The sequence below is a fragment of the Heterocephalus glaber genome, unplaced genomic scaffold (assembly GCF_053883595.1).
Source record: "Heterocephalus glaber isolate CG9 unplaced genomic scaffold, H.glaber_assembly_v1.0 deba00001538, whole genome shotgun sequence".
Lineage (NCBI taxonomy): Eukaryota > Metazoa > Chordata > Mammalia > Rodentia > Bathyergidae > Heterocephalus > Heterocephalus glaber.
Window position 1 is genome coordinate 26,930,248 of NW_028258333.1, and position 55,505 is coordinate 26,985,752.

Sequence of the window (55,505 nt, forward strand, 5' to 3'; positions counted from 1 at the left end):
CTATAATATCAGAATACACATTCTTCTCAGCCGCACATGAGACTTTCTCCAAAATAGACCATATACCAGTTTAAGTAATGCAAATGAATTGAAATGATCCCATGCATTTTATCAGACCATAGTGCAATTAAATTGGAAATCAATGACAAAAGAAACCACAAGAACTTTGTAAAGACATGGAAATTAAACAATACTCTTCTGAACAACCAATGGGTCACAGATGAAATCAAAGAAGAAATCACAGGCAGGTCTGCGGATGCCATAGCAACGTCACGAGTCATGCGGAACGAGATTAATTAGCCCGCTGCAGACAGGCAGGTCTGCGGACACGGTAGTAACGTCGGTCGGTCGCGAGTAGCGCAGAACGCACCGAATTAGCCCGCCCTGCAGCAATCCACTGGACACGTCCCCCGCCCCCACTCCTCTGTACAGACCCCTGGTTCCACACCACAAAGACTCAGAAGACACCGGACCACCAGACCACTGTACTGGGTAAGTTGGAGTCGTCTTCACCTCCCATCAGGACCGGGACTATCTTCAGGGGAAGGGCTGGTGGAACCTGCAATACAACTCTGCAGAGTTCAACCCTACAGGAAGACAGGGAGCTCAACTTGGGACTTGCAGCCAGAAATCTCCCTGAATCTCATGGGTCTATGGCTAGCTTGCTGAGACTCATTGACTTATATCTGCACACAGCTACCCACGTTGTCTATTGTGACAGCAGAGACATACCCTGAAAGAGGCCCTTCATCTTCATGGTTATTTTTTATTCCCAAAATCAGTTTTATTATTTTGGTTTTTTTCTCTTTTCTTTTCTTTTACTCCTCTTATCTTTAATTTTTTTCCCTACTCTTTGCAAATATTTTTCTCTCCTTTTTGTCTTTTCTTTTCTTCTTTCTTTTCTCTTTCCTTTCTCTCCCTGTTACACTCACTCTCTTGCTCTCCCACATTGTTCATCTTCCCTTTTTGTCCCTGTTTTGGTCCTCGTTCGGAGTTCTTCTTTATTTTCCTAGTATTCTCTTTTTCCTTCTCACCTGTGTCCTCTGACCACACTGCTAACCTTCCCCTATCCTTCTTCCCATCTATCCCTCCCTCCCCAACCCCTTCTAACTCCCCATCCCAAAGGGTAAAGTTGTTATATTGAAGAGTTTATTCACTATGTTGGGCTGGTCCTCAATCTTGATTTAATTCACACAGCTAAAGGTGATAGATTAATAACTACCACAAAATGTCATTTTCGAAGATGTACTTGATGCAGTGGTGTTGCTGATTGTATCACTTGGGCCAAGGTGTTGTTATTGATCTAGTCAATGAACCTTCCTAGTATAAGGAAAATGAGATAGCTTTAGAGTCATTAGAGACTCAAAACTTAAAGACCAGCTATATCTGGAAGACACCTCTGAGAAGCAATCATTCCATAAGGGTTCTAATTACAAGCAACAAAGATAGCTACAATAAACAATTTCAAACTATCAACCCAGGAGTTAAACCAAGGACAGTACCAAAAACAAAAATGAGAAGACATTTAAGCAAGGCACAAACCCATACTTCCCCCCACCAAGGGTAAATCCTGGGGGAAATGAGATGGAAAAGTACCATAACCAACCACCTGGATACCCTGAACTAATAGCACAGGAAGTAACAAAACAGATGAATGAGGCTCTAGAAAAATTCAAAGCAGAAATAGTCTCCCAGATATCTACAGAGATGGTGAGCAGAGTGAAAGACATGATTAGAGGATCTAGAACAGAAACAGATAAAAAACTAGATGAACTCAGAAACATGCTGGAAGCCATGAATACCCAGCATAAGAAAGAAATGGAAACCATGAAACACATTCAAACAGATATTCAGGAGATCAAAAACTCCATTGAAAGTATCCACAGCAGATTAAGGGAATCTGAAAACAGAATATCAGACATAGAAGACAGAATCACAGTTAGAGACCATGAAAATAGAGATTTCTTAAACATAGCAAGGGACCACAAGAAATCAATCCAACAACTGCTAGACAATGCAAAGAAGAATAACATATGACTGATAGGAGTCCATGAAAAAACAGGAGAAAGCACAATTGACATAAAAAAACTGTTCACAGAAGTAATAGTGGAAAACTTCCCAGACAGAGGTAGAGAATTGGACATATAGATAAGTGAGGCATATAGAACTCCAACTAGACATGATCAAAAAAAATCTACATCTAGACATATAATAGTCAAGATCCCAGAAACCCAACAGAAAAAGAAGAAATCAGACAATTTCTACAATTAAACAATAATGACAATACAATATACCAGAACTTACAGGAGGCAATGAAAGTGGTCCTATGAGGGAAATTTATAGTGATGAATCCCCATATCCAGAAAACACAGCAGCCTCAAATAAACAATCTATTGTTGAACCTCAAGCTTCTAGAAAAAGACAAGCAAGTCAAGCCCAAAGCTTGAGGAAAGAAACTATAAAAATCAGAGCAGAAATTAATGCAATGGAGACTAAGAAAACAATACAAAGAATCAATGAATCAAAGGGTTGATTCTTTGAAAGATTAAATAAAATTGACAAACCCTTAGCCAACCTTATCAAAAAAAAAAGACTCAAATCCATGCAATTAGAAATGAAAAGGGTGAAATCACAACAGATCCTGCAATACTTACTTTGAGAACCTGTATTCTAATGAGATGGAAAATATAGAAGAAATGGACAGATTCCTAGATATATATGAATTACCAAAGCTGAATCAAGAATATATAGAAATTCTAAGCTCCTTTTTTTTTTTTTTTTGGTACCAGGGATCGAACTTGGGACCTCGCGCTTGTGAGGCAGGCGCTGGAACCACTAAGCTAAATCTCTGGCCAAGAATATATAGAAATTCTAAATAAACCATTCCCTTCTTTCCTTTCCCCTGTGCCTCCCACAACCCCTACCCCTTTGGACCTTTTATTCCTATTTTACATTATCGATTATTCATTCTAATAATTGGTACATTTTAGGTATACAATATAATGACATTCATCATTGGAAATTTGGACCTTTACATAGTCTCATATCAGCCAATGAAGCTGAATATGTAATTTAAAACTACCAACAAAGAAAAGTCCTGGTCCTGAAGGATTCACAGATGAATTCTCCAAGAAATTTAGAGAAGAACTAATGTCACTACCCCTAAAACTCTTAATGAAATTGAAAGGGAAGCAGTACTCCCAAATTCATTCCTGGAAGCAAGCATTACCCTGATTCCAAAACCAGAGAAGGATCCAACCAAAAAGGAGAATTACAAGTCAATCTCCCTAATGAACACAGATGCAAAAATCCTCAATAAGATACTGGCAAACAGAATGCAGCAAATCATTAAGAAGGTTATACATCATGACCAAGTTGGATTCATCCCAGAGATGCAAGGATGGTTCAACATATGCAAATCAATAAATGTAACACACTATGTTAACAGAACCAAGGACAAAAACTATATGATACTCTCAATAGATGCAGAAAAAGTATTTGACACCCATTGATGTTAAAAAAAGCCCTACAAAAAATTGGTGTACATGGTCTTTATCTCAATCTGATAAAAGCCATCTATGACAAATGAACAGCCAACATCATAGTAAATGGACAAAAACTGAAAGCTTTCACTCTAAAATCAGAAACAAAACAAGGATGCCCACTGTCACCACTCTTGTTCAATATAGTTCTGGAAACATTAGAGTGATTAAACAAGAGAAAAAAATTAAAGGAATCAGGACAGGAAGGAAAGAAGTTAAATTACCATTATTTGTGGGTGACATCATACTCTACATAGAAGACCCTAAAAACTCCACAAAAAGACTTTTGGATTTGATAAGCAAGTTCAGTGGTGTAGCTGGATACAAAAGCAACACTCAAAAGTCAATAGCCTTCCTGTATACAAATAACAGACTCATGGAGAGAGAAATGACAGAAAAAATTCCTTTCACAATAGCATCCAAAAAAATGAAATACCTAGGTATCAATATAACAAAAGAAGTTGGCCTGGGGGGTTAGCTCAGTGGTTCCGGCACCTGCCTCAGAAGCGCAAGGTCCCAAGTTCGATCCCTGGCACAAAAAATATATATATATATTATATATATAACAGAAGCAAAAGACCTCTGCATTGAAAACTACAGTATTCTGAAAAAGGAGATTGAAGGGGATAGCAGAAAATGGAAAGATATCCCTTGTTCTTGGATAGGAAGAACCAATATAGTGAAAATGGCCATACTTTCAAAATTGTTGACATATTCAATGCAATCCCGATCAAAATCTGAACGGCATATCTCACAGAATTAGAAAAAACAGTCCCAAAATTAATTTGGAACCAGAAGAGACCTAGAATAGCAAAGGCAATTCTGGACAATAAAGGCAAAGCTAGGGTATCACAATCCCTGACTTTAAATTATACTACAAAGCTATGGTGATTTAAAAAAAAAACACAGCATGGTACTGGCCAAAGAACAGACCTGAGGATCAGTGGAACAGACAAGAGGATGCAGAAATAACTCCAGACATACTCAACCACCTTATCATTAACAAAGGATCCAAACCCCTTCACTGAAAGAAAAATAGCCTCTTTAATAAATGGTGTTGAAAAAACTGGCTTTCCACATGCCAAGGATTGAAACTAGACCCGTATCTTCTACCTTGCACTAACCTAAAATCAAAATGGGCCAAAGATCTAAATATTAAAACAGAAACACTAAATCTTCTGGAGGAGAGAATAGGTAGAACACTTGACGACTTAGGAGTAGGCAAAGACTTCATGAACAAAACCCAGACCACACAAGAAATATTACAAAAATCAACAACTGGGACCTCATCTTATTAGAAAGCTTTTGCACAGCAAGAGAAATCACCAACAGAGTGAAGGGACAACCCACAGAGTGGGAAAAAATTTTTACCAGCTATTCAGATAAAGGACTATTATCTAGAATATATAAAGAACCCCAAAAAATCAAACCCCTCAAATTTAAAGACCCAGTGCAAAAATGGGCATCTGAAATAAAAAGACACTTCTCAGATGAAGAATTAGAAATGGCAAATAAACACATGAAAAAATGTTCAACATCTCTGGTCATTTGATAAATGCAAATGAAAACAACACTGAGATTTCATCTCACTCTAGAAAGAATGGCTGCTATCAAGGAATCAAACAATAACAAATGCTGGAGGGGCTGTGATGAAAGAGGAAGCCTCCTCCACTGCTGGTGGGAGTGTAGACTGGTACAATGACTATGGAAATCAGTATGGAGATACCTCAAAGAACTAAAACTAAAACTAAAGTTTCCTTTTCACCCAGCTATAACTGTTGGTATCTTCCCAGAAGAATTAAAAACATCATAATACCACAGTGATATGTTGGCACCCACGTTTATAGCAGCACAGTTTGAAATAGCTAAATCTTGGAAACAGCCCAAATCCCCATCAACTGATGAGTGGATAGAGAAGATATGATTTTTTTACACAATGGAGTGCTACTCTGCCATAAAGAAGGATGAGTTTCAGACGTTTATAGCTAAGTGGATGAATCTTGAGACCTTACTCTTAAGTGAAATAAACTGGACACATATATTTAAATAACACATTGTTTCTCTGGTGTGAGAAACTGAATGTGGAAATAAGGACTGAGATGTATAATGGATGTTGGGAAATGGGCAGAAAGTGTTCAAATGGGAAGGGGAATAAGGGAGGAGGGAGGGAGGGAGAAAAGAAGGAAGTGACAAGAAAAAAGTGAAAATGGAAAAAAATTGAAACAAAGCTTTCATATAGAGGGAGGGGAGGGAGCTTGAGGGGGAAAGGGGTAAAATAAAATAAATTTATTAAAAAGAAATATTACAAGCATTCAATTCATCCCACACACTTGTTGAGTAACCCCTACATGTCAGACACAGTTGTAGGTGCTCTGTGAAAAGGATGGAGGCAGTCCCTACCCTATTAGATATCCAATTGAATATTCATGTAAATGTAACTTTTAAACTTGAAAACATCCCACAAGATAACACGTTTCCTTACATTAAATGGATGCAATTTTGCAAAAGATAATTTCTTTTGTCATTAAAATATTTTGACCAGATCTAGTATAAGATGACCATAAGAGGAAAATAGCTATAAAATCAAAATAATCAATTAGAAGAGAGAAACAGTTTGTAAAGAGAACAGAATTTCTGTAAAACTTATCACACTGAATGAGGTTAACTGAGATATTAGAGCAGTTGCTTTCAAATAAGGAAATGCTAATACGCTGTTGCATTAAGATCATGAGAACAGGCACTGAATAAATATAACAATATCGATCTGATTTTCAATCATTATTTCTTTCACAATACTGTAATCTTCCTGAATGCAAGATGTATATATTATATATACATTTTGATCTTTCACAGCACCTACAGTGGGACTTCAGTATACCTTTGTTTAACAAATTAACTGGCAAGCTCAACTCTGAGAGATAATACTCCTCTTCCCCCTCCATGGGAAGTAGAGTAAGATGACAGTGGTTTGCCCAGAATAGTTCCAGCAACTGTGGAAAAATTAATAGTGTTCAGTTTCACTCTCAGAAGTGTCATGTTTGATCTCAGTCCTAAGTTTCAATCACAATCATCCTTTTTTCAATTGTTTTTAAGGTGAAGAATCCTCAAACATTCTGGCTTAGATTCTTAACTGTATTTTACTGTATGGGTAAGTAGAATAATTACAGTATTGTTTTATCCTCATAAGATCTATGAAGAACTACAATCTCTTGTGGGGAAAGTATGTCTTTAAAGAAACTGAGCTAACTGTGCATGGTGACATATTCGTGTAATCCCAGCTCTCTGGGAAGCTGAGGCAGGAGAATCACAAGTTTCAACTCAGCCTGGGCAATTTATTGAGACCCTCTCTTAAAATAAAAAATTTTTTAAAAGGCTGGAAATGTAGCTCAGTAAGAAGGTCCTGGGTGGGATTTAGCTCAGTGGCACCGTGCCTGCCTCACAAGTGCAAGGTCCTGAGTTTGATCCCTGGTACCAGAAAAAAAAAGTCCTGGCTGGTTCAATCTCCAATGCTGGGGGAGGGGGAAAGACAAAGCTACCAAGAAACCCGAACAAAATCAAGAAATCTAAAACTTTCCCCCACAAATAAAGGTATGAGCTCAAGGGAACTTTTTGCCTCAATCCTGATGATCCTAAATATCTGTTAGGCAGATAAACCCTGTTGCCTGCCGTATCCAGGGATTTAAGAGGATAAATGGATCGCAACTGTTAATGACTTTGAGTTCCATAGAAATGGCTGCCACAGAAATGCCTGACATTGTTAAAGAAATGTTGCAAAGGCCAGAAGGTAGAACAACTTCCAGTAGTCATTGTTTCAGGGAAATCATCCTAGTTCTAGGCTTCTGTCTCCATCAAAAACACTTAACCATAGTGCAGGGGCATCTTGTGAGTTTTGGCCTCTTGCACTCTCCCAACAACCCTGTGAAAATGAGAAAGAGTGGCACACACCATTAATGTAAGGGCAATGCTACTATAAGAGGGCAAAGTTTTTAACATGGAGAATAATCTTAAAGAAGTATAAAATAAAAGTGAACTACATCATTTGTATTTGTCTAAATAAAGTTCAGACCACAACATTGAGCTATGAACTTGTGATTTCTAAATACCAGCTTTTCTTTTTTTTTTTTTTTTTTTCTTTTTGGTAACAGGGATTGAACTCAGGTCTTTGGGTTTGCGCAGCAGGCAGTGAAACCACTGAGCTAAATCCCCGGCCAAACTTGTGATTTCTAATCCTCCTGTTCTGGGTTTGGTAGTGGGATCGGCAGTTATGTGGCAGACCTAACAGCTACTGAGCTACTGGAGCTTTCTCTTGTGCCAAAAGATGTGCTTTTTAGCCTCTAGGCTCTTCTGATCCTGACAAATGACTTTATATACTTAGGAATTGTAAGAAGACAGAAGGGAAGGAATATAAAGGAAAGAATAAGGAGTCTGAGTTATTGCCCTAAGGAGAAGGCCCCAGTAAGGAAAGCGCTGCCTTCTTCTCAAGGTGAAGATAATTGTGCCCACTTCCATAAGTCCTGAGTTTAACAAAAAGAGATCTGGAGACATCAGTTTGAAAGCTACAGAACATCTGATGCTATGTATTCACTGAAGGTGTTTCTCTAGGAAAGATTTATGTTACCTTGAACTTAGATAAGACAAATATCTTTCCTCTTCCTTCACATTTCTTTGTTACCCAACTTTCTTACTCAAAAGTGACAAATCATTTAACCTTTCCATAGTTCAGTTTCCTTAGTGGCAAAATTGGTGGGGCACGTGGGAGGGAGAGAGGGTCACATTTAGGCAACAGTAACCCCACAGTATGAAAACATCCCATTTGTCATGAAGTAAAGGTATAGCTGCTATCTCCCTGTGCTCACTTATTCTGGCAGAGTATGAAGACAGAAGTGAAAGGAAGCTAAGGTCCAAACATCAAAGATAAGCTATTTCTGTTGCTACAACAAAAGATGGTTATGGTGTAATCAGGGCCATACAAGGTTCCATAAAACACTTCATTTACCCATAATACTCATTTCAGTTCCTTCCTAGCTTCTCCTCCTCTGTCTTCAACTTGGGGGTGGGAGAACCAGAGATACTTGCCCACTTATCGGCCCCAAATCACCTGCTCTCAAATGCCCTTCCTATAAAAAGCACAGAAACTAAATTTGGGAGCCTAAGATGTAGCACACTCCTAAACGACAATGAATTATATGAATTTAGCACAGTCATTTAACCTCCCAAATCCATGCAATCAAAGATTTGGTCTCTATGAGCTTTAAGATCCATTCCTATTCAAACATCTACAATTCCTACCACTTACTCTTTCTTTTACATCCCTTCCCTCTGTCTTCTTACAGTTGTGCTTGTGATCCTAGGTAAAGCATTCTGGTAGAGGCAGAAAGTTTAAAGAGCTAAAAAGCACAGCCTTTGGCACCAGACAAACAAGAAATCAAGTCGCAGTCTTGTTATATGCCAGCAGAGTAACTTCAAATCTTTCCTTATCTATAAAATGAGATTAAAAATGGTATCTACCTCATAGGATTGATGTGATGACTACATGTCATACTGCATGCAAAAGGCTTCACACCTATTCACTGACTTATTATTCAAGGACCTACTGTGTAGTGGACCTTGGGAATGTAGCAGTGACCAAAGGAAATAAGGTCTTTGTCTGTATAGAGGTTACCATCTAGTGGGAAGTAAGCTCTTGAGCCAATCATAGCTAAAGTACAAGAGTGATGTAGGTTATGAAGGAATAATCGAGGGACAGGATGCTGAACAATGTAATGGAGAAATTACTTTTCATGGGAGCATAACAAGAAAGTCTTCTTTGAGGAAATTTTAAAATGGGGTCAAGGAAAGATTGAGAACAAGACCCCAAGCAAGGTTGGGAAAGGATTATGTGTAATCCTAGAGCTGAAAAGAGTGGCATAGGCCAGAGAGACCCTGGGACAGGAGGACCTAGAAGAGTAAATAGAGGCTCCATCATGTGGGCAGAAAAGTCACACCAAGCAATTAATTCATATGAGGGTCAGCAAAACAGCATTACCACAACTGATGGGCAGGAGGGAGGAATGGCTTTAAGTGAAAAGACATTCAATTTTGGATATGTTAAACTTGTGGGTACAGCAATACTGACAACAGCTAATGTTGGTATGACTTTTCTGCCTGCATGATAATTCCAATTTAAGAAAGAAAATTAGTATTTACCTTGCACATGCACTATGTATTCTGCAAGTGGCAGTCTCTATGGGTGGTGGTACTGGAGCTCCAGTAGGTACTTTGGGACATAGAAACCAATGACAAGGCCTTGAAAATTTTTCTTGTATCTGGCATGCAAGATGTGGGGGAAATAAAATTCTTTGCTCTCACAGGATAGTAAAAGCAGGGAGGTGTGCTCAGGGGGTATTATGGTTTAGATCTAAAATGTCCTCCAAAAGTCTCATGTATTTGGAGGGTTATTGGATCATGGTGGCACTAAACTAATCAGTGGATTGATGAGTTCAGTAGCTGAAGATGCTGTTAGGAGGTGGCCTGGTTGGAGGCGGGTCAGTGGGTGCACCATCCGGAAGGGTGTATTCCTGTCTTTGGCTCCTCCCTTCTCTCTCTGCTTCGAGATTTCCATAGGAATTAAGCTAAATATGTGGATGGATTTTTGTGACTTAAAATTACATTTTTAATTCATCAATTTTTGACCTAACCGTTTTACTACCTTCTTACTTTCTTTACTCAGTACAGTAAATGGGTTGAAATTATTTGTCAATTACTCAAAACCATTATAATCCAAGAAGACAGTTGTTAATCATATTAATCCCTGACAGAATTTTTTTTGGTTTTTATAGAATTTTTTTATTTATTCTTTTATTGGTACATTTTAGGTATACAATACATTTACATTTATCATTGGGTGCTTGTACCTGTACATGATGTATCTTAGTTCTTATTTTTTCTCCCATTACCTGTGCACCCTTCACCCCCTCCACCTTCCCTATTTACACAGGGTTTGATTCCATTTTTTTTTTCTTTCCTCATAATTTTTCCTTTCCCTTCTTGCCTTTCCCCTTCCCCTCCTGCCGCCCCTACACCTTTGGACCTTTTCCTATTTCAAATTATCAATTATTCATTTTAATCATTTTAATCCTTATTTACACTTTCAGTTTCTCACACTAGAGAAACTATTCGGTATTTACACATGCGTGTCCTATTTATTTCACTTAACAGTATGGCCTCAATATGCATCCATTTAGCTATAAATGTCTAGTTTCTCATTCTTTATGGCTGAGTAGTACTCCATTTTATAAAAAATCCACATCTTCTTTATCCAGTTTCCAGGTGATGGGCACTTGGGCTGTTTCCAAGCTTTAGCTATTACAAACTGTGCCACTATAAACATAGGTGCACATATATCGCTGTGGTATGATTCTTTTAATTCTTTGGGGAAGATACCCAGTAGGGGAATAGCTGGATCAAATGGAATCTGGGTCCTAGTTCTTTGAGGTATCTTCATACTGATTTCCACAGTGGTCGCACCAGTCTGCACTCCCACCACCAATGGAGAAGTATTCCTTTCTCTCCACACCCCCACCAGCATTTGTTACTGGTTGATTTCTTGATAGCAGCCATTCTTTCTGGGGTGAGGTGAAATCTCAGTGTTGTTTTCATCTGCATCTCTCAAATGACCAGTGATGTTGAACATTTTTTCATATATTTATTTGCTGCTTTTACTTCTTTGTCTGAGAAATGTTTGTTCATTTCAGATGCCCATTTTTGAATTGGGTCTTTGAATTTGAGGGGTCTGATTTTTTTCAGTTCTTTATATATTCTCGATAGTAGACCTTTGTCTGAGGTACAGCTGCTAAAAAAATTTTCCCACATTGTAGGTTGTCTCTTAGCTCTGTTGGTGGTTTCTCTTGCAGTGCAGAAGGTTTTTAATATGATGAGATCCCAGTTGTTGATTCTTTGTGCTAGTTCCCATGCTACTGAGGATTTGTTTATAAAGTCTATTCCTATGCCAATGTCATCAAGAGTTCTACCTAACTTATCTTCCAGCAAGTTTAGTGTTTCTAAAATCCTGCATTCAAGTTTGTTTGTTTGTTTGTTTGTTTGTTTGTTTGTTTGTTTTTTGGTACAGGGGATTGAACTCAGGTCCTTGTGCTTTTGAGGCAGGCAGTGGAACCACTGAGCTAAATCACCAGCACCCCCTGACAGAATTTTTAAAGTATTTAAACTTTATGCTCATATATATTTAATTATCTCAGACATAAATACTTGACATCCATAACTAAGGAGAGAAAATCTTGGATAATAGACAAAGTAATGACTATGTACCATCTGCCTGAATTTTGATGTATATGCTCCTGTGTGGCACAGGAAGAAACCTTGCTGTGTGTGTATTCCGTGCACTCTGACTAAAAGCCAGAGGGTGACTCCTCCTCTGACCACCAATAATATGATTAAATACAATGACATATTTTTGTCATTGCTAAGAAGTGTATTTATTTCATGGGTCATTAGACCTAAGAAGCTTGAAATAAAGTAAATGTGCAAGAGGAAACTTCTGATTGGATAACAGTGGTTTTTTCATTAACTATGCAAATGATTCTTGTTTTTCTTAGAAAAGCTGCAATAGGCCATGATCTACAACTATTACAGCTAATATTCCCTCCCTACTCCAACCATAAAACCTAAAAGTCTAAGGACACTTTTATTATACTGAATGTCTGCCTACAATTAACAAAGTTGTGCACTTATAATGTTTCTTTACATTTTCCTTGTGGCTTCAAATGCATAGGAAGGTCTTCGAATGTCTTTCATGCCTCCAGATGATAAAGGCTCATAGTTACAATTGTACCTTATACTCAAGCTCCGTGGAGTCTTTCCAAAATACCCATCACATCCCAAATCAAAACATGTTTAGATTTAAACCAAAGTAAGCGCCCATCTCTAGCATGTTATCAGTATCAACAACTATAGGATTTGCTCTATTTGATAATTTTCTGATTGTTAAACTTGTGGTAAGTATACTAACATGCACTTTCTCCCTACTTATGCTAGTGCTCTTCCTCAACAAAAAAGTAAAAAAAAAAAAAAAAGCAAAGCTTATCTCTGCATCTAAATCCGTCTGTGGCACCTTTCTATCTGCAAGAACATTCTTGTGTATTTTGCGTTTTAATAAAGGTTTCTCTCCAACCCCCATTCCTCCATTGGAAACCTGAAATGAAAATGAATCAGCAACAATGCTGCACTTAAGGAAATTTATGATCTGGTTTATAATTTATGTATTCAGTCCCAAAGGAGCTTAAGTACTTAACTCCCTATTTATGATGAAAGAATGAGTAACGGCATTTCTCATCTGTATCTGATTCATCTTGCTCATTGTATCCTAATCTAATATCAAGATTAAGTTTTCACTCAACATTCTTGTCACCAGTATTTTAATCTCTAAATGTAGAATTGTAATAAAATAGTTATCCAAGTGCTGTGCCTGCCTGACAAGCAAGGTCCTGAGTTCGATCCCTGGTACCAAAAATAAGACCCAAAAAATATCTATAGTTATCCAAAATGCATTACTTCTAATTCTAAGACAAACCATACCATTATATCTTTGACATTCTTAGGAAACAGTACTGTTCTACCTGATGTTAAGCAGTGTTAGCCAAAAGAATTATTTCTCAGAGACCTATGCAGAAGGAGAAAGAAGGGCAAAAAGGACATCACAGTAAGAATGCATTTTTTTTATTTCATGGATCAACAATAAATTATTTTCAAAATTTCTAAGGATCAGTTTATTCATGTCTTTGCTGTCATCATATCAAATCCCAACTTCTCTGTTTGGCTTTTCAAATTTAACAGTATCTTACCCATCTAGCTGTACTTTCCACCAAGTATCTGCACCACTGAGTCGCACCCAACCTCTGCTCATTTCCACCTCTGCAACTGTGTGATCTGAGCTGCTAAGAAATATGTGCATATGGGAGAGAACCTTAGGGAATGGGAGGTTTGGATTTTATTCCCTGCTTGCTAATAAACTGGATGACTTTATTTTACTCTTATTTACCTCTGAGGCTCAGCTTCCTCAGTTATCAATTGAGGTTACTTTGAAACTGATTATATCACTTCTTAGAGCATTCTCTATGCCTACATTATTAACCTAAATGTTATTTTAGTTCTGTAGTACTTATCATTTGATTTAATATGCATTCTATTTATTTTTTACCTCCTCTATTATAATGTAAGCTTTATGTGGGCAAAGATTTCTATTTCATTCACTGTTGTATTTTTAAAATTATTATTCTTTAAGTTTATTGGTACATTTTAGGTATACAATATGATGAGAAGTTCAGTATATTGTAGCCACTAAATAAATAGGTGTTGAATGCATCATTGCATCAAAGAATCATATATACATATATTTTATGTATTATTTAATATGATCTGCTATTTTCTCCACTAAACTCTGTTGGCTATTCCAACCCACATCATTCCCTTCTGCACACTTGGAGCACAATTATAATTAGTCCCATATAGTTTGGCATTTGAGAGTCCTCTAAACTATTTAAATCTAATGTCAAACTATATGGAACTACAATTAAGAGTATACACTTCTAAAAACCGAGGTACCTTGGTGTGCACCTCTCAGCTCAGCACTCAGGAGGCCAAGGCAGTAAGACCACCTGAGCCCAGGAATTTGAGACCAGCCTGAGAAACATAGTGAGACTCCATCTCAGCAAAACAAAACAAAATAAGCCACTGAATCCATGGAAAGTTTCAGCCAGGTGTTAGGCCACTAACCAAAGATTCAGTCATCTGTACTTATTAGCACATCTTATCTGTTATTTGTGTGTCTGTTCTTTGGCCAAGGCTGATACCAGTTCAAGGTTATTCAAACAGCATGAAAGAGGACCCCTCAACTTTCTCTTTACCCGTCACGTCACTGTTCATGAGAGCCTACAACAGTATCCCTGGGTAATACATATAGTAGTGGGACTGGGAGAGGGGAGATTAGAATAAAAATAACTGAGAGGGTCTTTTTAATAGAAGAAAAAAGAAATGTAAGATTTTTCTTCACACAGAATGCTACAGATTAAAAAACATATCATTGACATTACCTTTTTTCTTACCCTCTCTTGTCTGTGGAAACTGATGATTAGAAAAGTGAAATGACTTGCTTAAATGCATATAAATTATTAGTGAAAGTACAATAAAATTCTGTTCATCAAACTCTGGTCTGCTAAATTGAATTCTTTCATTAAAGTTTTACAGGAAACTCATTTGATTTGTCATCCTGATCAAACAGTTTTCTAAAACCTATCAGCAAATATGTAAAAGATACTGGGATATTTTACTTCTAAGTATAGCCTAAATAAAATGCTACAATCTGTCTTTGCTATTTTGAGACATATTATTTAGCATTGTTTATGACTGTAGCATATTACAGATATGAAAACTATAGTAGCTAGAACTAAATTGTGATAGGTTTTTTTGTGAATAAGTTTTGAGGATAGATTTTAAGATATTCGAGTTTTATAATTCATCTTTTGATTTGCTTCCTTCCAAAAAACAAATTTAAAAAATATTAAATTACAACCTCAAATGAATTTATTTACAGTTCTCATTTCAAAATTGCAGAATGTTTTTTTAAATATATAACTTAATGACTTCATTGCAGAAACTCTGGTTTTGTTTTTATGAAAAGGTGTGAGTTAATCAAATGCATCTTTACTGACTGTGCTTCCATTCCCATTGCAGAATCATAAGACAATGGGTTGGGAAGAGACTTAAAGAACTCCTTGGGCTGACCTCTCACTTACCTATGAGGGAATTGAGGGCCAAAGAGTTAAGTGATAAGCCTGAAGCCACACAGTCAGTTAGTGACAGAACTTTTAATAAAATCTCAGTGCTGAACTTCAGGACTATCACTAAAGTTTTCCATTCCTAGATGTTAGAGGAGGCAACCTCCTCCAGGCTACAATTGCTATCAGTCAAGGCCAGTGAGTGTATCTTCCTTGTGACTCCACAGACCTATTTGTGAGAATGTAATTTAACTTCTGGAAGTTGTACTGTTGATTCTGGAAAGGATGCACTGCGAGTGGTTCCACTGACCTACTGAATCCTAGTTCAATTCTTCCCATTGAACAACTTCCAGCATAGAAGCCACAGCTGTGGAATTCTGAGAAAAACTCATTCTCTGCTAATCAAATTCCTGAAGTGATTTCACTCTAGGGAACAGCAGTCCATCCTATCTGGCCTTCACTTTAACTTATTTTTGAACATTTTTTGAGCATTTATCATACTCATTATAAAGCTCTAAGGGAGCCACAGTTTCTGAAGGATGCCATTGTTTTTCAACTGATAAACGCTCTCAAATTTAACTTGGAGAGCATAAGTCTTAATTTTCCAGGTTAAAAACTTATTTTGTTTGTGAAATTCCATGTATCAATGGCATAGTTTTGTTTTGCTTGCTTGTTTAATTGAATAATATCACAAAATGCAAAAATGTTTCTATATTTCAGTGAACCAATAAGTACATCTGAAAAAGCAGATACCAATAGCATTAATGGCATTCCAGGAATTACTCTAAGAGCTTTACACTGGGTAACTAATTTAATTTTGACATAACCCCTAAGGTGTATCATCCCATTTTACAGATGAGAAACTGAGGCACAGACACATTAGCTTACTTGCTTAATATCATTACATATAAAAAAGTGGCAAGGCTGGGATGATGAATCTTGACGTTTGTATTTTTACAACTATGCTTCATTTAATACAAATAATTTGTAAAAAAAAAAAAAAAAAACAACTAAAACAATCTTTTGGACCTCAATTTATGAACATCCCAGGTTAAAGTATTAGGGGGTCTGAGGAAATTACCTGGACAACTGAACCAATAAGTAAAGATTGAGTCATGCAATCATCTGACAATTTTTGAAAATTCAATTCATACTTTCACAAAGTTTTACAAAATATAGTCAAATGTGAGAGAAAATTTCCATACCACATAACCTTGCTACTAAAATAATTCACTAGTGTCTACTATGTGCTAGGCTCTGGAACAATTAGACATAGCTGTTTTCAAGATGCTCTTCCCTGTTGGTAGAGACAAGATTTAGAGATAGGAAAAAAAATGTGATAACACAGAAAATGAGTGGTATATGTCACACTGGTAAACTGACAATAAATATATTTTTTAAATCTAGAAATAACTTAAACATTCACTATTTCAAACACCAAAGAATTTTGAAAGCTTCTGGAACTAATGAAAGTTAGAAAATTATGCATATTTTTATATTTTTATTATAATTGTGGTACTATTACTTTTCAAATCTTGGTATAAGCAAGTAAATATTTTTAAATACTTTGATTATATTTTTAAAGGAGTGTGAATTGGGTATCAGGTAAATATTTCTTTTGTTACTGAATGACAACTTTCATTAAAAATTCAGGTTAGGGGCCAGGGATTTAGCTCAGTGGTTCTGGCGCCTGCTTTGCAAGCGCAAGGTCCTGAGTTCGATCCCTAGTACCAAAAAAAAAAAAAAAAAAAAAAAATTCAGGTTGTTTAATCTTTATACTTTCTTTCTGTTTGTTTCTCTTTCAAAAATAATAATAAAGAAGTACCATAAATCTTTTTGATTATACATTGTGAAAAGATTTCAAAGCAAAGCACACAAACATCAGGAATGCAAGCGTTCTTTTTTTTTTTTTTTTTTGGTACCGGGGATGGAACTCCGGTCCTTGCGCTTGCGCAGCAGGTGGCGAAACCACTGAGCTAAATCCCCAGCCAGGAATGCAAGCATTCTTAACAAATTAATTTCTCTCTACTATAAATGAGCAATTTCTTTATTCACCAGATATTAAATACGTAGCACAAATTTGCTTACATTTCAACATGTCATTTGAATGTTCTTTTTAATTTTCTTTATTCTGCACCATATGTTAGTAGTTATCTTTTACTCTTCGATAAACTATCATCAGTTTTTTTACCAAAACATTTATTGATACATTTTAGATATATATAATGATAACATTCATCATAGGGAATTTGTACCAGTACATGATATATCTTGCTTCTTTTTTTCCCATCCCCCCATATACAAAAGCTTTATTTCAATTTTTCTTTTGCTTTTCTTCTTTTTTCTTGTTCCTTGTTTCCTTCCTCTTTCCCCCTCCTTTGTTCCCCTTCTCATTCGAACATTTTCTTTCTGTCTATTGCACAATTTAGTCCTTATTTCCACTTTTGGTTTCTCATACCAGAGAAACAACTTGGTATTTAAACATGTATGTTTCCCTTAGGGAGAAAGCATTGTATCTTCTCGGTTCGTATAAGGAGTTTTTGCTGGAAGTATGGACTACATGTCTTTAATCTGTTGAGAAGGTTCTGTTGTTCTATTTCTAGTCTCCTGATAGCATTTACCATGAACAGCTATAGAATTTAGTCCAATACTTTTTCTCCAACTAGCGACAGGATCATATGGCTTTTTCCTTTCCTCTGTTAAAATGATGACTTTTGGGGGTGGATCTTCCAACGCTGAACCAACACTGCTATCCCTATAATAAAACCACTTTCTACATACTGCCAGATCTGACTTCTAATAGTTTGTTTTTTCAAACAAATTTCTATCTATGTTCATACTTCTTTCTTCCAGTATCTTTATCCAGTTTTAGGATTAGCACAATGTTGATTTCCTAAAATGAGGGGAGAAGTGTTCCTTTTGTTCTTCTGCTTTAAATGTTTGATATAATTTATCAGTTAAAATGTATATGAGCCTGTTGTTGTCATGGAGGTAGGTTTTCAAGCTAGGAATATACTTTCTTTAACAGGTGCTATTCAAATTTTATATTTCCTCCAGAGTTAATTTCATTAATTTGTCTTCCAAGGTACTTCTTAGAAGTTGTCAAATTTATTTCAAAAAAGATGTTTGTAATATGTTTTCTATATCCTTTTAAATTCTGTAAAATCTGTGGTAATGTCTCCTAGATCTTGATATTATAATTTTAAAAATGTATAAGTGATTCTGTGTAATAGGAAGTAAAGGTCCAAGGAGCAGGGGAAGTGGGAGGGGTAGGGGAACAGAAAGAAGGGAAAAGAAAAAATATGAGAAAAGGAAAAAAATGGAAATAAAGTCTTTGCAAATAGGGAGGAGTGGAGGGGGTCAAGGGAGGGCAGGGGAAAGGGAAAAAAATAAGAACCAAGATACTCATGTAATGGTACAAGATCCCAATGATGTATGTAAATGTATTTTATACCTAAAATGTACCAATAAACTTAATGGGGGAAAAAATGTGTGTTCAATTCATTTCACTTAAGAGTATGGTCTCAAGGTGCATCAGTTATTTTTAATCTGACTGTTTATAGTCATTTTCATTCCTAATTCATTCTCACTGAACTCTAAAAATAATACAAAGTGATGGAAGAATTCTCACTGTTATGAACTGAATTGTACCACCTACTCTAAATTTATGTGCTGAAGTGCTAACCTCAGAACGTGATTGCCTGTACAGTCAGAAGTGATTAAGTTAACATGTGGTTCTCAAGGGTGGGCCCTCATCCAACCTAACTGCTATCCTTAGATTAAGGAGAGTTGGGGTTATAGCTCAGTGGCAGAGCATTTGGCTAGTATGCATGGAGCCCTCAGTACACTCCCCAGTGCTGTGAAAAATAAAAGCAAAGTAAGATGAAGAAATTTGGGGGCACAGAGATGGAGGAACGTGTCATGAGGCAGCAAATGAGTGGCCATCTACAAACCAAGGAGAGAGGCCTCAGCAGAAATAGAACCTGCCAACACCTTGACCTTGGATTTTCAGCCTCCAGGCCTGTTGAAAAAATTAATTTCTATTTTATAAGCCACTTAGTGTGTGGTATTTTGTTACAGCAGCTCAAACAGACCAAAGAGATACTTGCTTTCCATTCCCACAAAGCCAGTTTATTTGAGGAACAGATTTAGGAATTCAGGTTTTTCTATACTATCTCATTTTCTGCCTTCCTCTCTATGTTATATTGCTTCTCTTCTCCAGTAATTATGCTGCATGAAAAAATACAAGCTGTAGCTCTAATGAAGATTAATTCTGAAGCACATGACCACATCCTGACAACTGTTTTCCTTTTATCAAGGACACTATCTCAGCATCAGAGTATCTCACCCAAACTAAAAGCCTTTGAAAGTCACAAATTTTGTCTTGACCATGTTTATTACAAATTACATTTTAAAAATCAAACAATATAGGTGTATTTAAAGTTCAAATTGGAAGATACAGCTACTTACCAACTAACCACCAATTCCTCTCTAAGAAGTACCCACTGCTGACAAACTGGTATGTAAACGCCCTGCATTAAATAGAAAAATCTTGAGGGGAGGGAGAAAGGGAGAGTTAGTAGACAAAAGATAAAAATGTTCAGTCATGCAAGAGGAACAAATCCTAGAAATCTCTTACATAGCATTGTCCTTGTAGTTATTAATACTGTATACTTAAAATTTTTGCCAAGAGAATTGGGCTTAGAACAAAATAATGATGAACAAATAAATAACAGAGGGTATGAGGAAAATTTTACAAGTAATGGACATATTTATGGCACTGATTGTGCTGATGGTTGTACAGGTGATATTCATCTACAAATTCACTAAGTTGTATACTTTACATATGTTCAACTTTTGTGTGTCAATCATATCCAGTAAAATAGTCTTTAAAATAATGAAGGAAAAAGTTTTTAACAAAAATTGTTTTGCATCCTCTCTGAGCTTCCTCCTCAGTCTGTGAGCACTGCTCCAGCAAGTGTTTCACAGCCTGGAAGAAGGTCCCTTCTTCCTTTCTGGAGCTGATGATCCAGTCTCAGCTTCATAACCTTAGCACCTGCCACAGCAGAATGTCAGCCTTTATAGACCACTCTCCATAAAGACCTAATAAAAGAAGCTCAGAATTGCTTAAACATTAGATAAGTAACAGTTCAGATTTATTTGTTCCTGACACAATATACCAGCCCTTGCAGTTGAATATCAAATGACCATATACTTCCCCTTGTGCTCCACAAAGCAATCGTCTGTTTCCCTGGTGGGTAATCAGAGGCCAAAGGGTGGATAATTTATCACAAGAAACAAGTGGGAGTATTGCCAAGCGTAACAAAGGAGCTATGATATCCTTACTCCTGCTGAATAGCACTGGTGTAATTAAGGTAAGGCTAATAAACTTTACCCCTGGTTCAAGTTCAGTCTTTCCATCTAAGCCAAGGTGGCCAGTCTGGTCACAGAAAATACATAGGAAGTAACATGTTAACATAGTAACATAGGAGATATCATGTTAATCACTTTTTTTACAGCCAAAAGTTATATTCCTAGGAACCAAAAGACCACTGTGCTATATAGTTGGTTTCTTTAAGGATCTGTGATATTTTATATATGGTACTTATGCTAACTGATGTAGGTCATACTACCACAAACTAAAAGTAACAAGGACAAGACTCAGGACAATGACACAAAGCCATGAAGGAAATTAAGTTCTCTCTGATTCGAAAAGGAAATAATACCTTATAGATTATATTTCACAAGAATTGTGAGGGTGTGTGTCCATGTGTGTGTAACTTCTGTGTTCAGTCTCATAATCATGTAATATCTGAGCCTACTGAATGATTTTCAGGAAATAGAAAGTAGTATTAATAAATAGACAAGAAGTTAATTCAAATTTGTCGCTGAAAAAATTTGTTTTCAGCTTCAAATTTCCATACATGGAAAGAGTGGCTGTAGCTGTATACACAAAATCAAACAAGAGAATTCAAAGTCAGTGCTTAGATAATTGACGAAAAAATATTTATGGTGATCTATATAAGAAGACATTCCATGCTTCAATCAGTTAGTGAAGGGGCACCATTTAAAAATATAATAACAGGGCTGGGGATTTAGCTCAGTGGTTCCACCGCCTGCCTCACAAGCACAAGGACCCGAGTTCGAACCCCAGTACCAAAAAATAAATAAATAAATAAATAAAAATATAATAACAGCTAATATTTATTGAGTGCTCTCTAAGTACCAGGCCTTATTGAGTGTTTTATACATATTGACTCATTTAATCCCCACCACAGTTCTGTGAGGCAGATACTATTCTTGCCCCCATTTTACTAATAGGGAAACCAAGATGGTCAAATCAAGGGTAATCCTTTGGAAAGCTATATCCATTATACCAAGTCAGTTTTAAAGATAAGAAAGAAAGAAGTTGAAATCAAGCAGTGTGTTCTGAGCTAGATATGTACTATTCTGACTTTGGAAACTATTCTGCCCTTTTGTTTAGCACCATGTATCTAGATTTATCACAGCAAAGCTTAAAAAGAATAAAGAACCAAGCTTATACTTCTTCGATTGCATTATTTTTTAATTGGGGTCACGTAATGCAGAGGTTTTTTTCTTAGTAACTGCTACTATTATCTGTGTTTCTAGAATATTTTATTCAAGAACAAACTTCTTTGCTGGGCATGGTGGCACACCTGTTATCCCACCACTCATGAGGCTGAGGCAGGAGGATTGCCATGAGTTCAAAGGTAGCCTGGGCTACATAGCGAGTTCAAGGCCAGCTTGAACTACATAGTGAGACCCTGTCTTAAAAAAGAAATGAAAAGAACAAATCTTTATCCTGTAGAGTGACATCCCTCAATGTGTGAGCCTGGAACCATTTACATGTATCAGCACCATCCAAGGTGCTTATAAAAATCCAAGTGCTGGTTCACTGAGTCTTAGCTGAGATTCTTGAACCTGTGCTTTAAATAAGCATCAAGATAATCCCTATTTACATACTATATGAGAATTTAAGTGTGGTACCTGCAGTAGAGACGCGCACTATCAGTCTTGCATAAAACCTCTGAGTAAATACAAAGTTGTTTCGATGAGTACTTGGCATTAAACTATTTCAAAAGAAAGGGAGCTTTGGGACCAGAAAAATAAATTCATTAATTTACTTTGTGAGGAGAGTAATAATCTTAATACATAAGTCTTTCCAAATCTTCCAGTTTTCAATAATCAGAACGCTTACTACTACTGACTGTTGAAAGTAAGTTGATTAAAGTAATGTTAATTTTCTTTCTTCAGAGGTTTTAGCATTAAGTAAAAAGTGGCCTTTAACTGGATGGGAACACAAGAATAGTTTCTAGAGTGCAGATGCTGTTCTGTTTCTTGATTTAAGTGTTAAGAAGCTGAATTCTCTTTGTGAACATTCATCAAGCAAAACGCTAGTGGTGTCTGAACATTTTCATATGCAGAGTACCCTTCAAAAAACATTACTTGTTTTAAAAAGTACAACCTCATTAGCAATCACAATAAAATAACATGCTATTTCTTGTCTTTTAAGTTAATAAACCTCAGTGTTGAAGATTGTTAAGCTGAAATTGGCATCCTCATATGCATTGTTTTTTGAAAATACAAATTGAGGTAAGTTTTTTAGAAAGCAATTTGATGATCAATACATGTCCAAAGCTTTTAAAACAGTCTTGCCTGTTGACCTATTAATTCCATTTCTCAGACCTATACCAAGGAAAGTGCTATTCCTGTCATGGGCAATTATTGAGTGAATTGTAATATATCTGTATAGTAATTTATATGCACTATGATAAAACTAAAAAGAAAAGCAAGGAAATGATTGATAACAAAATTCTTGGTGCATTAGGGAAAAGGTACAAGGGAACATTAAGTGTCTAGCAATATTCTATTTGAGCCAGGTAGTAATACACTATTATCATTACTTAAGTTATATATACATATGTATTTACATAAGCTATATTTCACATAACATATTTGAATATTTCATAATATACCATTTTAGTGTAATCCAGAAGAAATCATGTTTTCTAAAACGTGTTAAGATTTAAAATCCTCATGTCATATAGTTAAGTTAAAAAATAGAACATGAATTTGGCTATAAAATAGTATATAGATCATATACAAGAAATTGATTACTCAGTACAAAAACATAGATGCTCATCTCAACTACTATTTGGCATTATGATGAAGATCCCAGTCAAAATTCCTCAAAAAAACAAAAGAAAGTATGCATCTGAACTGATATTATTTTCACATGATATAATTGTGTATTTAGAACCTTGAAGATGATCAACTAACAATGTACCCACAATACTAAGAGCTTAATAATCTGACCAAGAACTGTCCTAGATACAGTTTTTGAGGGCTATGTACTAATGTAACAAGCACTAAGTGCTTTCACTCAGTCCTAAGGAACTTAGCAGCATTATCCTGATTTTTAATAGTTTTAAAAGCCAAAAGAACAGAGAAAGAACTTTGTGCAAGATCACAAAGCTGGCGAGTGACAGCCTGGTAATTTATACACATAAACGTTACACTATATTGCCCCCAACAATAAGCATTTAGAAAATGTAATAGGTCACAGGATCCCACGCACAATACAATCAAGAACCATCAAAACAAACAAAACAAAACTATAAGTCTAACAAAAAGGAGATTTAATTTTTAAAATTATAAAGCAGAACAAGATTGAGAGCCTCAAAATTGTGTTATCCAGGTATCCATTCTCCAGAGCAGACACCTTGGCGGGAGGAAAAAAAGGCAACACTTGCACTCTAAATAATCTATCTTTTGGTCATTTAGGAGACTAAAATAATTCTCTGGGGCAGAACTGTACCCAGTATTCTACTTATACAAAGGCAGCTCAAATTCAGGAATCTGGTTCAGCTACTTTGAGGAAAGGGGTTAAAGAAAAAAAGAGTTATCCAGAACCCCAGATCATGAATGGCACGCAGTGGATGAGGACTCTGCCTCCGCTACCAGCCAGGAACCAAGGCATCAGCATGACAGCCTGGTCACACTAAGGTGCACTCAGTGTGCTACAGACACTGTTTTCCTGGTAAAGAGAGTGGTTCAAGTTAGAATTCTCCAACTATGCGAAACTGGAGAACCTCATCGAGTCACGGAGTGACTGAGCAGATTAGTCCAGCATGGATAGCTTCCATTCATTGAAAAGTTATTGAGTGGCAGTCAGCCACAGCTTTGTTGCAATCCAACCCTTTCTATTTACAGAAGAGGAAACCAAGCTCTCTAACAGACTCCTCCCTCCAAGCTCAAAAAATTATTTTAAAGTATAACCAGACAGTTAACTACTCTTTTTCTCCAAGTTTCCTGATCAGTCTGAACACACACACACACACACACACACACACACACACACACACACACAAATTATTTCATTACTTAAGCATGCTAGATTGAATTCCACTTTGACTAGATTTTCTAGCAGGAGAAAACACCGCACTTCCACAATTTATCTGACTGTGAAATCCTTTTGTCTAGGGAGCATTAGTATCAAGAACAGGTTCTAAACTGTATTAATTTTCATAAGTTTATTTTTCTTTTGGGGCCACTACATGATAAAAGTAGATACTGAATAGGATAATTTATGCTTTACGTCCTTATTAGCATACTCAGAATATTTTCAGGGTAGGGAAAATGAATGGGTAGGAAATCATTTCTTCTTATTTCCAAAGTGTCAATCTCTTGAAGAAGATGATTCACCTTATTAGAATAAAACTTAAGCATTCTAAAAAAATATATATATATATATATTCTGATAAGTCTGTAAAATCTATATTATCAAGAGTAGTTAATGACACACATGTTTTCCACTCATGTTCGTTTTTGTTGCCTCAGGAACTTCGGCACTTCTAGGAGGAACTTCAAGAGAACAATGCCCATAACTATGGGTGTGGCTGTGAGAAAATGTCACTGAAAATTTCCCTCCCAGTCAATTCCTCTTCCTCCTTCTCCTGCTTCCTCCTCTGCCCCTTTTTTCCTTTTCTTCCTCTCTTCTTCTGTTTTTCTGTCTTCTCTTTCTTTCTCATTCTTCAAATGCCTTGATATAAAAACTGAAAAGGAGATAGCATTTTTATTTTTAAACATTTTCAGTGTTATAGAAAAAACACCCCACAGTTACAAACTTAATATAATGTTTAAAGCCAAAATACATTAATATTTCATTCTAGTGCAGTTAAAATTAAAATTAAGAACTAAGATCAAAGACAATGCTGTAATAGCTTTCTTCAGTGCTCATGTTAATGAAATAAAGTGTCACAGTAACAAGGAAGGAAGACCAGTGCTGTGTTAGGGATGAGGTGTTTCATCACCCACTCATCCACTAATTTATAGACCATCCTGTGTATGTCGCTCTCAAAAACTTTTTTCCCAGTGACCAAGATTCTTCCTCCATGGCCTTACTGAGTGGATTTGTATTCTGAAGAATGTTTCCTATTTTCTTGTTCACAAATGTTTATTAATTAGAAAGTTGTGTTCTTCTAAGTTTCCTCACCAACCCTTGGGCATCAGACAGGCATTTATGGAAATGAATCAGCACTTGCAAGTGTCCACATCTGACAGTATCGTACTGCAACAGAACAGCCTGAATAAGCCCAGCTCTCCAAAATAGTCACGGCAGGTAAAACAAGAGACAAAAAATTGAGTTTCCTTTCCTTAATTCTAGTCAATTTTGTAATGCACTGAATTTATGAGGAAAGAAACACCATTTGCCCTTTTGATATGAAGGTAAACAAAAGTTCAGCTTTATAAATATAATTTAAAATACAAATTCTATTTCAAACAAATAATAATTATTAAAATATATATATATATATTTTATATATATATATATATATCAAAAATAAAAGATAAAATAGATGTCCTCCAGACATCATGAAGCATGCCTGGAACTCCAGCACTGGGGAAGCAGAGGCAGGAGGATAGCCTGGAGTTGGAGGCCTACCTGTGCTACGTAGTGAGTTCAAGGTCAACCTGAACTACTTATTCAGAAGCTGTCTCAAAAAAGCCAAAGAAGCAAATAAGTAAATAAATAAGTACGTTATTAATAAAGTCTTGATCCTTCAGGAAGAGCTATGTGACAAAACTTCTATGCTGTAAATTTTAAATGATTCAATTTTCCAAATATTCACTTTTGTATATGTTTGAAGAACATAAAATATCTACTGAATAAAATTAGGTTTTAATTACTGTGATTCATCTTTTTCTCAATCATTGGCTCACCATCTGGAGAGTTAGATTTAGCTAGTTCATAACAGCTGAGAACCTTCAGACTTTAACGTCATAGCTTGACCCAAGTGTACTAAATGGCCTCTCAGCTTTGTGTCCTGCTGCGTCCTGAATGACAAATGCAGCTGATTTGCATGAAGGCATTTATTATGCTGTTGGATGCATTCCAGACTCTACTGAAGCATCTTTTCCTAGGTATCTTTAGGTATTCTTTGCAGGGTCCTCTCTCCTAGGTGAAGTTGCTTATATAGTTACATATTTAAAGATCACAATCTTCCTCCTTTGTACCCCTTCCATATTCTCTTGGCACAAAGTCTGCCTTCCAAAGTGGAAAAACCCCAATCAAAGTTCTCTGTATCCTTTTCATAATCACATAGGGAGAGAATCTCACAGACACACCTTACAGGGTTACAGAATCATTACCTGTTTGGTCTCTCAAAGTCAATTCAGTATGCATTGCATTCTGGATCAAACACAGCAATAGAGTAAGTCTCATTTCTTGCGCCATTGTTAGATGTGTGGAGGGTCCTTAAGCAGCAAGATTATTGACATTCAGTGTCTGTAACATGCATGGAAAGAACAGGAGGGGCCAATGTATCCCTCTGTTCCCTTCACGTCTTCCCTAGTTAATGCTACTCCTTCTTTCCTGTCCATTTCCACCCCATCTCTCATGCAAGAGATGGACCAAAACAAATGGATGGGCCAGGGATCTAGCTCAGTGGTTCCACTGCCTGTCGCACAAACACGAGGTCCAGAGTTCGTTCCCCAGTACCAAAAAAACACACACAAAAAATGGAAATTCTCTTACTGACTTTGCGTCCTGATGGAGCTACAGGTGATATACAGCCTGTGTTCTGGAGCCTAAAGAAGCCTCATGGTGTGTGAGCTAATGCTTGTTAGCGTTAAAATCACGAATATGCAAATGTGATCCAAGTGACATCTGTGGACAGAGCTGAAAAACTAGATAGATTCGGGAAAAACTAACAGCACAAGGACAGGAGACATTTAGGAAGTTAATTTGCACAAAATCCACACAGCTAAGGATGGCTGAGGCCTCCCACTCATCTTGCTACAGTCTCCAGGTAATTGAGTGGTTAAGGCATCACCTCTCCTCCCACTGGCATACTGAGTGTCTCTCTAAGGCTTAGTTTACACCGCTTTACAATGGAGCAACAATGTGACTCTCCTCTTAGTGTTACTATAGACTTAATAAAGATAAATATTAGGGGCTTAGTACAATCTCTGTCACAGTTTGCACTCACTCAGTGTTTTTTCACATTGTTGACATAATGCTCCTCTTTCTCACTAGCCATAGGCTCAACCTAAGCAGGAAAGTTGATTTTGGCCATGTGTTTGTGAACAGAATAAACCAGAGCTTCACCAGGAAGTACTCAATCACTTAATTGTCATCAGAAACTATTATCAATTCCCCTACGCTCACACAAAAGAGCAAATTAAAATAATCTGCCATAAGATCAAGTTGGAAATACTGTGAAGAATTTTCTGCTTTCTGCTTCTGCCACCTGTTTCCAAGGCAGAAGATGGCAAGACTGAACTTACCATTGTTATTCAGAAAAGTTGCACCTTTATTTCTTTATTGGAATGCAGCTTTTGTTCCTTTTCTTCTTAGAAGTGGAACAATATCATCCAACAGTCAGTAGTACACACTCTGTCATAGCATTTTTGAGCCACGTGACCTTGGGAAAATCACTTAGTTTCTCTCCATCTTAATATTGTCATTTGTAAAATAGGAAAAAATAATTCACCAACAGTACTTTGCACATTGCCCAGCATATGGTAAGTGCTTAGTGAAGTTAGTTATTGAGCCTGGTGTGGAGACACACATCTGTAGTTCTAGCAACTCAGGAGGCCAAGGCAGGAGGATCACAACTTTGTAGCCAGCCTAGGTAACATAGCAAGACCCTGACTCAAAATAAAATGTCCAAAAATCGGTCTGGGAATGTAGCTTCATGGTAGAGTGCTTGCCTGGAATGAGCAATATGCTAGAAGGGAGGTAGAAGGAAGAAATGGGATGTTAGCAGCAGCCTCAGGCCTAAAGCATCACACAATTAACACAGCAGGTCAGGGATCATAGGCTGGCACTGGCTCTGTAGAGAAACCCTAAAACACCTAAGTGTCCCCACTAACCTCACAGCTGTTTAGGGACAACCTCGATAGAATGGCACCTTTTCTGAAAATTATAGCTTTCATAAAGCTACCAAAATCTCAGGGGCCTCTCTCTAGAAGTGAACATGTTTATGCAAATTTGTAAGACAGCCAATCTTATCCTCTAATCCTCTACACAAATCTATAAACACGGGGAAGAAAGTCAGATACAAAAACACATTTTTCCAATGCCAAACAAAATAACTGAACCCTTAAGCATATCAGGGGGGAAATCTTTTAAGATATAGATAACTGAATTTTTAAGTTTATATTGTTAAATGTTCTCTCTCTTATTAATAGCTTTTTGCTAGGGTGAGGTGTGATATGGGGTGAAAAGCTGAATAGTTTGTCATCTAGATCAACACGAGAGACCATTGGACTTTCTTTCATGATCAAGAAGTTATGAGTGCTTCATAAAATCAGCATTTCTAGAGCCACATCTTTGAGGGTCAGGGAACTGGCCAGCATGTGTGGACTTAAAGGAGTCTGTAAGCAAGAGCTCCAAAACTAGATGAGCTCAGCTAAAAACTCATCTTGAGTATGTTCTCCTCAAGAGAAAACTGTATTTTATTTTCACTTGAGGGGAATATAATTTTTAATGTTTAATTTGGGAAACAAAAAATTTTTTTAAAAGGATGCAAGCCAAGAAAAGACAAATAAAATGATGCTTTTTCTGTTTATGATTTATTAGGCTTTTATTTTAATCCATAGGTGGAAATTTATGTAAATACTGACTGCTAGTAAAGTTTAAATTGCAAAGAGTTTAATTGGATTCACAGTGAATCACCTCTTAGACAATGCTCTGCAATCCCTACAGCAGTTGTTGTTTATGATCAGATGACAAGGGATCATGAAGACACCAAGTCAGCTTTGAAAAATATATGCTGTTCTTTCAGCTACCAAAATTTCACAAAATCTGGAGTTTTAATAATTGACACTTTTATGCTAATTCAGCACTGAGAGAGAAAAAATCCACATTTGATTTCTCGGCCTTCAAATTAGTTCGCTTCAAAATGTACTTGCATTAGAAATGTCACAGTGAAACCAATTAATTCACCATTTAACATGAATTAATATTGTAATAAAGCATAAACACATAGGAATTTTGAAGACTCAAAAATATACTTGCTTAATAAATACATGAAAAAATGTTCAACATCACTGGTCATTCGAGAGATGCAAATGAAAACAACACTGAGATTCCACTTCACTCCAGAAAGAATAGCTGCTATCATGAAATCAACCAATAACAAATGCTGGCAGGGCTGTGGGGAAAGAGGAACCCTGCTCCACTGCTGGTGGGAGTGTCGACTGGTGAAACCACTGTGGAAATTAGTATGGAGATACCTCAAAGAACTAGGACTGGAAGTCCCATTTGACCCTGCTATTCCACTGCTGGGGATCTTCCCCAAAGAATTAAAAGAATCATACCACAGTGATATATGTGCACCCATGTTCATAGCAGCACAGTTTGTAATAGCTAAAACTTGGAAACAGCCCAAATGCCCATCAACTGGAGACTGGATCAAGAAAATGTGGTTTTTTTATAAAATGGAGTACTACTCAGCCATAAAAAATGAGAAATTAGAGACATTTATAGCTAAGTGGATGCACATTAAGGCAATACTCTTAAGTGAAATAAATAGGACACACATGTGTAAATACTGAATAGTTTCTCTGCTGTGAGAAACTGAAAGTGTAAATAAGGACTAAATGTATAATAGGTCATGTGAAATAGGAAGAAAAGGGGCAAAGTGAAAGGAAGTGGGAGGGCTAGGGGAAAGGATAGAAGGGAATGGGATTAATATGAGAAAATGGAAAAATAGGAACCAAATCTTTGTAAATAGGGAGGAATGGAGGGGTTGAAGGGAGGCCTGGGCTAGGGTGAAAAATAAGAACCAAGAGAGACTATGTAAAGGTGCAAATTTCCAATGATGAATGTCATTCTATTGTATACCTAAAATGTACCAATGATTAGAATGAATAATCGATAATGTAAAATAGGAAGAAAAGGTCCAAAGGGGTAGGGGTAGTGGGAGGGGCAGGGGAAAGGAAAGAAGGGAAAGGAAAAAATGCTGAGAAATGGAAAAAATGGAAATAAAGTCTTTGTAAATAGGAAAGGGTGGAGGGGGTGAAGGGAGGGCTAGGAATAGGGAAAAAATAAGAACCAAGATGCATTATATAAAGGTACAATTCCCAATGAGAAATGTAATTGTGTTGTATACCTACAATGTACCAATAAAAGAATTTAATCCAAAAAAATATATATATATATACTTGCTTTCCATCTGTTAGATTAAGCAAATGAATCTCTGCAGATCTGCTCTAAGAAAATTTCATGGTTCTTTTAATGTGTAATCAATAATCTTTTTTTTTTCTTTGGTTTTTGTTTTTATTTTTGTTTTTGTTTTTGTTTGGTACCGGGGATCAAACTCGGGTCCTTGCACTTGCACAGCAGGTGGCGAAACCACTGAGCTAAATCCCTGGCCCTGTAATCAATAATCTTATTGGAAAACATATTCAAAATACTTCAGTCTCAGAAGGTTTCATGGTAATGAAATTACTGTTTATATAAATAATTTAGTGTACCTTCTTACTAAATCAAGTACCATAGCTAAGTTTTTTAAAGAATAAATTTTCCTGTAAAACAGCCCAACTACTGTAATTTTTTTTGTCTGAAACAGGCTGACTTTCCTCAGATGTTCCTACCTTCAAATCTTATACAGCAGAGTTTTAACTCACATTTTTAGTTTTCTTTAGAATTAATCCACATTGACCTGGGAAGCAAGGAACCGATCAGGCCAGAAGCTGATTCTCTGCTTCACTTTCAACAGTTGGTGAAGTTGGAATTATCCTCAACAAATGATCCTACTCCATTCCCCTCCTTCTCCTCCTTCTCCAACTAAAAGCTTTAAATTTCTGTTATAGGGGTTCGTTAAGCATCCTAGACAAGTGGTAGATTCTTTCAAGTCATAGTTTTCTCTTTTCAAACTTTGATGATCTCCCACATTTCATTGTGCCTCAGTCAGTTCCAAGTTCTCAAAGGATCTACTCTGGAGCCTCCAAAACCTTTTGCACTTTGGTTCCTTGCCTGGAGGAGTTCATCTCTCTTCTCTGAGGCAGAGAGCTGAAACTTCAGCCAAAATACTTACAGGCCCTATATTTAGCGTGGATGATAACCTGCTGTGGATGTTAACTAGAAAAGTATTTTCGAGAGAAGCAAACAAACACCCTTCTCAGAGCATGCACATATTCAGACGGACCATTCCTGCTCTCAAATCTGAATGAAGCTTCTCCTGCTCTTTTTTTTCATAGTATTGATCACGCATGCAAATATATTTATTTGTTTACTTATATATTTAATATATTTTCCCTTTCTGAACACCAGGCTTTTCTCTATTACACAGTAAGCTGCACAAAGGCAGGAATTATTCATTTTGTTCAAAATGTATAGTCAGAAACTAGCATACACTTATACACAGCCAACTCTCCACAAGTCCTTATTGAATGGACAAGAAGCAGAAGGAGAAAAGGAAGAAAGGGTGTATTGGCAATTAAGGCATAATGAGTGCTCCAGGAACGCAATCCTTGCTCACTGGAGAGTGTAAATATCACACTTTTCTCTGTTCTGGGTCAGCTGGACACATGTATGTCTAGCAATGCATGGGGGGATGCATTTATTGGTGAGTTGGAGGCAGTGATTTATACACAAGTTTCTTTAGGTTAGATATGTATCTATAATGCATGTAGGTGTTGGAAACAGAAACATTGTTGGGGAATCTGATGAAAGAGTGGAACTCACATGGAGCATGAGGTTGTGAATTTTCATGCTACACTAGTTGTGGCCAGCACTGTGTTAGGTGCTAGGGTGCTACCAGTTTTTTTGCAAGACAAGGTCCAGTTGTACCCGGGATGAGCTGATGTCAGGAAAAGAGGCTCTGCAGCAATAGTGTCTAGAAGGACCAGCTGGGTCCTGGAGTCTGACAAAGCACAGATTCTTTCCTCAGCACATCACTGCTCACAAAGACACTTCTTTCTTTCCTTCTTTCTTTCTTTCTTTTTCTTTCTTTCTTTCTTTCTTTTCTTTCTTTTTCTTTCGTTTTCAATCCCTGCCTCCACCCTACCTCCAAAGTTTTCACACTCTCTCCTTGCTTTCAGACATATTTACATTCATTTCTCCCAAATAAATGTGCATTAGTTTTTCATAGGGCATCTCAAAATTTTAAAATCAAGAATTTTCTCTGTGACTGACTCTGTGGCCAGGTGACTTCTACATATGCGGTAAAATTTACTAACGTTTCTCTGTAAGAGCTACACTATGATCACACAGTCAATATTAAATGTATCTCTGAGCAATTATCTCAGTGAGTTTATGCAATATAAGTAAGCAATAGGAATTATCTCATTGGAAGTCATTCATTTCTTCTCATTAAAGGAAAGGAATTACCAAAATTACCTCAATAATTACCTTAATTCTCTCTTTGTAATTATATACATTACTACTGTTTGAAATTTGGAGTTAGGCCCAGACAAAAATAAATTCTATCAAAGTTATATATACTCAAGTTATCATGGTGCTCTCTAAACATTTTAGGCCCAGAAACTGATCTTGCAATCATAAGAAGTGAATTTTGGAACCACAACTGTATGAAATAATTCCTATACTGATAACAAGTTAAATTTATTGTTTTTTATATGCACAAGACTTCTTGTTTATATGAATACATTATTTTCCCTTTAAAAGGACCCACAGAGTAGTAACTCCTTTTTACTTAGTTACTTATTACAGCCTTAAACCTAGATTTTCTTTATTCCAAAAACAATATCTGTTTGTTTCTTTCTTGCAGGAATCTTCTGTTTATGTCTTGTTCTCTGATTACTCTTTGAAGATAATGATACACAGTGTAATAACTTGTTATTTTCTTATATTTGATTATGAAATTTTGTTTTATTTTTCATAAAATAAAAAAGACTGAGGAGAAAAAAGAAAGGACTAAGAGTTATGCAGATTGGAGGTGTAGTTTGGTCTACAAAATATAGATGTTAGGGGGTATAGGTTTTGGAATCCGAGAGACTAAGAATAAACTCTTTGCTCTTCCATTTATCTACACTATGATCTTGGATAATTTACTCAACTTTTATGAACTAAATAAGGTAATTATTTGGAAGCAATGGAAACCGACTATCGTCAGTTTAATCAAGAAAGTAATTTATTGGAAAGATGACTGGTTGCACAGTCATCAGAAAGGCTGGCAGTAGGAAATTCAGCCAAGTTCATGTCATCCCAACCAAGTAGTTAGGATGCCTCAATCCACAGCCACTGTCACTGTCAGGACCTTGGCATCCCCCCGCCATCCCCAACTCAGTGCTATTGTGGATGACTCCTCAAGAGCAGATTTCTGGGCAGGGGCATCTGATAAGCCTGGTTAAAGGTGACGGAGAGCAGATCCAGACCATTTAGCTTCTCACATGGCAAGCTAGGTCTTGCTTCAATCAATATCACACAGTGGAAGATTCTCTCAAATAGGAAAAGGGCTCAGATATTTTAAAAGGAGTCTTTTAAAAATGATGTCTCCCATAATAGAATTCTCTATCAGCCAGTAGTCAGGCACACAATTTTCTATTATGACCATTACTACTAAGAGAATATTGCCAACCTTATTTTGTATATGTGCTATCAAAATGAGCACTGCCAGTCCTATTTTGGAGGGGACTCTAAAAAAATAAAGTCTCCCATGTTCCTTAACCAAACTTTGCTTTTCTCATCTGTAAAATGTAGGTATTACTACCTAGTACCTTCCACATAGGTTTGTTGGGTGAATTAGACAATATTTAGCACAGTTCCTCACACAGACTAAACTCTGGATAAATATCAGCTATTCTTACTAATCTTTGCAACTCTGAGTTTCTCTATACCCACATGCTCATTGTAAACAGATGAGGACAACCATACCCAAATTAGCAACATAAAATACCTACAGAAACAATGAGCTGCTCAAATTTCAGTGGATTATTTTTCATTCCCTTTATGGTCCCAATGAGAGTTGCTGGGGTTGGAATAAAGTCCTCACTTCACGCAGTCAGGGACCCAATCACTTCCTGTCTATCAAGTGCCTCTGCAATAGAGCAAGGTCTTGCATTGTGTTGGCAGAAAAGGAGAGATACGCAGAAAAGGAGAGATACACACAAAAGATCAGGGTCTTGTGGGTACCAGGCCTAGAAATGGCATACCCCATTTCTAACTGTATATTCCATTGGCCAGAATTGTCATGTGGGCTGTACTGAACCGCAAGTCAGTTGGGAGATACATACAGCTATGTGTTCAAGAGGAAGTGGAAACAGGATCTGGTGTAATGCAGCAGTCTCTATTACACCTACATAACACCCTCAGGGAAGTGCTAATGAGATCACATGTGCATGAAAGTGTGACAGTGTTATGGAAAGTGATGAATCAACACAGCTATGCTGGTGCTGGTGTTTATTATTAAGTCAGGGTATTTTGAAGTGTTAAAACAGCAATTTGGGTGTGAAAACAACTGAAATTTAATCAGAAGTTCCTTCCTGATGTAGAAGAGGCTCCTGAACTAGTAAGGTTTGCCTTTCCACCTGTACTTTCAAAAATAGGCAACAGCAGGTAAATAGTTTCCTTTCTTTGCCCATTGATTCAATCCGTAATTGCGGTGTGATGGAACTGCTAGAGGAAAAGAAGGGGGGAATAAAACAGCAGAAAGCCATTACTTTGAGGACTGTAACTGTCAGGAGCAGGAGGCATCCTGAAGTAATCACTGGTGGTGACCAGCCCCCACAGCAATAATTTATCACCACGTGAAGATGTTGGGGAGTTAATGACAGTACTGACATGTGTAACAACTCCAGGGACTAGACTCAGCATAAAATTACTGCTTAGAAAATGAAAATAATTAGGAGACCACATGTTTGGAATGTGCCACTAAAACAGGAGGAGTGCCATCAGGGCCACAACCACATCATGGGCCTCTTTCCATCCCCTGGGTTGTGTGAATGCCCTGCTTGTAATCCACTGAACCAACTGGCTGAATGTGTGGAAGACAAATGTGTCCAAGGGTAATGTGTTATTTGTACCAGATAAATGCCTTTTACACTCTGTTTTGAATCTCCACACAGTCTATCATGAAAGACAAGAGCGAACACAATTCACACAGGCTATGCTACATGGATATTAGTGCTTCAGGAATGCTCTAAGATCCTGACAGCTGTAGCTCAGTGAGGAGTCCAAACCCAGTGTAATTTGTCTTGCTGCCTTCCTCCCAAGACTCATCCCCTCCATAACCCATTCCTGGTGGTTGAACCCACGGTTTGTCCCGTACTGTATCTTCTTTGAGCCAGGGAAGGCTCAACCTCATCAAAATGTGGTCAGTAGTCCTCCAGCAGCCTTTACTTTTAAATGAGTTTCCACATTAAAGTGTTTATTTGACAGAGTGGTCAAACAGCTAGAACACAGCAATCAAACTGATCAGGCAGGAATTTCTTAGATTAGTTTAAACCTTCAGAGAGGATTTAATGACAGTTCTAAAGAATTGAACTGGAAACCTCCAGTGTAGAGAAGTAGGAATTGAAGCAGAAGCTGCAAGGGAGAATAAAAAACAGTGATTAAAGTAAAAATCTCTTTGTTAAAATACACAAACAATAACAAGAATCTCCCACATACATGTGGTAATTCTTCCTTTCCTTTTGCAATGTGGGTTCCTGGCAAAGTGTGAGGGAAACTGAACTCCACTGTCCCAGTTTTTCAAACTGGAAATAAGATTGTTTCCCAAACTTCAATTTCTACTTCTCCAAACTAAATTTAAGAATCATGCACCAAAAGTGCATATAGACAAACCTTATTACATACTCTTAGTCTTGCATACTTGGTTTCTCCTCTTCTTAAAGCTACTGGGGAAAATTTAAAGGACTAATTGGCAAAAAGCCTAGTTCATCAATGACTGCTAAAATCTATAAATGTGCTAATTTCTTCATTAGTGTATGTGTCAGCTTTTATGTTTAATATATTCTTCATCATGAAAAATTAATGAGTACACTAAACCTAAAAAATGAGGGGGGGGGAGTACCCATTTGCAGAAAGTGAGTGTCATGAACTTCCCCCCTGCCTTCCATGTATTTACTGACAACCAACTGACTTGAGTGATGGTAGTAATGCGGTTAGTGAGGAATGGGAGCAGAATGTGCAGTTTCCTTTTTCTACTGTTGATTTGTACTCCATGCTGACACCATTCTAGAGGCCACTATTCAAAGGAAGCATAGACAGCAGAAGTGTTTATGGTCCTGATTAAAGACTGAGACCATGACCATCACCCATTCTTTTCATACTAACCAGGAAGTGTATTTTCCTTTCTAATACTCATGATGAAACAGTCCACAAAACAGTGATTCTACGTCCATATGGTGTCTTATGCAAGTGAATATGATTCTAGATACTTCACCACCTGAAATAAGTTGAAATCTGGAATGCCCTTTGCGATACTGATTACTCAGTGAGACTAACTAGAGAACCAGAAACTGCACATTCTTAGCAGGTTTGTTCATTCATGAAATAACATTTAAGACATGAGTGCCTGCTTACAAAATAAAGGAATCCAACTACCTACTTAACCTGTGAGGCGATTTAGTATGCTAAAATGCATGTGCACTGCAAGCAGAAAGGCTTTTTCTAGGAGTTTAAATTGTGTTAAAGGCCCACACGATCTTGCCTGTAATTTTTTTAAGGACAGTTTGGGGGGATTTTAATAACACCAAGGCATTTTACAATTTCAAGGTTTTACTTCTGGTTTTAAGAAATGGAAGTGAATGAATACACAGGAAAACTTTCACATCAGACAAGTAGTCAAACAGCCTAAATCAAACAAAAGACCTGGGCAAATAGGTCTTTCCCAGTCAACCATGAAGTGACGCCTGGAGAATCCTTTCACTCTCCCGACTTTCAAACTCCTTTCTCACCCTCCTGTCGTCTTTCAAAGGATTCCTGAAGGAGTCTGACGGGTTCAAGGCTGAAGCTCAGGCTTGCTTCTTTCAAGTCGAGAACTTTCCCAGCCAAGAAAGGCTCCGCAGGTAGACAGACAGCCCTCCCAGCCCCACCTACTCCCCCTTATCTGCGGGGCCACCTCCCTCAGATGCGAAGGCTCTGCCACCTGCGCCAGGTGAAGCTGCAGTCCGTCCTTTTTTTTCTTTCCCCTACCGAGCCCTGCCTGCACCCCAGGCACTGCCAACTAATTCCTTTTATGGTGAGAGGCTGGATTCTTCATTGTCTCCCCGCCCAGTCCTCGGATCCACCCACCCTTCCACCCACCCATCCACCCACCACATCCGCCAAATCCGACTGGGCCACACGCGGTCTCGCACGCGTTCACACGCACACACGCACACACACACACACACACACACACACACACACACACTCCACCTCTCCGCCCTCGCGGCCGCTCCAGGGTCCATCCTGAAGCAACCTTGTCCTCCCTGCCCAAGCCTCAGACGTTGCAGCCTGTGGACCAAGGATGTGAAAAATAGCCCACTCAGGAGGCAGAAAAGTGAGGGGACGAGACTCTAGTTTCCGACTCCAGCAGTGGCCCAGAGGTGTCGGGAAAGCACCGAGTTTCTCCAGGATCTCCGCGTGGGCGCCCACTCGGCCCTCCAAGGGCGCAGGCCCGAGAGAGCCGCAGCCCGCAAAGCCCCGGGCCGCGTGCAGGTCCCTGCCCTACCGCCCCGCCCTCCCCGTGCTCCGCCCTCTCCGGCCCAGCCAATGGGCGCCTGGGCCGCGCGCGCGCTCTGTCCCCGCCTCCTTCGGGGAAACTTGACGGAGGAGAAAAGTTTGTACAGAGGCTGGCGGGGCGAGAAGGGAGCTGGAGACCCAACAGCTAGGGAGGAAAATGAACAGCCCCAGGTCCGAGCCCCAGACCGAGTGGACCCCGAGCGGCCCCCAGGGCACCCAGAGTGCCCCCAGCCACGGCCGCCAGCCCCGGTAGCCGTCAGCTCAGCCCGCGGCCGCAGTCGGGTCCCCGCTGCGCTCCACCTGCGCGGGCGGCGCCCCGGGACCCGACTGCCACCCCGCAAAGCTGGGCTCGCCTTTGAAGTCCGGGGAAAAGGCAAGCAAGAAACTCCAGGGCAGCCTCCCCTGCCCATCCCGCTGCCCATCTCGCTCTCCACATTTGTGAAAACTGGCCGCTCGGACCCCAGTTCCGGCAAATTGGCAGCCGCTGAGCGGGTCGCGGCTGCAGGCGGGTTGGAGGCAGGGCCGGGACGGCTGAGGCCTGACCCTGGGGCTCAGAGCTGCGCTCCCTGCTCGGCTGCAGGTAAGATGGGCTCGGTGCGGTCGCCCCGGACAGCGCGGTGGTCGGGCGCTCCGCAGAGGGCAGAGCGCGCTTGCCTCCCAAGTTGTCGTCCATAACTTGCTTTCAAAGAGAATTCTGTCGACTCGGAATGCGTCGGAACAACACCAGCGAGTCACTTTTCCCTTGAGACGGCCCTCGTCTTGGCAGCGGCGTGAACCGGGTGGGGAAAGGAGGAGGGAATGGCAGTTATCAGCTTATAAATATTAATGTCAGTGGAGTGGTGCTGTTTGCAGGGCGTATCGGGAGCCTGGGGATTTCGGTGGCCGAGTTAGTAAGTGGCCGCACTCCGGAAGATAAGACGGAGTTGTTCCCCTTGTCTCACCAGCGTATTGTTCGGGGCGCGGGTCTAACGCCTCGCAAGTGGTAATTTCCGCTCACTGCTCTTCCTCTCTTCTGCCATCTCCAGACCCGGGCTCATACTCCAAGGCCGAGCACTGAGGGCCTCTACCATGTCCACAGCTGGGATCAACACGTCCGCCTCCTTCTCCACGGACCAGCTGAACAGCCCGGCCACCATCCCGGCGGTGATGTTCATCTTCGGGGTGGTGGGCAACCTGGTGGCCATCGTGGTGCTCTGCAAGTCGCGCAAGGAGCAGAAGGAGACGACCTTCTACACGCTGGTGTGCGGGCTGGCTGTCACTGACCTACTGGGCACCTTGCTGGTGAGCCCGGTGACAATCGCCACCTACATGAAAGGCCAGTGGCCCGGGGGCCAGGCGCTGTGCGACTACAGCACCTTCATCCTGCTCTTCTTCGGCCTGTCTGGCCTCAGCATCATCTGTGCCATGAGTATAGAGCGCTACCTGGCCATCAACCACGCCTACTTCTACAGCCGCTACGTGGACAAGCGACTGGCCGGCCTCACCCTCTTCGCAGTCTACGCGTCTAACGTGCTCTTCTGCGCGCTGCCCAACATGGGTCTTGGCCGCTCGCGACGGCAGTACCCGGACACCTGGTGCTTCATCGACTGGACCACGAACGTGACGGCGTACGCCGCCTTCTCCTACATGTACGCGGGCTTCAGCTCCTTCCTCATCCTCGCCACCGTGCTCTGCAACGTGCTGGTGTGCGGCGCACTGCTCCGTATGCACCGCCAGTTCATGCGACGCACCTCGCTGGGCACCGAGCAGCACCACGCGGTCGCGGCCGCGATGGCCTCTACTGCTTGTCGGGGCCACGCCAGCGCCTCCCCAGCCTTGCAGCGCTTCAGCGACTTTCGCCGCCGCCGGAGCTTCCGCCGCATCGCCGGCGCAGAGATCCAGATGGTCATCTTACTCATCGCCACCTCCCTGGTGGTGCTCATCTGCTCCATCCCGCTAGTGGTGAGTGGCCGGCCCAGGCGGAGGTTCCACTCGCTCCACCACCACCCCCCGCAACGACCCCCCCCCCCAACGACTCCCCTCTCTCCTCCTCCTCCCTCCGATTACTTAGCAATGAGTGACTCTCCTCCAGGTCGGGGCTGGGATCCCCACAGGGCTGCTCAGGGCTGCCCAGCACCTTCTAAGTCCGGACCCTCCCGACCTTCATCAGGTTCTTCACCCTACACGCACAGCGATTTTCCCCTGCAAGCCTAGGTTCCACTCTGGGGATAGCCCCTGCCTACCCCTTACTGCCTGCCATTTGCAAGGTGTCTTCTGGGAACTCCCACCTGTTTCTCTGTCACATGTGGAGGGAAACATGCTAGAGAGTGACTTAGCCCTGTCCGCCACAGCAGGGGGAGTGATCTCTGTTGTAAACCATTCCTTAGGAGAGTGGCGAGTTGGGTGTTTTGTGCAGGGCTTTGGGGGTTTTCGTAACCTTAAGTCATGTCGAATTTTAGGGCTGGAAGAGAGAGGTCAGGTTTTCCTTTCTTCTTTTCTTTCTTTCTTTCTTTCTTTCTTTCTTTCTTTCTTTCTTTCTTTCTTTCTTTCTTTCTTTCTTTCTTTCTTTCTTTTTTGTAGCCTAACTCCTTCACTTCCCTTGCTTAGAATAGTCCAGCAGAATCTAGATTCTCAAGCTAGGTTTCCTGATCTGTACCATTCTGTGCCCAGGAAAACATCTTAACATACAGGGGATGGGACAGAGTCCGGTTCCTTTTTCTGCAGGCTAGGAAAACAAGATTTCTCAGGGTGGCAGTTATGGACAAGCTGATGTACATGGGATGTTGAATTTAAATTTTCAGCAACCATGAGAGAGGTACAGTACCTTTCAGAGAAACTGAAGTTTAGAGATGGTTCTTATTACCTGCCAAGCCAAAGTTCTATGGTCTATGTGGGCCTTAGGCCATCCAGCTCCAAACCCTGCTCCTGTGATATTAGTTTCCCCCCTAGAATAGTTCCAATTTGGGTCTTCCTCAGGGTAGATGTGGGAGTTTGCGTGCACTTCATTATTAGGACAACATCCTCTTTAAAAGTGCCTTGAGATTAACTTTTAAAATATTAAAAATAGAAAGGATCAAACTCCACTAGTTCTCTACTTTGCCTGTCATTAAGATGGAATGCACCAGAAAAAGATGGACAGAGGAACATAATTTCTTATCTAGAGCTGATGTTGAAAGCAACTAGTTCTGAGTTCTTCCATCTCTCAATGCACTTTTTCCTGGAAATTCTAAATTACAAACTCAAAAAGAAGGAGGAGGAGAAGACGAGGACCACTGCTCTTTCTTATGCATGTTGGGAGCTAGAGAAAAAAAGCTAATGGGTTTATACTGTTCTTTGCTTTATTAATACTGTCCAGGGATCTCTGATATAAAAATATTATCTCTCTTTTACAAGTGATTGTAAATGGAAGGAACTTAGAGGTGGCTGGCCCCAGCATACAGTAGCTTCTTGCCATTTGCTATAAACAGAAGTAAATGATTGGTCAGGACAGCCTTTAAACCATCTAGGATCCAATGAATTTTACAGAATTAAGTCACATTTGAGTCACATAAGCATATTTCACTGTCTGTAATGCAACTTAGAATAAAGTGAGATTTGTGAAGGAAAAACTCTGCTTCTGCTGCCACCTCAGTTCCTTGGCTTCTGCCTTGTTTTACAGAATAGTAAATGACAAAGTGAGTGGTTGTTATTTACAGAGCATTCACTTTAAGGAACTGTGGAGTTAGAGGTAGGAGGTTAGCAATGTTCACATACCTTCTAAATGTTTTTGGTTGGAGCCCAGCATGTGAAGCTATTAATTCCTGCACAGCCACAGATACAGTGTTTCCCTCAGGTATCTGGAGAGATACACAAAGTTTAATTCATCCTATATGCTGACAAGGTAGATCTGGCTCTAGGACCCAGAGCCAGACCATTTATGACAAATTCTGATATTATTTGAGTAGCTAGAAGCAATAAATTATAGGAACTTTATTTATGACTTGCAATTAACAAAAAATACTTTCCATTCTATAAAAAGTCAATACACTGTAGTAGATATTAAATAATCTCAACCTGAAAATTGAAACCAGCTCAGCTAAAAAGTAATCATGTCAGTGAAGAACTTATGTACATTTGGGGGAACTAAAGAATCATATGTGTAGTAGAGTAGCTTCAGTTGATAGTTTTGAGATTTGGCTATTAAACTCTAATTTTAGAATCCATTTAATCGGAAGTTAATGATAAGTAATGGGACCATTCTATAACCCACCCACCCACAACCTAGCAATTACTGAAAGAATCAAAAGGGAAACTTATCTACAGTTGCAGTCGTCGTTGGCTTACTTCTACAACTTTCTTTTTCATGTTTCTCAGATTGACAGTGTAATTTAAGATTAAAACTTCTGAACTCTGTGACATTTAAAGTAGTTAGGCCTATTTTCAATTCCAAGGAAACTAATGAAACATCTATTTTAACTTTATCAAATAAAGGTGGTTGCTAATCCCATTTGAGGAAAACCAATCCCTGTGAATCATTAAAAATGATCTGGAAAGGCAACCTACCAGAGCAAATATAATTTACTTGGAATTTCAAAAAGCTTGACATAATATAGAAGGAAATTAAGCAGCCACTAAAAAGCAGCCAATTTTATCTTTCAGACATCAGGGAAGAAAAAGCTGCAATGGCTCTGAGAAGGTGACTGATATTGAGTTTACTATAAAAAATAAATTTTAATTTTTTATCAAAATATATGCCTCACAAATACAGTTGGGCTTGGAATGGAAATTTAAGAAAAGCTGGGAAAATCCTTGTGGATAGAAGGAACTGTGTTGAACCTACCAAATTCTCTGGAGTGGATCAGAATCACTGAACAAAGTGAGTTCTATACAGAATGTCACATGGCAAGATTTGGTAGGAATATATTTCTTGACATTTTGTCCATTCTTCTACTTAGAGCCAGTCTTGGGTTTTTCTTTTTTTAATAAAGGAAAAGCTAAAGAAATGAAAGAGTACGCTTGAAGAAAAAGGGGATTGCATTCTTTAGAAATATCCAAACAAGACAACCTCCTAAAGTCCCAGTTTTAAAAGCTGTAGTAGACCAGTTTTTCCTGCCTAATGTTGCAGTTAATAGTGTTAATGTTAAGATAATACTAATAATCAAATAGTTCTGCCTCAGGGCTGTACAGTTATACTGTGAGATATGGAAAGGTATTTTCCCCATGCATAGGCAAGACAAGATCATATTTCTTGCTTACTTATTTCTTTCTTCTTAATCTGAACAAACAAGTATTCACCTTTAATTAGGATTAGAATGGCTAATTGGATTAATCTTCTGCCTTGGTCAGTTAAATTTAAGTCCGTAGGAAAATACCTTCCTGTGAGTGTTTCTTTGGTTATTTACTATAAATTAGTCATCTCTTTATAGGCCTCACCAGCATTTGATCAATAAAAGTTTATAAATGCACCTGAAAACTGTGTAAATAGGTACATTTTTGTTAAAAGAAAACTGGAAGTGGAGCCATAAAACAAATGATGAGATGTCAGAGGAGAAAAAATTATATCTGTGGACAAAAGAGCAAGTCAATAAATTCGGATACAATTATAGCAGAATCAAAAGGATTGATTCTTTTTCTAATGAATTTAAGTTTAAAAATAGGAATTCCTAGAAGTAATTTTTAATCATAATATGAAATTGCAGGCCCAGTAGTAGTAACTTGAACCTACAGAGTGATTTAAATGTAAGGTATTGCCACATGCAGCATCACCTTTGAATCTTGAAAAGGCTCTAGTTAGGAGGTAGAGCAGATCAGTTTTTCACATCCTGTGTCTCAGCTGCAAATGAAGAATTTATTCAGTGCAACTTACTGTATTCCTGTGGTGAGTCCTAGTCCAGTGCCCTTTCCACCACACTTGGCTGGCATGTAAAGACTTAGTTTTATTGAACATCTACTAGCAATTTTTTGAAACCTGACAATATTCTTGTAGTCTCCTATTAGAATGTTGAAGTGGAGTGCTTTTTAAAAAAAAAAAACCTTTAGAAATCAATTTGCAATATAGAGATTGGCCAATAAAGATTAAGTCACTTGCTTGCAATAATGACCAGTTAGTGACCCAGAAGAAGTAAGAAATCAGGTCTCTTATAGAGATCTCAGTCAAAAACTCTTTCCATGAGCCTTCACTTAAAAAAAAAACAACAAAAAAAAACAGCGGTAAGAACTTCTAGTAATAGCCATGTCAGTTTTGGACTCTTCACAAAGCAGTGAGATAACTGAGCACATGGAGATTATTCCTTACATGTGCTTGGAACAGAAAAATTGCACATATGCTCAAATCCAGTTACAGATCTTGTCATTTATTACAAAGCATTACTATTTTAAGTTATTTAGTAGATCTAACCAAGATCTCAATATTCCTCTTAGAATTCAACGTTCTTTGCAAACAGGTTATTCTTAAGTAGAATGTACATGTTTTTAATACCATGTCATTAATCATACTCCAAGGCTTTTGTCCTGAAGTTTTCAAATTATCAGTATATTCCACAGTGGCCAAGTTTCATATATGGATCACAAGAAAAGTAATGAGAGTCAGCCTGTATGTTATATCCCAGGCACTGAGCTAAGCAATTTCATAATTTATTTATAAACTATAAGAAACATCATCAGAATTTGAACAGAGATTGACTACAAAACTTGGGTATTTACCTCTGTGACATACAGCCTCTCTTGTAACTTCCCTGTCATATACCCTTTTGTGAATTTGTCGACTCTTCTGCAAGTTCCAATGCTCCTGAACCCTAATCTCAAAACATTCTCAAGAAGTTTAGAATATTGTAACCTATGCTGATCTTAAAGATAAGTCACCTGCACAAATCTGCAGCTACCCAAAAAAAGACTTAAAAATGGGAAGAAAGTGGAACTGGTGTTTTTGTTTTTGGTACCAGGGATTGAACTCAGGACCTTGCACTTGCACAGCAGGCGGCAGAACCACCAAGCTAAATCCCCGGCCCTTGAAGTGTTGTTTTTATTTGGTGAATTTTTTAAGATTTTCTCCCTGTCTCAGAAGTTCTGTTTATCAGCAGCACACTCTTCCAAGACTGAAACCTGCCTCAACTTTTTATTTGGGTAACATATAGGGCTTGATGGACTTCAGTTCTAGGAAAGTGTTTTCACATCCCCACATGCCACTGAACTGCTGCTGTGAATATTCCCCTTTATCTAGGTTTCTCCCCATCCAGGGAGAGGAAATCAAGTAGCCTCCAAAGTGAAGCACAGGTTGCTATACTTATCCAAACATTATAAAATGCATGGAGTTTTCACTCATTTTTGTCTTTTTTGTCTATTTGAAGTAAACCACCATTAAGAATAGTAAAACTCATCTATATTGATTCTTTTCAAATAATTTGACCAACTTTGAGAATGTTTTTACCTGTATTTAGAATTTTGTGTTTTTACTCATCTTTCTGCTACCCTATGAACTTCTCTTTATTGAGAAGACACTTAAATGACCAAGTTCAATAGCTTGTACAGTACTAATTATTAGCTAAGAGACTTTACCCCATGGAACTCTAAGTGGATCATTGTTCATTACAACTTCTTTTCATTACCTTTTCTAGTAGTCAAAATTAATTACTCCTGTGGATGAAGTAAACCTAGAGGTGACTGTAAAACATTCCTTTAAATGGCTACAAAACTTATAACATTTAACTGTTCAAAGATTTTCTTTCAGTAGTAACCATGTTTCCTTTGAAGTTGTGGTGGAGAATAAACCAGTAACCAAACGTGTCAATATAAAAATCTCAGAAATTCAAAGTTCAGATTTAATCAAGGTTCTGGTCTGAAAGTCTTGGAAATGGCTCTGCGTAACAGCACAGGGAGGAACTGTGGTACTAGACTCCCCAGTGGAGCAACACTGCCACCTAGAGGCTTAGGGTCTCAAGTTCATACAAGCCCTGTGGCAAGAACTGATACAGTATACTATACGAAAAGATTTAAACCCATCATTTCTTTTACTCTTAGAAACATAACATGGGATATGAGTAAAAGAAAAAAAATTAACCTCATATTTTTTCTTAAATTCTTTTATTGGTACATTTTAGGTATACATTTACATTTATCTTTGGGTGCTTGTACCTGTACGTGATGTATCTTGGTTCTTATTTTTTCCCCATTACCTGTGCGCCCTTCACCCTTAAACCCTTCCCTATTTACATACTTCGTTTCCTTTTTTTTTTCTTTTCTCATAATTTTTCCTTTCCCCTCTTTCCTTTCCCCTTCCCCTCCCACCACCCCTACCCCTTTGGAACTTTTCCAATTTCAAAGTATCATTTATTATTAATCCTTTTAGTCCTTATTTACACTCTCAGTTTCTCACACTAGAGAAACTATTCGGTATTTACACATGTGTGTCTTATTTATTTCACTTAAGAGTATGGCCTCAGTATGCATCCATTTAGCTATAAATGACTAGTTTCTCGTTCTTTATGGCTGAGTAGTACTCCATTTTATACAAAAAAAACACATCTTCTTTATCCAGTTTCCACTTGATGGGCACTTGGGCTGTTTCCAAGCTTTAGCTATTACAAACTGTGCCGCTATAAACATGGGTGCACATATATCACTGTGGTATGATTCTTTTAATTCTTTTGGGAAGATACCCAGGAGGGAAATAGCTGGGTCAAATGGGACTTCCAGCCCTAGTTCTTTGAGGTATCTCCATATTGATTTCCACAGTGGTTTCACCAGTCTGCACTCCCACCAACAATGGAGAAGTATTCCTTTCTCTCCACACCCCCACCAGCATTTGTTATTGGTTGATTTCTTGATAGCAGCCATTCTTTCTGGGGTGAGGTGGAATCTCAGTGTTCTTTTCATCTGCATCTCTCAAATAACCAGTGATGTTGAACATTTTTTCATATGTTTATTTGCTGCTTTTACTCCTTTGTGTGAGAAATGTCTGTTCATTTCAGATGCCCATTTTTGAATTGGGTCTTTGAATTTGAGGGGTCTGATTTTTTTTAGTTCTTTATATATTCTAGATAGTAGCCCTTTGTCTGAGTTACAGCTGCTAAAAAATTTTTCCCACATTGTAGGTTGTCTCTTAGCTCTGTTGGTGGTTTCTCTTGCAGTACAGAAGCTTTTTAATAAGATGAGATCCCAGTTGTTGATTCTTTCTGCTAATTCTCGTGCTACTGAGGTTTTGTTCATGAAATCTTTTCCTATGCCAATATCTTCAAGAACCCAACTTATCTTCCACCAAGTTTAGTGTTTCTGTCTTAATATTTAGATCTTTAATCCATTTAGATCTCAGTTTAGTGCATGGTGATAGATATGGGTCTAGTTTTAATCTCTGACAGGCTGAAATCCAGTTTTTCCAACACCATTTATTAAATAGGCTATCTTTCCTCCAATGAGGGTGGTTGGCTCTTTTGTCAAAGATAAACCTCATATTTTTTTACCAATACTTCCACTGTTGGTAAATAATTATTTAAAATAAATCCAGCCTTGTATAACAAAAGAAAAAAAGCCATGTTAACAGAAAACTTTATATACTGCTGATGATTCTAGTACATTCCTTACCTCCCTAAGGTCAAGATATTAATTTTCAAGAGGATGAGGCAGGAGAACAGAAAATTGAGGCCAGCATGAGCAGGTTAGCAAGGCCCTGTTTCAAAAAGAAAAGGGCTGGGGATGGAGCTCAGTGATAGTATGTTTGCCTTTCATGTGCAAAGTCCTGGGTTCAATCATCAGTACGAAAAAAAAGACATTTTATCTCACTCAGAGCTTTTTGACCATTTTATTCTATGAGATTTATAGGGCCATAATGCTCACCTAAAATCTAAAGCCTGATTCAAAATTAAGAATTTCCTGGTTATTAGAAAAGTAATTATTAATACACCATAAAGTATATAATATTCCTAGTGGAACAATGCCAGGAGCAAAATGGAAATATATTCACTGTAAGTGGGATTAACAAAACCAAAAAAGCTTCAGGATATATATATATATATTTTTTGGTACTGGGGATTGAACTCAGGGCCTTCACACTGAGCTACATTCCCACCCCCACCCCCTTTTTGAGACAAGGTTTCACTAAGTTGACAAAGTGCCTCCATTTTGCAGTCTTCCTGCCTCCACCTCTCAGAGTGCTGTGATTACAGGTTTGCAACCATGCCTAGCATCAGTTCTTGTTTTGATGCCAAGTTTAGGTTAGGGTTTACAACCAAGTAAGTGTCTAAAACAAAACAAATTAAAAACAAAAAAATAATAACAACTGAAAATCAAAATTTTCTTGATGAAGAATCAGTGGACTTGCAGCTAATAAGATCTAAATTTTTAAGTAATAGGAATGTACCTATAAGCCATTGACCCAACATCATCCAGGAATGATTTCATATAAATTGAATGTTGCAGATTGATGACACTTCATTCAAACATTTCAAACTTTCTTCTTTTATCCAAATTGTTGTAATTTTTTCTAAAATATTTCAACCCTTTCCTGGTAATTTATATACCATAAATCATTAACTCTATGCTTTATGGTAAGGAAGCAATGTCCTTGAGTCTTGTTAAAGTAAGAAATGTTTGCTTCCCATTAATAGATATAGGCTCCAGCTATGCTTTTGTGACTTCTTTTTTGTTTTTATGTTTTTTGTCTTTCGTGGCTGTGAACCTCCCTTCTTACTTCTCCCTAATAAAACAATTAGCAAAGGCAAGTAATATCTACTAAATAATTGCTAAAGACAGATGGCAATGATCTTGAAACCTCTTTTTCTTATGAATTACAAGTGAGATTTTAATATAAATGATTCTAGTGTAACTAGAAAATTTAGGCAAGAAGTACTTTAAGAGTACATATTTAACAAGTGTTTTTTCTTTAAAGAATAAAATTATTGTCTTTCTTAAATTTACACCAATTCATGCCTTTTTAGTAAATTTTACTTTTCTGGAAGTTGGCATATTTCATTCCTCCATGCCTTTGCACATGGAACTACCCCTCTTAAAGTGTTATTTCCTTCCTTCTAAATTTAGTGAACAAAACTCAGTGCAAGCTTCCTCTCCTTTAGGAAGCATCTTCTGACACCTGCTCTCCAGGTTTTAGCAGACCACCCAGTGCACACCTCTCCCACTTCACTTTGTCACTGTGCAGTAATAGTTGGTCTATGTTCCTGTCCTCTCTTACTTCAAGAAGTTTATGACATTTAATGCAATGTTTTGTCTCCAGAACCTATCATAATGCCTAAAACACAGTAAGCACTTATTGCTAGAGGATGAAAATACATGAAATGATGTGAGCAAATAAATGATTATAAGAGCAAATTGGGCCAGGGATGTAGCTCAGTGTCACCCTGCCCGCCTTGCAAGTGCAAGGTCCAGAGTTTGATCCCCAGTACCGGGGGGGGGGGGAGCAAAGTTTTTAAACTGTCAAAACTAATAATCCAAAATAGCAAACAGGTTGCTAGGGTGTTCTTCCATCTTTTATTTATGCCCTGTCTGGCCTATGGTGGGGCGGCAGACATAGCTCTTGCCTTAACAGTTCAAATTTCAGTAGAAAGCGTTCCCATCCCAATTGGTCTGTTTGCAGTGCTCTTTCAACACCTGACTGCTGTTTGGCTCTGAAGCAATAGAAGCACAAAGGAGTTGATTCTCATTGGAGTTTCAGGATGGATTCACTGAATGGCAGTTGAATGGTGCCTTAAAAGATGAACGAAACTAGTCTGCACGTAGCCAGGAGCTCTTGAAGGTTTCAGCAGCTGAGCAGCATAATTGGATAATATTTTAGAAATAATCTTTATTTATGGGGTAGTGCACAGACAGATTGGAGAGGTACAGCAGGCAGAAAGGCTAGTCTGGTGGCTGCTGCAATTTTATCTTCGAGTGAGAAATGCAGTTAGAGGGAAAGGATTGGAGGTTTTGGCTAAAGGGACAGTTAATAACACTGGACAATTATTATACCTGGGAAGGCGAGTCATAGAAAAAATGAAAATACTGTCTAGGGTTTTTAGATAATAGGAGATCCTGAGGTTGGTTCAAAAGTTTAGAGCACATTTTCTTGCAAGTCTTAAAAAGAAATCTCAGCCCTTTATGGTTAGTTGACTTACAAAATGAGTATCATTTATAATATATAAAATGACTATTGAAAAAGGTGAAATCTAGTGGCTTTGGGGGAAAAGATACTTTATTATTATTACAAAAACTTAAAAGCACTCAGAGAGGAAAAAATAATAAAATGCTTCTCACGAGACTATTCCTATGTTACCTATAGACACACTGCATTTTTGTATACCAGCTTTGGTCTAAGAAGGATATTCTTAAGATGAAAAATATTTAATATTATACTAACTCAAAGCACATATGTAATTATATTTTTCCAATTACTGGTTTTTCTAAGGTTTATTGTGTAAGCTGCTCTTTCCTCGGCACTTAACAGAAAAGAGAGCAGCTCCCTAATGTTGCTAAGGTAGAGGTAACATTTAAGTGTTTTCCCAACTGCTTAATTATAAAATCTAAATGTGGGCATCTCATTGTGCAGGTGCGAGTGTTTATCAACCAGTTGTACCAGCCAAGTGTGGTGCGAGAAATCAGCAGAAACCCAGACTTGCAGGCCATCCGAATTGCTTCTGTGAACCCCATCCTGGACCCCTGGATATATATACTTCTGAGAAAGACAGTGCTCAGTAAAGCAATAGAGAAGATCAAATGCCTGTTCTGCCGCATTGGCGAGTCCCGCAGAGACCGTTCAGGGCAACACTGCTCTGAGAGTCGAAGGACATCTTCAGCCATGTCCAGCCACTCTCGTTCTTTCTTCCCTCGGGAGCTGAAGGAGATCAGCAGCACCTCTCAGACCCTCCTTTACTTGCCAGAACTAAGTGAAAACAGTCTTGGAGGCAGGAATTTGCTTCCAGGTGTGCCTAGCATGGGCCAGGCCCAAGAAGAAACCACCTTACTGAGAACTTTGCGAATATCAGAGACTTCAGACTCCTCACAGGGCCATGACTCAGAGACTGTCTTATTGGTGGATGAGGTCGGTGGGAGGAACAGGGATGGGCCTGCCCCAAAGGGGAGCTCCCTGCAAGTCACATTCCCCAGTGAAACACTGAACTTATCCGAAAAGTGTATATAGTAGTCAAAGAAAGAAACACAGCACTATTTCTGGAACCTTATAAAATCCTGTGCAATAGACACATAAGTGAAACATTTAGCTCTGCTCAGAAGTGCTACTACCTTCATCCTGTGGCTCACATTAGAGAGAGAACATAGGGCCTCCTGAGCATTTTTCAAACACTCAAATTATTTCACGTGAGTCCTGAGGCCTGAAGCACATTGGTTGACACTCCTCTATGACACAGGATTGCAGTCACAACTTGATGGGTGGGAAAAGCTACCTTTGGTTTTTCTCCTGGGTAGGAAAATGGCATGTTATTTTCATAACATCAAGAGCTGTACATCTGGCACACCGCAGAGGCCCAGATACTGGAAGGGCTGGCTCTATCCAATATACTATGAGGACTACCATATGGCTGATCTAAGTGTCTCACTAAAGCATGAAATGTGAATTTTTATTGTTGTAAATATTTAAAGTATTTAAAGTATTTTCTTCTCTATGAGAAGGTTTATTGTTAATACAAGGTATAATAAAGTTATGGTAACCCCTCTCCTCCCAGTGTAACCAGGTGAAGTTGCAGATGGTAGATTTATTTTTCACACACAAGTTCAGACTGAGGTGTTGAAAATCCAGTGAAACTAATATCTATAAAATAGATATAATTTTTAAAAGTTTAATACCATCAAAATAAAGAAAAATACCATGTAAGATGTGAAAATTACAGTTCAAAATACTATAGTTCTTTCCAAGCTATGTATAATAGTAAAAAAAATTTATTGACATCACATTTATTTATCCAGAAAACTATGATTTCAAAAGAACCTAACATGTTGGTAAATATTTTCAACTATTGCCCCTGTTAATTGACACTTTTTAAAATATAACAAATTTTTGAGGTCTTTACTCATAATTGAAGTGTATAATAAAGAAATTATAAATCAAAGCAGCTTGTTTTCCCCATGAAAGGTGTATACTTTTGTTTCCCTAAGGAGTAATCTAGAATATCTTTTAAATTTAAGAGAAAGATAAATTGTACCATAAAGACATTTATTTTGACATAGAGAAGGATCTCAGATGCGGTTAAATTTGCCTTTCATGTATCTCAAGAGTTTAACAACGTAAAGGTGCAGAACTTAGGCACCTAAGAGTCACCTTCTAAGTTTTGTGTGACACCTAGGAACACTGTACGCATATTTGAAGGACCTTTCTCAAAGAAATATTAAGCATGTTTTGTTGCTTAAAGTGTTTTTGTGAACTGCTTGGTTGTTGATTAAATTCTGAGCCTAATATCGATATGTTCTAAGTTGTGCCAACTGAAATTATTTTGGAGATTATAATAAATAAATACATTCAAGCTGAGTTGCATATCCTCGATCTTGGAAAACTTGTGTTCTTTTGGTTTGTTACAGGGATCTTCTATATCCTTTTAAATCAAAAACTTTTTAAAGACTTCTTTGAGAGTGATAATTTCAAATTATCATTAAAGTTAGGAGAACAGTACAAAGCCTTGGATCCACCCTGTGGCAATGGAGTGTACCCAAGATTACCAGTTTGTATGGATGTTGGGACTGACAACAGTATGCTTAAGTAGCACACATAAAGTACCCAAATAATTATTACAAAACATTAGAATAATTTTTTGGTCCTTCCTATTTTTAATTTCTCCAGATCAGTGAACCTCAAACTTTAGCCTACATGAGTCATCTGGAGAGTTTATGACAGCACGGTGTCTGACTCAGTGGGTCTGGGGTGTCCACATTTCTAAAAAACTTCAGGATGGTGCTGACACTGCCAGTATTAGGACACACTTCAAGCAAGAATGAAGTCATGATTTGCTATTTGCAAGTTTTTAAAGACATTTGTGGATGATGTCAAAAAATGGGTCCATCATCTTCACAGGCCTACGGGCACAGTGATTCTCATTGGAGGTAAGGCAGCTTCGGAAAAGCAGCATGCAACTTAAACTTCTAAAATGTTCTGTTTCCCCACTCTAGCTAATGACTACAAAACAATTTTTTCAGAAAATATTTTAGTAATGAAGGATTTTGTTTTACCTTCATGACCATGGCCAACAGAGACAACAGCTAGATCACCCATGTTCACAGGTGAAAAACAAAAGCTTCATTCACAAGCTAGTGCTATTAAGACTCATGACATAATCTCATTCATCTTTAAATTCGCCATCCAGAACACCAATTGGCTCAATCTTTTCTTAGCTGAAATACCATATGCTATAAAATTTATCCTTTAAAATATACACCCTTTAAAATAGTTCAGTATGTTCACAAAATTGTGTGTCTATCACTGCTATCTAATAGCAGAACATTTTCATCCTCCCTAAAATAAAGCACATTCCCATTTGCAGTCACTTTCCATTCTCCTCTCTCCTAGGACTTGGCAATCACTGGATCTCTGTGGATTTGTCTCGACATTTTACATAAATGAATCATACACTGTGTGGGTTTTTGTGTTCAGCTTCTTTCACTTAGAATGTTTTCAAGGGCGCTGATGTTGCAATATAAATCAGTACTTCCTTCTTTTTACGGCTGAATAATTCTCCATGGTATGAATGTACTACATTTTCTTCATCTATACAACAGTTCATGACCATTGAGTTGTTTCTACTTTTTGGCTACTGTGAATAATTTTACTATGAGTATTTTTGCTAGTAAGTTTTTGTGTAAAGATATATTTACAATTCTTTTGGGCATTACCTGAAAGTAAAATTGCTAGGATGCACAGTACCTGCAAGTTCAATGTTTTGAAACCATCTGTTTTTTTTCCTGTACCATTTTACATTCCCACAGGCACTGTACAAGGGTTTCAACGTTTCCACATCTTTGTCAATACCTGTTATTGGCTGTATTTTTTACTGTACACCTATGGGTGTGAAGTGGCATCTTACTGAGGTTTTGATTTGTATTTCCCTAATGACTAATGATTTGGAGAATTTACTCATATGCTTATTGGCTAATTGTACATCTTGGGAATTGTATATCTAATTGTATATCTTCCCACCTGTGTCCATTTTTAAATTGAATTATGTGTGCATTAATCAGTTAAAGCTGCTACAATAAAGCACCACTGACTGAGTGGCTTAAACAACGGTCTATCTTCTTAGAGTTCCAGAGGCTAAACGTGCAAGATCAAAGTGACAATAACAGCAGGGCTGATTTCTTTTGAAGCCTCTCCCCTTGGCTTGCAAATGGCATTTCTCAATGTGTCCTCAAATGACCTTTTCTCCATGTGTGCACATCCCTCGTCCATCTTTCCCTACCCTCTGGTTTGGTCTCCCCTTGACCTAAACTACAACTTCAACAAACAAATCTAAGGAATATACAGTTCAGTTCATTTTATTGTTTACTCTGGCTTACACTTAAAAGCATAACCAAGGAAAAAGACTTCAATCTCATTTAGTCATCTATTCCATAATTATTTGTACAACTTAACAACAACGTAGTGAAAAGATGGTTTTTGGAGTGGTATTTAATGCTGCAGGACACTGTTCAGACCATTTAGAGAGCCTCAAATTTTCTATGCAAGGAAGTTCTTACTGTCTGGCTGGCATTGAGTCGTATCTGGTCCATATAGGATATAGCAGACAAGAAGGAAATTTTTACACCATCTCATAGTCTTTGATACAATCTAATCAATAGTGTCGATTGTGTGAGAAAAGGTAGTGAAATGGCCAGTTTTATTCAAGTGGTGCTTTGTCCAGGAGACCACAGGGTCGAGTCTTTCACAAATGAAAGTAGCCCTTTCCACAGGTTATCTTTTTTTTTTTTTCTTTTTTCTTTTTGGTACCGGGGATCAAACTTGGGACCTTGCGCTTGCGAGGCAGGTGCTGAAACCACTGCACTAAATCCCTGGCCCTCCATAGGTTTTCTACAAACACAAAGGGCCACAGAAAATACAGACACACTATTTACTGTTAGTGATGTTTTTTGGCCTCAAATATTAATACAGAAAAATCT

The 55,505-nt window shown here is 38.3% G+C and overlaps 1 protein-coding gene across 1 annotated transcript; it reads left to right on the plus strand.

Moving 5' to 3' along the window:
• The first annotated feature begins 39,290 nt into the window (after nucleotides 1-39,290).
• Nucleotides 39,291-52,898, plus strand: Ptger4 (prostaglandin E receptor 4). Its single transcript, XM_087189340.1, has 2 exons — nucleotides 39,291-40,412; nucleotides 50,959-52,898. Exons 1-2 carry the CDS (start codon nucleotides 39,540-39,542, stop codon nucleotides 51,547-51,549), a joined length of 1,464 nt encoding a protein of 487 aa, XP_087045466.1. The 5' UTR covers nucleotides 39,291-39,539; the 3' UTR covers nucleotides 51,550-52,898.
• Nucleotides 52,899-55,505: the final 2,607 nt, after the last annotated feature.

Coding starts and splice junctions, on each gene's coding strand:
- Ptger4 (XM_087189340.1), top strand. CDS start 39,540: ATGTCCACAGCTGGGATCAACACGTCCGCCTCCTTCTCCACGGACCAG. Junction 40,413..50,958: donor TCTGCTCCATCCCGCTAGTG/GTGAGTGGCCGG, acceptor CTCATTGTGCAG/GTGCGAGTGTTTATCAACCA.